We start from the raw sequence: 64,577 nt of genomic DNA, 5'->3' as shown, positions 1-64,577 counted from the left end.
AGACAGGCCTTGGTCCTTCCTTCCCGCTAACTGTTAAATATATTCCTAGATATTCACCAGCAAGTTTGTTGGCTTCACGCTCAAAATATATTCTGAATCCAGTCACTTCTCACCATGCACTCCTGCCCCTTTAGCCCGAGCTAGGGTAACTGTCCCCCAGACCTCCTCCTGGCTCTCCCCACCTCCACCCTCCTTCCCCTACAGCCTTTTGAACCAACAGCAGCCAGAGTCTTAGTCTACTTTTAAAAATGTAAGTTGCCACATTATTTCCCAGTTCTCAGGCCTCCCGTGGGTTTTCGTTACACAGAGAATAAAATGCATACTCTTGCCAGGGCCTCATTTCAGTGGTTCTTAACTGGGGGTGATTTTTCTCCCATGACATTTGGCAATGTCTGGAGACATCGTTCGTTGTCACAAGGGGCGTGGGGGGTTGGAGGGTGCTACTGGCATCTGGTGGGTAGAGCCCAGGGATGCAGCTAAACAGCATGCACAGGACAGTCCCCCACGACAAAGAATTATCTGGCCCAAAACGTCCATAGTGCTGAGGTGGAGGAACCCAATGTCTCGTGTCACTCTTCCCCTTGCCTGCTATGTGGCACCCACCCTGACCTTCTTGCTATGTCTTCAACGTGCGAACCTTGTTACTGTCTCAGGGCCTTTGCTCTTGCTGTTTCCTCTACTTGGAACACTCCTGCATGGCTAGCTTCTGCTCAACATCTAGGTCTGCTCAGATGTCACCTCTGGGTCACCCTAATCTAAAATATCCATCCCCGCCCCCACGTACTCCTGCCATTCTATTCCCTTACCCTGCTTTATTTATTTTATATTACTTAATTTTATGATTTTTTTCTTGTTTTCCTATCTGTCTCCTCCACAAGAATGTACAATTGAGTTCCAGAACTCTGTTGTGTTCGGCAAGTAGTTCATCACATAGTAGGAGCTCAATGAGTCTTTGCTGAGTGAGTGATTCAACAAGTGACCCATAAGGATGGCACAGACAGGGCTCATTACAGAGGGTCGGGAAAAGAAGAGGAAAACAGGATCCAGCATTTGGGGAAGGCTTCCAGGAGTAAGCATGCCATGAGGGGCACTGCAAGTTTCAAGAGGCCCCGAACCTCCAGATGAGGTGGCCCTAAAATGGAGAAGGGCTTCCTTGCAAGCATAGGGCCTGGCGTGACCCTCTTTTAGGGCAGAGACAGCTGTGGATTTTAATATGTGATAGGATGGAGAATCAAGCTGGAGGGCTCAGGGGTCCAAGCTGAGATGGAAGAGAGGAGTCAGGAAAGAGTGAGTGGGAGAGAGACTGGACCAGGAAGGAGACATCACAGCTCAGGTTGGCTCAGGTCGGGAGTGGAGCCCAGTGTAGACGGAAGGGAAGGAACAGCAAACATCAGAGAAGATCTCTGAGTCAGCTCATCCTAGGTGTGGGGGGCTTCTGCCACCAGTTTGCCAGGAGCCAAATGAGGGGGCTATGAGTTGGATCTGGGGCTCTAGAAAGGCAGATGAGGGGTGCAATCAATCCTGTCATGCAGCCAGGCAGAGACTGAGTCCTGTGTGGACATAGCAACCTGTATAGAGCTGATACCATGGGAGATAACTATAAAAAACGCCGTTCACGGACAGTCTTGATTCCAAATGCTCTGATCCGTCATTAAACATAAGTCTTGGTGTTTTGCACCCCCTCCATCCGTGTGAGCCCCCTGTGCCATCTCAAATTAATATTGATGTCCAGTTCTGGAGGGAGATGAAGTGGGGGCGGGGCAGATCACGGATCACATTTCCAAGGTCCCAGGATTCCAGGTTATACAGATTCCAGGGTTTGCATCACAGACTCTGCCATGGGAGAGGGGTGCCTGGTGGCAGGAGCGCAGCTCCGACCATGCCAGCACCTGCTCCAAGAGACAGGGTACGGTCAGGGTCTGTGCCCTCAGGGCCACCTCGGGACACTTACTCATAATTCTGGTTCATTCTGCTGCCTGGATACTTCTGAGGAGATGACTGCATGAGATTAGCTGGCCAACACCTCATTTTATTGGTCTGCTAATGTAGGATTAAAGTAACACACCTCAGATGTAGACAGCTTACTCCAACCTACCAAAAATATCATTATGAAAATTTACAAGGTCTAAAGAGTGATATAATGGTGATGAAATTCAGATGTGTTGGATCACTCTAATGTTTAATTCGGCCCTGACTCAGTCCATAGAAATACGGATTTTCCCGCAGACGTAGCCTCATAGCTGCCTGGGCACTGTGCGCCTTGCAGGGCTGAGGCGATGAGGTTGCCTGTCACTTTGCCTCAGGAGTCATAAAACACCCCTAGAGACCATCCCTTCCTGCCTCCTCAGAGAGCTGCTGACACACCACTTTGACTTTTCATTCACAAAACCCGTCTGCAACTTGTCACTGGGCTCCCCTTCGATCATTAGGTCCCCGTCTTCGTATTGACAGGTTTGATGCTTTCAAACTTCTACTCCATCGAAACATGATCTCTGAACCTTTATTCCCGTGAAGGAATACACGGCTGATAAAGGCTCAGACCAATGCTTATCCCAGGGACAGATGCTTCCAGCAGCTGTCAGATTCTCTGGTTGGAAGGTGATAAACTGCTCACAGGCAATGGCTCGACAAAAGACAGGCCTTGGTCCTTCCTTCCCGCTAACTGTGTGACTTTGAACAAATTGTGTAAACTCCTTCTCAGTTTCCCGAACTGTAAAACCAGCATGATAATCTCTCTCTTGTAAAGTCGCGGTTAAAGAAGAGAATATATGTAAACATTTAGCACAGTTCTTGGCACATAAAAGCTGTTCAACGAATGGCAGCTATCCTCATTATATCATTAAAATCTTGGAAAGTAAAATTTCAGACGTTAAGTCAATGACTCATGGAAATACTTTGGAGCTTAAGGTCTTTGCAAACTGAGAGGGCGAAAGAGTGGAGTTTAAAATGTGAGGAAATCCCTATACAAGGAATACAGAAGGTTGATGTCATGGTATCACTGTGTGACTTATCACTCATTTGTGGGGTAAGCCTCAGTTAAGCCATCCATGGAATGGGGGTAATAGTAATGTTGCTGTGATTATTAAATATAATAATGCTTATAAAATGGTTAACATAGCTCCAGGCATACAAGCATGAAAAAATTTTTAAATATTTAAAAAATTTAGTGTTCTTGTTATCACCATTGGTCTTCCCTTTCGAGCTCCTCTATCATCTCTTTATGCTAGTCCGGCTGCTACCTGGACAGGTCCATTTTGGGTTCCTAAGGCACTATTTCAGAATTTAGGCTGGGACAGTGCATCCCCCGCCCCAAAGGTCTCTTCCTTTCACAGGGCATTGATAGCCACTAAAAATCACTCCCATGGATTTCCGGGGACCACTTTTTGCTGGCTCCAGGCACCTTTGTCACATGTAAAGGCAATGTCATGTTATGCACAGACAGGGAATAGCCCCCTTCCTGTCTTACCGTGGACCTGGAGTTGGTCCCACCTGGCTCTCGCCCCTCATTCCTGGGAGGGTCCCGAGAGCAAGGGAGCCATGCCCCCCGACAGGAATTTATTCAGCAGCCGGCAAAGGGCAAGGCGCCTAGACTTAGCTTTTGCCGCTGGCCCTGCCAGAAAGTGCTGGGCCAAGATAGAAAAGAAATTCCAGAGACAAGGGTTCTCTAGCTTCCTTGGACTCAGGGAGGAGTAAATTGTAGGGTTGTCTCATTTATGATCAAAGCTATCTAAACTTTTTAAAATGTTGTGAGACTATTTCTGCCTGTGTTCCTAAGCAAACACATAAAAATGGAGGAAGGTTTTGGTCCCATCAAAATTGGTAATTAGGACTAACTCTTCCCACAAGGGTGAAGTCTTTCTTAAAGCTAATTGTGTAGCAAGTATCACTGAGCCTTACTGTGCCCATGCACCGATCTGGGCTTTAGGGAGCTGTAAGAACATTGAAGACTTACACTTGCCCACAAGGGGCTTGCCATCTGATTGGCACTTCTTATTTCAATTTTTAATTCCAAGGAAGTCTTGAGCCTTTCGGGAAAAGAATCACTGGGATGAATCTACTAACACAGGCTGGCTGTCAGGCAGACTCTTTCATAACCCTGTAGCCTTGGACATGAAAAGGAAATGAAAACATTTCATTATAAGCCTTCTGCTCCCCTATAGCATTCTTCTGACATCTGCCCTTGCCTTGCCACACACATGCACACACACACACACCCTACAAAAGCAGAGACGTTCTGAGGCAACTGCAGATATTAAAGAACTGCAGTCCCTTTCTGACTCAAAGATCCATAGAATCCTAGTGTTGAAAGGATCCTGAGAAATCATGCAGTCCTTTTTTATTTTTTAATAAATGGGAAAAAAAGAAGGAAAGAAAACCAGAAAGTTAGTGGATGAAGTTCCTTGTCTAAAATCACAGTGTTTAGCAACAGAGACCAGCTTGTGGCCCAGTTCATTTCTTCCTTTCATTCATTCACCAACTATTTGTCAAGCACCAACATTGTGCCAGGAGCTGTGCTTGGCACTGGTGATACAACAGCGGACAAAAACTGTACATGGTTCCCTCCCTCCTGATGAGGCTTACATATTAGTCAGGAAGAAAATCAGTGATCAGTAATCACACAAAGAAATGGAAGTTTCTATTCTGATAAGTGTCATGAAGGAGAGATCCACACACTGGTCAATGGTGTGTCTTAAGGGGTCAGGGCAGGCTTACCTGGAGGAAGGTGTGATTCATTTGAGGTTTGAAAGGTAGGAAGGAAGAGCAGAAGAAGGAGGGATGCTCCAAAGTGAAGTCTTCCTTCCTCATCCAAGAAAATGTTCCAGACAGTGGTGTGTTGGAGCTGGCTTATACAGGCTCGCACCTGCTCCATTGTGAACTTCTCTTCCCAACTCCATGCTCATGAGGTCACGCTGGCAACTTGGAATTGGCCATGGAGCGGGTATTTACACCACAGGAAGCAGCAGATGCTCCAAATTAGGGCTTCGCCCTTCTCTCCTTTTGGAGAGCCATTTTTACCACCTTTTCACAGGCTGCATATACAATAGTCCCCCCTTGTCCACAATTTTGTTTTCTGAGGTTTCAGTTACCCAGGGTCAACCACAGTCCAAAAAAATTAAATGTAAAATTCCAGAAATGAACAATTTATAAGTTTCAAATTGAGCACTATCCTGAGTTTCATGATGAAATCTCACGCCATCCCGCACTGTCCGGCCTAAAACATGGTGACTCATCCCTTTGTCCAGTGTATCCACGCTGTCTAGCTACCTACCCATTAGTCACTTAGTAGCCATCTCGCTATCAGATCAACCGTGGCATTATTGCAGAACTTATATTCAAGTGACCCTTATTTTACTTAATAATAACCCCAAGGCCCAAGAATATGATGCTGGCATATTATTATAATTGTTCTATTAATATTTTATTACTAGTTGTTGTTAATCTGTTACTGTGCCTAATTTGGAAATTAAATTTTTTCAGAGGAATGTATGTAGAGGAAAAAACATAGTGTATATAGGGTTTGGTACTATCCTCAGTTTTAGGCATCCGCTGGGGGTCCTAGATTTTATCTCCTGTGTATAAAGAAGAACTACTCTGTTCCACTTGCTTCCTAGCTGTGGGCAGCACAAACACTGCCCTTGAAGCTGCCAAATACCTGGTCTCACTCCTGCAGAAACTCTACCAAGTGTGTATTCCCAGAAAGGCACTGTCAACAAGTGACTTGGGCCTTGAGGCTGTTTATTTCAGACCCTGGGCCATCTGGCTTCTCCTGGGATCCAGGACATCCCAACAAGTTAATACCAAGCAGCTAAGAAAGAGCCTGTTCTTGTGGTCTTTGCCACGCCCTTGCCATCTAATGATATTTATCAACCACCCCCGCCTGCCCAGCGCTGTATGAGACACTTGGCCAGGCAGATCTCAAGTCAGGCTTTGACCCCTCAGGAATTCAGGGCCTGGCTGAGGCTGCTAGGCTGACATTGTTCTTCCTTAATATAAGGAAGGACTCAGGCCGCTTGGGGCACAAGAGCCGGGGCTGAGCGCCCAGCCAAGGGCATGGGGTTAGGAGATGGTACTGCTGCTGTTTCAGTTTGTTTCTAGGCACAGGAAACTCTAGGTGAGTAAGGGTTAGAGTTTACACTGTGTGTGATTTGATCAAGGTTTAGAAACCACTGATTCTACCACACTTGCACCCTCACTATCGCCGCAGTTCTCTGAAGAGATTTGCCAAAAGAAAAGGTGAGTTTTGAGTTCTTATGAAGATAGTCAGGAGGGAAGAACGGGTAGCCATCCCGGAAGTGGGGGTTTTAAAATGGCAACATCTTCGGTTTCCCATGTACATGTGTATATACATGCGTACACCTGCGTGTGAGTACACGTGTGCGCGTGTGGCATGTGTGTGTAGGGGTGTGTGTCTGCAGTGCCTGCAGAATGTGGAGGGCAGCAGTGTCTGTGTAGCGTGTGGGTGCAGAGGAAGCTGTCAGATGGGGCTGTGAGGTCGAGAATCTTGAAGGAGAAGGCCAGCCATGGGTTCTGGTTGGGAGAAGAAGTGGGGCATGCTGGAGGGACAGAGTTCCCTTCCCTCTGATCATCTCCCAGCTCCTGGAAGGCAGCAAGTGACTCTCACTCTTGGCCCGTGCTGGAAAAGGCACCCCCTGCACGAAGGAAGTGCAGCCATTTACTATCTTGACCCTTAGTCAGATCTGAAAGCTGGATAAGACCCGTAAATCTCTTAGCCAGGATCTCAGTAAGAGCTAGGCAGGAACATGCAGAGTGCGGTGTGGGGAGTCCTGGGAAGCCACTCAGCATTACCTGCCCACAGCCCCACTGTGAGCACCACCTGGGGCGACAGTGAGTCTCCAAGAGGCTCCCACCCCAAAAGCAGAAGTGGAGAGTGACCAGGGTAGCACTGCCAGCTACTAACACCAAGTCTTGAATTCATTTCTCAGATCGAGCTCCCTGCTTGGGGGTGGACAGTAGGTGGGTGTGAGCTGAGGGGGAAAGGCTCTCAAGGAGGGTGTTGCTGGGAGAGCAGGGACCAGCAGGTGGGCTGCCAGGGAGGTGGGGAGGTGAGATGCAGAAGGGTTGCTATTTGAAGGGTCTGTGTAGAGTATAAAGGAGACAACAAAGAAGAGAGGGTGGCTGGAAATCACGGAATATCTAGGGGAGGAGGCTGGCACGGGGAGAGCAGCCAGACAGTTGGAAGGTGAGTGGATGTGAAGATGGCCCTTGGCTGCCCTGCAGAGGAGCTTTGTCCCCCCTGGCCCTCCTTTCTCCTTTGTCCTACACTGAAGGCCTGCTGGCACAGCTCACATGCCGTTCCTTCCCCCTGACACTGCACTCACCTTCTGCCCGTCTGGCTGCTTCTCTTCTGCCAACCTTTTCCCCTAGATGTTCTGCTTTGGAGCCCGGGGTTACCCAGTGACATTTCTGGCAAGGTGCAGTTATTTGAGGGTCCTGGCCCAGACAGTGGGAGACAGTGAGAGGAGTCTGGAGGGGAAGCCCTGTGCAGTTCTCAGCAGAGGGACTGTGGGCAGAGTCACCACCACAGTTGTGCAGGTTGTGTCCTGCGTAGGGCCTCTAGCCAAGGGCACAAGTGGGGGCTCAGCTCACCTGGCATGGAACTGCATCTGCCCCAGGAAAGGGCACCTTCTTCTAATTCGCACAAAGGCTCCGCATGGTCCAGCTACAGCCCCAACCCTGGCAGCCCCTGCAGGCCATGGGTGGGAGGCCCCAAGAGAGAATGGAAAGCCCAGAGAAGAGGAAATAGTGTGTACAGTGGGGTCTGGGGAAGGAAAGGTGAAGGCCAACATCACTCACTTTACAACGTCACCTAAAGCCAGCTCAGGGCTATCAGTTTACTCTACTGAAATGTATGTGGTCTAAAGATGAAGGGATGTTTTCCTTATTAACATTGAAATAATTAGCTTGTTTGTGTTGTTATGCTCATTGTCTAAACATTGTTCAATAAAACATCTTATTGCTGATAATTATCTAAATGTTACAGTAAACATGGGCCTCCTGCCAGCGTCAGGGATGCATTTCCAGTTACACAGTGAGCACCCAAGTGTTTACTTTGCTGCCACAAAGTCACTTGACTGAGGTCTCCTGACTGTGGCTCAGTGGTAACTTCTTATCAATCCCAGGTGAAGAACACCCTGATAAAGAGCAGATTATTCTCTGTGGTCAGATCCCAAAATACGTGGGTGACACACACAGTGTCATTGTTTCCTTGACTGCGTCTTGTTTTCCATGTGTGGGAGGAATTCCAGACTGGAGAATTCTGCATTCAGACTTCATAGATTTTTATTTTTTCTAATTGAGACAACACAACTAATGATAAAGAACAATACCAGCCTGGCTTCTAAGCTCCGAAAGGCTCTGGGTCAAAACCTGACCTCCATAGGGATTGGAGAGGATCCAACAGCAACTACTGTCTTCTGTCGTCAAGCGGGACCACGGGCTCCATGAGACCAACTTTCCGTTGACTTCTGGAGCACGGAGACAGAGCAGATGTGCCTGCCTGCTAATGCACTGTAGGATGGAACTGCTCTCCCTGCTTATTGAAATCAGATGTACAGTGCTCAGAGCTGCCCTGCAAACAGATGGTGACTCCATGCAAGCCCCATCACACTGGAAAATTACAAGAGCCGTGATTTCATGTCCTCACCACCATGCAAAACTGCATTTTTACCAACTGGGCAAGAGAAAGTCCTTCCCTTCTCCATCCATCTTTTTATAGGCCCATGTAAAATTAAGTACTTCTAGATAGCTGAAGTAGTGTAAAAATTTGAATAAAATAGACAGTTTGGGAAGGATGTGCCCTAAATGTTAACTTTAGTTATCTCCGAGTAGGAGGAAATGCAATTAAAAAAACAATATGGCATATCTGGACTTGTGCATACTTGTTTGAGAAAACTACCCTCGATTCGCAACTGTAATAGTATTCGACTTGTCTTAAAGAAATCCTGAGGTTATCCAGAAATCTTTTTTTAAAAATATGCAATATCCTTCAAGAAAATTTTATCTTAAAATGCTGGTTAATAAACTTTTCAATTGCTTTAAATTTTAAAAGTTTAATCTGAATTGTACTGCGTTTCTTTGAGATTTTCTGGGTTAAAATTATGTAATCTGAGTAAAACATTAAGTTAGAGTGTGTTTGTTGGTTGGTTAATTTTTGAGATTTACATAAGCAAATGTGTGTGTGTGTGTGTGTCTGTGTGTGTGTGTATATGTGTATGTAGCTTCAGTTTTTTCCTCTGTGAAAAAATAAACTCTATTCATAGGGCTATTATGACCATTAAGTGAGATCATCAATTTAAAGTATTTACCACAACACCTGACCCATGCAAGATATTTGAGAAATTTTGGCTATCATTAGCTATATATATATATATATGTATATAAAATATATTACATATTTATATTTATGTAAAATGTTTATTTTCTTTTAAAGATGATGCTAAGATCTGCAAAAAAATAAGTGGGCAAATGAGCAGCTAACAATTGGTTTATTTTCTGAATTTACCTGAGATAAACATGAGTGTGGAATATCTAGGGCCCAGCTGAAGAAGTCCTCCATCCTCTGTCGGCTCCTAGATCTCTTCCCAGCTAGCCCAACAGGTAATGCTTACTTTGGTGTGTGGACCAGAAGGGACCTTAGACGTAATCAGTCTGGGTCATTCTACAGATGATGAGGCTGAGCCCAGATGGGTGGCGACTTACCCAAGGTCATAGAGCAGCAAAGACAAGACTTGACCCTGGGACCCTCACCACCTCTCTGTCTCTTTTCACTCCGACAGATGGTCTCTCAGTTCCTCTACTGCTTGATGTATAATGACATTGACTCCCCCAGTGACTTATGCTTCTCTGTAATGTCGCATGTGCAGCACAGCCCTGGGTGCATGGTAGTTACTAGATAAATGGTTTGCTCAATCTTCTGATGTGCCAGGTGCATGCTCGGCAGCATAAGAGGTAGGAAGCTAAACAAGACAGAATCCCTGCCTTCAGGAAGCTTCCAGAGACTGACCAGGGAAGGAACAGCAGGAGATGAGGGGGTCTCAGAGAGGAGAGACTTGCTTAATTTCATCTACAGAAGAATGAAGGTCAGAAGTCAACTCACATAACAAACCTCAGGGAGCTAGTTCTTCAAGCTACTTATACCAGGCAAGTCCCAATGCTGGATACTTCCAAAGCTTATCTTTACAGCCCTTGATCTATCTCTCTTTTAACTTCATGTTTCCATATCAACAGCCTGCTCAAACTCTCCACTTAAGTGTCCAATAAAAGGCACCTTAAATATAGGTATCCCAACATATAGGTAGCTCACATTTCACATGTCCAAACCCAGACTCTTGATTCTTCAATCTTGCTTGCCCTCGGCATTCTCCATCTCAGTAAATCTCACTTCTCTCCAGTTGTTTGCCAAGAACCTAGAAGTCATCCTTGGCCCTCTTCTTCGCTCACTCCACATCGCAGTCTATGAGGAAATCCTATTGGCCCTATTCCTCCAACACATCCCACTCCCAGTGTTCTCTCACCTCCCCACGTTGCCAGAGCCCAGACCATCACCACCTCTCACTGGGATCATTGCAGGAACTGCCTGAAATTCTGGTTTCTACCCTTAGTCCCCAGTGTGCATGCTCAGCCAGAGTGCTCCTCTTAAAATATGTCCAGTCATGTCACTTTCCTGCTCAAAGCCGTCTAATGGCTTCCTGTCTCCTTCAGAGTAAAGCCCAGACTCGCCAGGGGCCATAAAGCCATACAAGTGCTTCTCATCTCTTACCACTCGGAGCCAGCCACAGGGGCATGTTTGCTGCTTTCAGCCAAGCATGCTCCTCTACCTCTGGACCTTGGGTCTGGATATCCTCTCTGCCTAGAATGTCCTTCCCACATTTCTGCATAGCTTTCTCCCACACTTCATTCAGGTCTCTTTGTAAACATCACCTCATCGGAAAGACCTTTCCTGACCAAACTAGCACTCCCCAGCTTATAACTCCAAAACCCTTACTGTGCCTTATTTTTTCCAGCACTTATCACCAACTGACATTTTGTTGGTTATTTGTTTTTTGTTTTCTGTCTACCTCCACTAGAATTTAAGCTCCCTGAGAGCAAAAACTTTTCCGTTCTATTCACTACTATATCCCCAGTATCTAGAACAGTGCCTTGCTTGGCACATAGTAGGTGCTCAATATATAGTTGCTAAATCAGTGACTCAACAACACACTTGCATTCCGTATCTCAGTCTGGTGGTTTGTGTGCTTATCTATTGCCCCACTAGACCAGTCTCATTCACCTCTGTAATTCCTGCAGTTCCAAGCGCGGTGCACCTGCACAGAACAGGTGCTCATTACATGTTTTTTGAATTAAATTGAACAACTGCCAAGCATAGCCACAGATTTTGTGAGTTAAATCCAGTTCATATCATCTACAAGAAGTGTTGTACGCAAAGGGTTTGTTAATGTCTCTGAGAGACACAACCTGTATTTCATGAGAACGTAGACAGCAACTCTGGGGAGAAGGAGCGGCACAAATAGAGATTTGTGTGATGGAGAAAACTGGGAGGGACAGTCCCAGGCGGAGCTGTTGGCAGCGACCTTTTGCCAGGCCTGAGCATGTAAAGTCAAGCTCTGGGGAAGGGAACAGAAGGGTTGATTGGATCTGAGCTGCTGAGGTCACAGGGTCTGTCTTGGAGGGAAAGCGTATGCCGTACGTCTGCCACAGAACCATGCAGACAAACTACGGTGAGTCAGACAAGCTAAGATTTTTGCTCCTGTCCGATTCTGCTACACTTCCACAGAACCAGACTACTTTGTTCCTTGACTTTGGAATCATGTCCATGCGTTTGAGGTCGTGGACTGTGGTCTCTCCACGATGCCATCCTTGGGACCCATACCCTCAGGCCCTGATGTAGGTGAGACTATGCTATAATGAGGTCTTCTTAATCACCAGCTCCTTTGGAAGGAATCCAGGTCCAGCCCGAGTTGTACAAAATTCAGGGTTATAAGTGGAGCTAGAATATGATACAATGTACTAGGAATCATTTTACAAATTTATCTTAAAAATCAAAGCTACTAGCAAAATGGATTTAGCTCTGCCTTCAAATGTTTCCTCAGGCTGAAATGTTTAAATAGCAATAATTTGCAAAATGTGTCACTGTTCACTTACATTTTCTCCTCATGGCAATACAATGTTACTCAACTCCCCAGGTCACCATCAGTTATTTTTAAACTGCTTTGTCGTTTAATAAGTGCACTTTGGCGTCTGGAAGACTTGTTTTAGTTGATCAGTAAAACAATTGTACATTTGAAAGATGTATTAAACTAAAAAAAGAAAAAGCTTTTAATAAGGTAGAGAAATATGATGGGTATTTTTGGTTTTGCTTTTACCTTTTTAGTGGGTTGGTGCCCATAAGTGATCCTTATCATTGGAAACTATGCCAGGAAACCCTCCAAAATTAAAGCAAGTACAGATTTACAGAAAAACAAACAGCAGCTGTCCCAGATCATCTAGGAGTCTGGGGCCAGCAGTCTGCTGAGAATACATCAAGCCCAGTTGAGCAGTTCAGGGCAAAAGACATTTAAAAAATAAAAGTACAAGCCCATTGGGAATATTAAGAAAAGACTCATCCAAATTTTAAAAAAATGTGCATCCAAGGCTCAAAGCATTACAACAGACCAAAGCAGTACTCTAAACCAGAGCTGCAAAAAGGCCACTTAAGAAAGATACTTAAGTGAAACATGAAAAGTATATAGGTCTTTCCTTCACATAGGACTGGCTTAGAGGGACAGAACTTTCATTTTCCTCTCTCTAGAAAATTCCCAAATCACAATTGTATGAGTTCTATTACACTGGTTTTCAAAGCATTGGTCAACTCAAAAAGCCATTTTCTTTGGATGGTTTAGATTATTCTTAAGGTGAATTTCTTGGTATACTGATTCAAACATATGTTACAAAATTCATCAGTAAAAAATGTTTCCATGGTGAAGTGAATCCTTCTTAGAGATTCCCAGTGCATACTGGCATATGGAAAGCTCTTGAGTAAAGAAAGCTGCATCTAAACTAACAGTTCCCAAATGTGCTTGACCATGGACCCTTTGTTTTACCAAACGTTTTAACATCCAGAGGTGGGAAACACTGATTTAGACATTCCTGTGACTTCAAGGTCAAGATCAAAGTTCACTTCCTGTTGAGATTCATTCATGTATTAAGTGAACATTCGTTAGTTGTCTTCTACAGGTCAAGCTCTACCTAGACACCAAGGCAAATATAAAGAAGAATATGTCTAGAGTTCTGCGCTCTAGCTGTCACTGTAACGAGTGAGGTAAACATATACGTAAATATCAGCACTTCATGTGATAAGGCTTCTCTGAACTCCTTCATTACGGACAGTCTGTACAACACAATTTAGAACCCAAGTTGTTCCCCAAATATTTCCTGTACGTTTGTCTTATCTCCTCCCCTATACTGTTTATTACTTAAAGGCAAGGCTTCTGCCTTATACTTGTCTAGTATTCCCTGTGGAACCTAGCATAGGATTAGACACATAGTATAGGTCATCCAGTGAACACTGGTTGATTGGCTGATTAAAGACTAAACTAGATGATCCCTTCTCCTTTTAGTTTTGCAGTTCTAACAGTCTTTCTCAAATATTGGTACAATCCTGTGCCTACAAAATTATGGCGAACCACAAAAGTATTGCATAATTCATTAGTTCTAGTTTTCCAAGAGATGTCTTAATGCCACGAAAGTAACAAAATTAATGCATGCTGCCTCTCCAAATAGAAAAGCCACAGCAAACTAAACTAATTTACCTTCTACTTATAGACACATGTTGTGTTAGAACTTAAAACTTAGTGATTTGACCCTGTAATCGGAGAACAGCCACGTTCCGACTTAACATATGGGAACCCTGGGAATCAAGTGAATGTTTAGATACTCATTGTAGAAGTTAATACAAATTAGGGCTAGCCACAATTGGTAACACTTGGGGAGTTGTTAATTTCTTGCTGGCAATCTCAGTGTAAAGTCCCTTCATAAATTTCAGATTTAAATGTGGCATTGTCATCCAGATTTTATGCACATTTGATTTACATATGCTGAATGGTTCTTAATTATATGATCAGTAAACAAACGACACCTCCGATGCTTTATGTATTTGAAAATTTTTCAGAGTCACAGAAACTTAATTTCATAAGTGAAAGAGGATGTGAATTTAGTGGGGACAAATTATGCGGGGTTCTACTATGATATGTCAGGGTTTATCAACCTCTGTACTATTGACATTTGGGGCCAGATGACTCTTTGTTGTGGCAGGCAGTTCTGTGCGTTATAGGAAGTTTGCATCATCCTTAGCCTCTCCTACCCCCTTATGATACCAAAAAATGTCTCTGGACATTGCCAACTGTCTCCTCGGCAGGGGTGGGAGTTGGGGGAGTCTCTCCTGGTTGAGAACCACTAATGATAAAAGAACTCCTGGTGACTAAAGTCAGTCTTAGACTAATGCTGAGTGAATTTTTCACTTTGTGGATTATCACTTAGTATGTGCCCAGAGAATGAAAATCAATGCTTACTGTGCTTTGGAACTAGATAAATCTGTTCTCTTTCTAGCCTGTGTGGCTTAGGACAGGTTATCTAGCCTCTCAGAGTCTCAGTTCCCTTATTTATACAAGAAAGTGGAATGCCTGTTTCACACATGGTCCCACCTATACCCACCCAAAGCCATCAAATAGGCCTGGTCTCTTACTAAGCAGCACTGACTGAACCATTGCCTAACGAAAGAGCCCAAGGACAGGTGCTATGGGAGGGGGACATTGCCATGAAACGTATCTGGTGTAGTCCCAACCCTGAAGGATTTGCAGAAGGGACATATGGAAGGGGTTATGGACCTTATGTTCATTATAAAGGTGTTATAATAACATTATGAGCCATTTGGAAGATGGGGGAGAGAGGAAAGAGATCACCCAAAGTTCTAACACTCAATACAACTAGTTTCATTTTATATATTTACTTCCTACACATACGATTTCCCTTGGCTGCGATAATTGCGTACATATTTTTCTCTAATCTTTTTTTCTCCCATTTTGCACTGGATCACAAGCATTGCCCATTATTCTTATTGTCTTTACAGTTTTCATATTTAATGACTTCATGGAAACTCCTGAAGATTTGTGACAAAGTAACTAACTATCCCTTTCTTGAAGACCACTTGGCTTCTGATTATGCAATTATACATCATTTAGTAAAGGGAGAAATCATGAGTATAACTTTTCTCTCTCAGGAGTATTTTCTTAGGATAAAATCTCAAAAGTGGCCTTCATAGGTAAAAACTATGGACATTTCTACAATTTTAAATATAATATTGTCAAATTATTTTAAAATACATTATTCTGTTTATAAAAGCTATTCATGTATAAAGTATAAAGAATAAAACAAAAATCACCCATAATCCTTTAATTCAACTATTGCTAATATTTACTGCATTTCCTTCCAGTCTTTTTTCCCTTGTGTCTATCTTTAACATATGCATCTATCTAAAATTTTGGCTTCCTAAATGAGTGGTTACATAAGGCATGAGCCTGACCTAGGGCAGTCAGATGAATAATGCTAGTCAGCATAGTAAAGGGGTCTTGTTAGATGCACAGGATGGCACCGGATTGCTTCAGTACACCCAGCGGCCCTCTCCACACCATTCTGCTAAAGATCATCTATCTGCCCTTCTGGCCAGTAGGACTCTCGAACCTTCCTATCAAATGGAGCCTCGCTGATCTCATGCAGGGGCTGCACTGTGTAAGACGCCTGTGAAGTGTAGCCACATTTACCTTTGACAACCCCTTAGGAAGGTCCCATGTTGGAGACTGAGTTCCTCTCAGTAAGTCCAACCAGCTAGTTATTCCTCCATTGTAGGAACTAGTTGCTTTCTTTGGTTGGGGACCAAAGTAATTGTCTTATAAAGGGGCCGTATTGTTTTAAAAATACAAATCTTTAACACCAATATCTCAGAGAATGGAAGTTCAGAGGGAACCAAGTCTGACTGAGGAATGGTACGTCCAGGTCCGTATCTCACAGACTCATTTGGTGGAATGACACCAGGAATCACCCTTACTACTTAAGTGGTTATTCCTTTCCTTTCTTTCTCTCTTTCATTTCCTCTTTCCTCTCTCCCTTTCTTTCTTCCTTCCCTCCTTCTTCACTCCTTCCCTCTTTTAATTTTTTTCCAATTGCATGTAATTGAATCTATACTGTTTAATTCTCTTAAAACAGGAATCCGTTAAGTTATTCATCCTGAATTGAACACCCCTCGTTATGGGCAATTCTACCACAGCTGACAACCCATTCCTTTAGCTGAATATCTTCAGAAGCCTCATGCTGCGTCAGCACCTCTGCCAGTTCTGCCCATTCATCTCCGTTGTGTTGCCTGGAACAAGGAAGAACAGTTCTTCTCCACTCCCTGTGAAAGCTTTGCCGAATTTGTAGCATCCCTACTTCATCTAGCCATTGCTGTTACGGGTGGTTCCCAGTGCCTCACCTTCCCGGTTTGCCTTTAACACTTGCCACACTGGGAAGAGGAGGACTGTGGGTCTTGGGCAGAGCCTGTAGCTTCCCTCAGCCTGTTCACTGACCTACTGCACCGCAGTGGCAGGGAAATGGCAGTGGCACAGAGGCATGGTGGAAGCACGTCACTGAGATAGCCTCTCTGTAGCCCCAGCTCCGGCAGCCTGCACCCCAGCTTTATCGATGCCACCTGGTAAAGCAATGATGCAAACTCAATGTGAAATCCAAGTATATCATCATCTATCTCTGCTTGGATTTGCTTTGGGGTTTTATTAATGACAGAGGATGTGATTAAACAAAGTTTACACTGTAACTAACTCCAGCTGGATCCAAGCATCAATGGGAAATCCCAATTCCCCTGATGTTGTCCTTTTGTCCTTTCTACTCATGATTTCTTTTCCAAGGCATTTTCTCTGAATCTGATAATGATGAGGTCATACAATCTCATTTATTTTAAGGCCCAGTCTGGCACACCCAGCTCAGTGGCCCTGCAATGAAGGACTGTTGTGTTGGAGATGCTGTGAGCCCTGGGATGTGGCCTTGTTCTAACCTATGGGATGAAATCACTGTATCATTCTGCCAAGGCAATGTTATCATTGGGTTTGGGCTCATATTTGGAATTTTTCCAGCACAAAGCATATTCTAATAGACTGTTAATTGAAACATCATCAGGATTATCTTGTAAGGTTACCAGAAGCCGGTTTGATGAAATTTGGGTTCTTTTAGCAGAGTTGTCACTTATTATAAATGGCCGTGGTTACCTATTCCTTGGGCTTTTTCTCTAGGGAAATCCGGGAGTCACATCTCACCAACATAGACTGAGGACTGCACGTGGGCAGTGATTTCTTCCTCCTCGCAAGAGCCGAGGTTGAGGTCATCTTCACAGTCTTTTCTCAGTCTCTGTCTCCTTCTGGCTCCTCTCTCCGCTACTATCTCTCTGGCTGCTGCTGCTCCTTTGTCCTTTGGGTCTCCCTCTCCACCCTCCTTTTGCTTTGCCCACTCCCCTCTGTCATTTTCTTGCCCCCCCCATTTACTGCCTTTGCTTCCTTTCTCCGTCCCCCCTCCTCTCTCAATTGCTTCTTACTATAGCTCTGTCGTTCTCTTTCTACTTTTTCAGTTTTCCTCTATAATGACATCAGGTTTCCTAAGGTAGGATAGTTTTTCCAGTGCCTGCAGGGTTGGTCTGAGTCCATCTGGTCAGGACTCATCCATTCATGCCACCATACTCAGCAAGCTCCAAGCTGTTGGGAAAAAAGATAACCTGACCTGGGCTCAGCCCCAGGGTGGCCCTTAATTGGAATCAGCAGATCCAGCACCAGGACTAGGGCCATCATCACTGCCAGCATTGGTCAGATACCCCATGGTTTCCGGTGGGGACGGGGCCAAGCCACATAACTAATGGCCAGTTCTCGCCCTTCTGATATGTCTGCCAAAAATGTCATTGCTATGCTGGAGATGACAGCCATTGCTCACTGGTAAAGAGCCTTCTTCTGGTTTGCACCCTCATACTCACTCACTATTCCTGAGAAGATAAAAGAAGACAATGGTTTCTCTCTCTCTTTTTTTTTTACTTTATTTTTATTTGTTTATTTTTCTTTTTTTATTTCAAAATGTTAAGGCGGTCCAAATGTTTTTGTTATATAATGCTGAAGTCAGGGCTTTTGGTGTGCTCCTCACCAGAATAGTATTCACTGTACCCAATAGGTAGGCTCTATATCTTTCCAGGAGAATTTCTAGAGGCAGTAGGCTGACGAGCTAGGCTAGAGGACTTCCAGATTTTCACCCCAGTGCTTGCAATAAAAACCAACTATCTGCTCTATACACAGCAGCATAATTCCTAATATTACACCATCTACTCAATTCATTATGGCAAATAAGAAAAAGGCGCTTTCTCTTCCGGGTAGGTGGCTTGTATGTTATTCATAGTGTGAGATTTCCATTCTTCTAGGAAAAGGCCGTTTCACCTGCTAACTATCTGCCTTAAAAAACAAAAAACAAAAACCATTGATGATAACTCAACCTCCTCCTCTTTGCCATGTGATCTGTTACATGAAGCACTCACTGCTGAGAGCATGAAGCCTGGACAATTGAATCCTGATTGAGCAATTCACGTGAATTCTGGAAAATAAAGTCAACAATTCACAAATTGAATCCACTTCTGAATGTACATCCACCAAGGACTCTTGACATTTGATCTCTTTGCATTTCTGTTCAATGTGTATTGCTTTCCACTTGTCCCTCAAACCAAAGTCATTGCTTGGTAATTTCTTGTTTTAGAAAGTGACAAACAGAGCACACAGAGAAAACACTATGTTTTGGACTAAAAATGAAATCATTAGGGTAAGTTTCTATTCTTGTCGACTGGAATTTTACTCTGGTTCTGATTAAGCTCAACAAAGATATTATATTCGATGCTTTCTTGTAAATGTATGAGATGGTTTGCTATTGCATGTCCATGAATGGAAATATTAACAAACTCTACTTGGCTCCATCAGCCCCTGGCTTGGTCTTCACACCCAAAAAGCCAATCAACAAAGAGTCACATCCTCAGCCCAGAGTGAGTAGTTTCTTGTCTTGCCTGTGGTTTTTCTTCACAGTGTCAGAATTAAGAGTAAATTTTATCCAAAATGTAGAAGAGTAAATGGAATAGCCACATTCTATTTCTGTGAATTCCTCAGTAAGGAACAACTACACATTTCTAAGCATCTATCTTCCATGACTATGTTTCTATTGGATTAATGTGTCTTGAAGTATTTCAGTGAGGAAGGAGAGTGTCTATGGGCTACCTTAAGGATGTAAACAAGGAGAGTCTCATGGCAGATGAGTAGAGAAGTTGGGGTATTCTACAAACTAGAAAATCAGCATTCTTTTTTTTTTTTTGGTAGTAATTAGGTAAATTTAAGAATAGAAAATATGCAAAATTCCATCTACACATTATTTATATCACAGAAGCAGAAATCAACCCTCAATACAAAACCTCGAGGACAAAACTGTTGTTCCTTTGAATCAGTCAGATCTGTGAGCAGTGCTGGGCAGGGTAAAGAGCACGGACCACAGAGCAAGGGACCTGGGCCCTTGCCCGTCGTGCGTCCGCTAAGCGGCGTGACCTTGTACTTCCCTGCTGCGCTACTGAGGTGCAAAATGGAGATATTACTAACCTTAGAAGATGTTTAATGAGTATTTAAAAAGGCAATAGATATATAGAAAGTAATTAGTACAGTGTCTGGCACATAATAAACCATAAATGTTACTTATTATGAGTGGTAGCAGTCGTATTCCTTTCTAACCCATTAGTGAAGTACTTAACATATTTTAACATAATGCATCACATTACATTTAATTTTATGCCTAAAATTATATCCTTATCAATACCTCTCCTATAGCTTAACCTGTAGGCCTAAGAGGACTCTTTTGGGGGCTTCTATCCCATCCCTGCCCTTTCTTCCCACAAGCCCAAACTCAAACTCCCACTTTTTGCATACTCACCCTAGTGACCCAGAAGGAAGAAGTTCCCCACTCAGTCTGAAGAAGTGGCTGAGGAAAAAGCAAGCTGTCCAGGCCTCCTCAGATGACTGGCTGACCACTTCTCCCACTAGGGAGGGTCAGGAGAGAGCCCGACTCCGGGCCTGGCCTTTAACTCTCAGGGAATGCCCCTCTTCCAAGTGGGAGCTAATTCCTGCCATGGGATTGGACTGGTCAGAGGAGCACCTCCTTCTGCAGGCTGAGGGGAGGTGTCAGGGAGAGTGGTTCTCTCCGTAGAGGCCCAAGCACAAAGTCCTCTTGTCTTCAGAGGTGAAGAAATGGAAAAACCCAAATGGTCTGCAAAAATTGTGTACCTATCTTTAATAGATTGCATCAGGCAAATGGAAAAAACTGCCTTATTTATGAGGACAAGGGTATATAATTCCTTATTGCTTTTTAAAATATGTGTGTATATGTGTGCATGTATCTATGTGTAAATGTACTTATGACTTATAGCTATTACTCTTTTGAGATAATTTTAAGATTTATCTAGGGCTAAACTGAAAAATGTTGTCATCGACATTACTGGAAATATAAAGTTGACAAAAGAAAACTCTCAAGAGAAAGAAAGAAAAAAACAGCTCTAGAAGGAATGCTAGAACATAGTATAATGGAATATATGGGAAATCAGGAATACTGATTCACCACTCAACTGGGTTATATGGACCTAAATTCATTTAACTACTCTGGAAGAGACTAAATGACCTCAAGTCTTGGCTATCTTCTGCCTTTGGTGAGTCTACTGATGGCCTAAGAGGAGGCCTTGGGGAACACTGGTCAAAATTTCATGACTCCAAAAAGTTCTTTAATACTTTGCAGGTGGTGCTGGTGGTGCTGGTGGTGATGGGGGTGCTGGTGGTGATAGAGGTGATAGTGGTGATGGTAGTAACGGTGATGGTGCTAATAGTGATGGCAAAATGTTGGAAGTGATAATGCTGGTGGTGATGGGTGGTGATAGGAGGTAGCAGTGGTGATGCCGATGGAGGAGGTGGTGGTGGTGGTAGCAGTGGTGGTGGCCGTTGAAGATACTGTTGCCATGCTCTGTGGCTCTGAATAAGAGACGTGACTTATATAAATGCTGTGGTAGATTTGAGAAGTGAGCTGGGTGCAGCGGCTCACATCTCTAATCTTAGAACTTTGGGAGGCCAATGTGGTAAGATCACTCAAAACCAAAAGTTCAATGCCGTCCTGAGCAAGAGGGAGACGCTGTCTCCACAAAAAATAGAAAAATTAGCTGGGCAAAGCGGTGATCACCTGTAGTCCCAGCTACTCGAGAGCCTGAGGCAGGAGGATAGCTTGAGCCCAGGAGTTTGATGTTGCGGTGAGCTATGATGATGCCACTGCACTCTAGCCTGGGTAACAGGCTAGAGTGAGACCCTGTCTCAAAAAAAAAAAAAAAAAAAGATTTGAGAAGTAGGCAGAGAGAGGTCCTAGGTCCTAAGACTTAATGGACACAAATGCACAGAGAGCATTTGGTGCTGGTCTCTGCCAGTAACCACAGCACATGCCTTTTGAGGTGGTTCCTCTGTCCGGGACGATGCAGGCAAAACATGCATGTTTAGGCAGATAGACACTGTTCTACTGGTTGTGAAGTTTCTGGTTTTTTGTTTGTTGAGGTTTTTTCGTTTTATTTCTTAAATTGTAATTAATTTTCACTTTTTATCCCCCCAAAGTTTGAATCTATATTTTGAGAAAACGGAAATCAGGTCTGTGCAAAGGAGGAAAAGTTGGAAGTTTAAAAAAAAAAGCAGGGCTGAAAGTCCTGGACATGGGTGTGTGGACACAACCTGGGGAGACGGCAAAGGCGAAAGCCCTGCTTACACAAACCAAACCAAACGCTGGTTTAGGCAGAGCTTAAAAACAACTGAGGCCAATGCACAACTACACTGGATGGGTAAGTGGCCCTGGGACAAAAGGTGAGAGCTGGGGCCACCAGGCAAGCACCCACCTTCCTGCAGACAAAGGGCGACTCTCTTTAGACCAAACACGGCAGAACGAGTCCCTGGAAGGCCTTTGAGGTGCAGCTCCCTTCACAGACGGAGGCCTGGTGCCAGGAACTCGGCTGATTCACAAAGAAAGGAGTGAAATGCTAACAAACGGTTTTCATTATCATCGCCCAGTCTCCACCCTCATTCTGTATGTGTGTGCTCTGCTTTTTTCTTTCTTTTTTTCATCTTTTCATGAGTTGTAACTAAACAATGAGGTGACTGCTGTCCCAGTGGATTGCACAATATAACCAGCGGCTGGGTTGGAGCAGAGCCTTCTCCAAGGAAATTCTGGACGGGAAAAATAAGCAACTGGAACTAAGGATGGAGTTTGTTTTGCACAACACCTGTGCACAGTTTTTAGCGCTTGTAACGAAGGCAGAGTGAGGGTTTACTTAGTATCTTAGTTCCGCAGCAGCGCACCTGTCAACCAACCAATATGGCATCCTCCTTCTTAAATAAAATGCCACGTTGCTAACGCGAAAGGGAGGCTTGCCCAGTTATCCAGGAATGTGAATTGGGACTACTTGTTATTTCCAGGTATAATGTGAAATAATGATTTACTTTGGTTGAATAAACTGGCACAGCTGTGTGAAGAGTTTTCAATTCTGTTCAATAAACATTCATTAAGTTGCCTGCTCTGGGACAGGCCGGTGGATAGAAATACACCTAAGACCTCAAGAAGTGAATCCAGCAGATGCCTAAACTTGTCCCAGATCTCTGGATAACCAAGCATAAATTTGATCATGAGGGTATACCCTCCATGTTGTGTTCTCCTTGTGATTCACTCCTCCTGTAAGGCAGCAATTACCCGAAGCAAAGATGCTATTAACTTTGCAGTGTGCGGCGAGTTTTAGCGATAGCTAAAGATCACTGCGCCCCGCCCATCGCAGTCAGAGCTGGAGCCGCTTCCTTCCTCTGACTGCGACATGGCTGAAGAAAATGGATCATTTCAAAAACAAATGTTTCAGTTCGTTACTCAGCATCTTTGTTGGCAAATGATTGCAGATAATCGTCCCGCAGCTGCAGACGGAGTGTTCTACAATTGCTCAGGTCCACTGAGCATGCGCGTGGCCAGCCATTCCAGTCACGACTGGGACACAAAGCGATGATTCCTTCCTGCCAAAGAAGGCCAGATGGGGGCATGGGCTGGACACGAGGCATCACTTCCTCTTCTGCACCCCGCTCTGCCAGTAACTAGCTGCCCGATTTTGGCCGAATGTCTTCAGTGATATTAATAAGAATAGCTTAATGTTTATGTAGCACCAATTAGGTGTCAGGCACTGGGCTAAATGCTTACTCTATTTAATCTTCTCAGTAACCTAATGTGGGGGGTGTAATTATTCTGGTTTTTGAGAGGAGATGCTGAGGCACAGAGAGGTTAAGTCTCTTGCTAAAGGACACACAGCTGATAAGTGGGAGGGCTGAGATACAACCAGCCCCAGGCTTCAGGGCCTCAGTTGGTCCATCTGTCAGAAAAAGCAGCTGGACTTCAGAGTCACTAGTGGCCCTTTACAGCTCTAACAGTGTATAATTGTGTAAAATAACATAATTATAAAGATTCTGAAATAAATTAGTTCCTATATCTCTGAATCTTAAATATGCAAACGTCCCTCTTTACAAGCAAGAGGATGAGTGGCTGGTTTCCTTCTGTGTGTGTGTGTGTGTGTGTGTGTGTGTGTGTGTGTGTGGTTACTGAGTGGGGAAAACTGCCCTCATCTCTGGAATTTCTAATTACCCACAATGTTCTGCGTCTCTGGAGACAGATGCATTCTGTGTGTCTCTTGTTAGCTCTGGGGTGAATTTCCCCAGTGCAGAGTTTTTCCTTTGTTCATGTTATGGTCAAATAAACCCTAAAAGGAGAAATACTAGAAGACTGGGAATATTGTGAGATATAATTATATGAGAATCAAGTGATTTTAGAAGGGACAGCAGGTTTTCATCTCCTCTGACTTTTCCTCCTGAGATAATGAAAGAGCTAGATTAAACTCCTTAACGTAAGCTCAAAAATGCCCATCAAATAGCCCTTCATTAGTTAACCACCCCGATGGCATTCCAACATTGCCCGTCAGTCGTCTACTGCATGGTAGGAGCCCATTTGGGACTAGGATAGTTAAAGCCATACGCAGGAAGTAGCTAAAACAGCACAAAGTCCCCTGACAAACACACACATGGAAATAAATTCTTCACTTCCAGCTCTTATCTTAGCCTCGGGTTACCTGGGATCTGCATGTACTGCATGCCCGGGCAAAGCTGGGCTGAGTTATCTCTTTCATGCCTTGAGTCAGATTTTCTGGGTGTGAAGTCAGCAGACAAGCCAGGAAATGTCAGCACAGAAGAGCAAGGGAGCTCCCAATGCAGTGGCAGCTGTCAATCCAGAGTGGTGTGGAATGGGAGGGCACCTGATGTGCCCTCGGGACTCAGTTTTCCCCTTGATGTGTTTGGTGCTGGCTACTTGTGATCCGTGTTTTCTTGGATGCAGGTTGGTTGTGGTGCAACGATTTTTGCAGTGACACTGATGTCCAGCTGCTCAAACAGAAATGGCCTCATCTCATGGACACTTTAATGAGTAAGGGTGGCATTTTACTGGAATCCTTACATTCAAGTCCCATGATTCATTCCTTATCCCTCCTTAATTGAATCCCTCCTGCCTTTTTAAGAGCCCTGGGATCCTGTGTGTCTGTTAAGCCAGTATTTTTTCTGATCTTTTTCAGGACTGTGAATCCTACTTGTCTTAATTTCTGAAGTTACATCTGAATTGCATTATAGACTTATGTGTTGTAACATTTCTTGACCTATTGCTTGGAAAACATACCACACACTGAGAGGAAAAGGCTAGCTCAAGAAGAACTGAGGACATTTAATCCTATAAAGCAAATAGAATAAAGAGCTTGAATCTGAGTTAACATTCACTGGCACCGTTTTGTTTTCATTCATGTATTCAATCCTAGGTGGTCATTCAAGGTCTATAGTGGGCTGAAGACCTCGATAGGTACTATAATTATCAAATGTAAACTTTGACTCCAACCAGCTTGAGAGACCCCTTTGTTCCCAGTACTGCTGTCTGCTATTAGTCCCAAGTATGGGAACAACAGACCAGGAAAAGGCCAAAAGCATAGTTGAAAGTTTTTTTTTCTGTGGTTTAAGGATCAGCCAGTTGGAACCAAGGAGATGTATTCTTAGGGTCGCAGAAAAGTTTGAAAAACTATTGGATTGTTTTTGGCATTCAAATGTAGATTATAGATATATCGTTAGTATTACTAAGCTGATGGGCTATACTACAAGAACTGTTATTTAGTAGTACATTCTTGCAAAAATATTCTGCCCTCAGCTCTGTAATGAATGGAAGGCTGCTGTGTGTTTAGATGTCTTATCTTCTACCACATTAATGCCGTTGTCATTACCCATGCTTTGAAAACCTCCCGTGGTGTGGCCCGTCACACAGTTCGTGCATTACTCCAGTCAGGTAAACACCATACAGACTGCGGCCAGCCACACACAACAGATGGCCACTCACATTCACAGCAAACGCTCTGATTCTGAAGTTCAAGGTCAGCTAACCACAATGGCTTCTTTCTCCAGCTGCCTGATTCTCTGGGGAAATGCTAGAAAGGGTTTTGTAATTTACCCCAGAATCGCCCAAAGAGCCATAGGTCTGTTTCTCTTTTAGGAAAATGTGGCAAGGCACTTTAAAATTGTCAGCATTGAAACTTTCAGTCAAAAAGAATAGCAATTTTGTTGAACTTTAATGTCTTCCTAAGTCATCGGTGCCAGATGCACTATTTTCCTATTGAAAATGCCAAAACCACTAAATAGTTAAAACACATCAAATTATGTGATGGCCAAAATTCATCCCCCCCCCATAAAAGAGCTCCTAGTCAGCAAACCTCACAGTCATATTCCACACTAGAAAATAGTTCAAATTCCTTTTCCCTTTGTGTACAGGCTCAGGGTAAGAACTAACAGAGGAGAGAATTAATGGGAATGGTTGCAGCAAGGAAAATCACAGCAATAGCACCGACAATTACTATTATACTCTCATCAACATGTTCTTAATCCCTGATGTTTCCTAGTGAATTTTCCCACTCGCAGAACTCTGTTGGGTGGAAACTAGAAGAAGGGGGCTGCAGCTGTCCCGCCATCTTTGATGCAGTGCAGACTGCTCTTAGGACTAGCCATTGCTTTGGAGCACATGGGAGGAGTGGTCTAAGAGGTCTTTTTGTTCAAGCATCTGCAAATCTTTGGTATTCAAAATTTCAGCAAATAGTTCTTGGGCTTAATAGGCCAACCACACCTCCAACACCAAAGAACATTTTAAGTGGCATGGAAGAAGCAAAAAAAAAAACAACTTCCAATTCACAAATGTCAATTGTATCTAGACAATTAGCAGGCGGGAAGGGCAGGAAGAAAGGGACAGCACTCCCTAGAGGTTCTGCCAACTATATTCTCACACTTTGTTATGGCTATAATGTGACCACACCTGCATTTCATATTTTCTGAGATACATTAATTTCTTGATAATTTCTCTTAATTACTGGCTCATCAAAGTCCATGCCAAGCTTCCCATTCATCTTGCACAGCAGTGGCTCTCAGCCCTGGCTTTATGCTGGGATCATCTAGGGAATTTTACAAAATCCTGATGCCCAGGCAGAATCTCTGGAGGTGAGACACAGGCAGCAGGAGTTTGGAAAGTTGCCCAGGAGATTCCAATGTGTGGCAAAGGTTGAGAGTCTCTGCTGTAGAGGATTTGGGGCAGGGCAGCAGAAAGTAGGTTCTAGGAAGGTAGAGAGAATCTTCCACAACGTTCGAGCATGGAGGGCTTAGGGGGATGCTGACTGACGGAGTTAGCAGGTTTCAACAGCTTCAGCTAATGGTCATCACTCCCTGATAAACTACCAGCAAAGGCACAGTTTCCTTAAACTATGTTTTGACTGGATTTTGAACAATTTGCCATTAATCAAAGTTTTTTGGCTGAAATGGGCCAAAATAGCATTGATTACCCTCAGGAGTCTTCAGAAGAGCCTTCTGTCCCCTTAGCAGTAGCAGACTCAGGGCTGGTTGGGCAGAGGTCCCGGAGTGATGGGTCCTGGGAGTGTGGTCTAGAAGGGGAAAGGAGCCTGTAACATACCTTTGACTGTCACATGGAAAGTCACGGTCCAGCGGGCAGTCCACAGCAGTAGACGAACTCTGGGTTGGCACTCTCTCTTTGCACTGGATGCCTCACCCCGTGGGGTGGTTGGAGTTGGAAGAGGGCCAGGGTGGAACCCCTAAAGCAATTTTTCTTAAACTTAAGTGAACATCAGAATCACCTGTAGGGCTTGTTAAACCACATATTCTTGTGTTTCACTCCCAGAGTTTCCCACTCGATAGGTCTATGGTAGAGACCAAGAATTTGCCTTTCTAGTGAATTCCAAGGTACTACTACAATACTACTGCGGACCACACTTTGAGAACTAGTGCCTTAAAGCATGAAACCCAGGACATGTCAGGGTCTAGAATAGGTACACTAGACTTTAATAGGATTCTTTTTTGCCCCATAAGAAGGAATAGAACATGGTCCTGAAATGAGCTGGGATCTATTTGCAAGCATGTATCAAAAGTGTGAGAGCCCTCTGATTTCTGCTTAAGTGATTACCCCATGAGAACAGAGAGGGTTTTAAAAATAGATATGTGTTTGGGTTGTTTGTCCCTAATGTCTTTGCATTAGAAATAGGTAATATTTAAATTGGATTTAATTTTAGAGCCCCAACCTTCACTAGCATGAGAATAAAAACAATGATAACAATACCTATGAAAATCATTTAATGTTTCAGCATTCCAGACAGAGAATTTCTCACTCAAGTAGAAAACAACCAATACCAACACTGAATAAGAGAAGGCCAGACACATAGGGGATGCTGGACAGGTTCTTGAATATAGCAATCAAGCATCTACATGAGACTGGCAGGGGACCCCGGCATACACCAAGGTGACTTGGGCCAGAAGTTCGGATAAAGGGCCAGGAAACCTGTTGTGGTTGGTTTACAGTTGGATCCCTTAAGAAGGCAGGTCTGTCTAGGTGTTGTGAAACTTTTTATTTAGACCAAACTTCTCTCTTCTTCTAACCATCTGAATTGGAGGCCATCCTAGCTTGTAGTAAAATATCCAGAATATTTTCAGGGAGAGTCCCTGTTACTTCTCCAATTGTTCCACAAATTAAAAGCAAAGGCTTTCTGTGTCCTGTAGGAAGCAGTCAAGTGAGCTCTGCAAGTTTATTAGCACCTACTGCTATATGAGACCCATTGCATACTATGTTCACCCTCCCCAACACCTCTTCCTAAGCCATGTTGGACCACTAGCCAGTTCTTGAACTCTGGGGCTCTGTGATGCTTTTGCTTATCTTCTTTCCTAATGAGCTCCTATTCATTCTTAAGAACTCAGCTTGGATGTTACCTCCTCTATGAACATGTCTCTGACTAGCCTGGCCAGATAAAATCAATTCCTCCTTCCACTGGGTTTCCATATCATGTCAAATATACATAATACATATCACATTGTACTTTAAATGCTTGTCCATGCGCTTGCTTTCCTCACCTCTAGATTAGAGCTCTAGGACATTAAGTATTATGTCTTATCCTTCTTTGTGTCCCTAGCATCTAACACAGTGGCTGGCACAAGACCAGCAAGTTTAAGTGTGTAATTAATGACATGAATGAATCTCAATTTTGGGGTGAGGGAAAGCATTACTTAAGCATCCAGCAGGGATTCAGGCTGGAAAACATTAACTGTCATAGACTCTCAGATGACCAGAGCCAGAGGGACCTTAGCTATCATCTGTGCCAGCTCCTCATCCTATGGAGGAGAAAGCTCAGAGATGCTTAAAGATGCCAAGTAACTTACCTAAGAATGGGAGTGAATTGGATCAGGATGCAGGTCTGTGGATTCCAGCCTTGCAATGCATCAGGTTTAGCCAAACTCCAGATGAAGGGTTTGTGGACTAGATGAGATCATCTTTCCCATGAGTAATGGGACCAAATAATACCTACCTCTTACCCTGGGATACATGCCATCCTCCCTCTCCTGTGCTAAATCCAACCGTGGAGAGCATGAACATGTCCTTTGACATAGAATATAACCTCTTTAAGGGAATTTGAGTAAGTTTTCATCTCTAAGCCTCAAACTTCATTGAGTATTAGAAGGTTTTTCTGGTACTTTCTGAGGCAAAAAATATTTTAAACAGGGAAGGGAGGAGAATGGAGACACTCAGCCCTTAATTATATGATTTCCAGTAGCATGAAGGCCACTCCAGAGGCCCTTTCTACCTCCCTGTTCTCCAGCTCCTCTTCATTACTAGGGTTTGGGGAGCCTTGGCTTCTCTGATGTTTGCATCCATAGCACAAGATGAGAGGGGGCTGAAGGAAGAGAGGTGGTGGGGAGTCCCCACTGGAAAAAGACATCATGGGGAGAGGATTTTTATAGTTGGAAAGAGAACACAGACAGTCATTTTAGAACTTTTCAGGGAGCACCCCACCCTACAACAAATTCTGCGATAGGCATAGTAGTTCATTCATTCATTCACAAAATACACCATGTCATGCTCCTGCTTAAAGCCCTCTACTCCCTTCCTGTTGCCCTGACAGTACAACCATAGCTCCTTGCTATGTCTCTGCAGACCTGCCTCTTTCTGGCTCTCCAACTCATGTCCTAGGCCTCTTCCCTTCATGCCCAGCCCCTTTGACTTGTTTCTATCTCAGGGCCTTTGCACTTATTTTTCCTTCTGTCTGGAATGTTCTCTCCTCTATTCCTTCTCATCCTTCAGATCTTAACTTGAAGGCCACCTCCTCAAAGAAGTCCTCACTGAGCATCCTGTCTACAGTGGCCCCTTGATGCACCCTGCAGTTGCACCCTGGGTCTCATCAGACCCTGTTATTTCCTTCATGGCATACGAAGAATCTGAATATATTTTGTTGATTTACACAAGACTATAAGCTGCACGAGAGTAGAGACCTTGTTTGTCCCATTCACTTCCGTGTCTCCAGCACCAAGAAAAGTGCTTGGCATATAGTAGGTGCTCAGGAAATATTGTTGAGTGAATAAAGAAGGCACCTAATACATGTATCAGGTTTATAGAAGTGAGGGGAAAATAGAAGCCTTCCATTACTTCTAGAAACTACAATCTAAAATTGAATAGAACTTTGTTATCATTGTATCAGCTCCATAGCTTTCAATCCTAAAATTTGACTCAAAGCATGGTGCTCTGAGATTCATGGCCTGGTTCTGTAAAACTCCATGTTATCTGTCTGGTAGCCAGGTTGTCTTATTTGTCACCATTGCTCACCTGCATTTTCATCAAAGCACCAACTTGCTCTGAATTGTCAGGACTTTTGCTTCTGTATAATTTATCTTAGGCTGATTTAAAGTTGGGTCTACTGTATCTGCATGCGTAATGTATAGAATAATTTCCATTTTGATACTAGGTAAGGGATCTGCTAGAGTAGGACTTTGGTGTGGGTCTGGAAACACCTACACTAGGTATAAGATCGGCCATGGACTGTGTCCAGGTTGAAATCAAGAGCTTTGGCACAAGAGTGAGAGGCAGGTGCCGCCTCAGGTCCATGCAAGGTCAGGCCCCTGGCAATTTCAGTAGCCAGATTCTAGCTCATTCCTAGGCCCCGATGCTGGTAAAATCCCAGAACTTGGAAATAAAATTTGTCCTGTCGGCATATTCCTCCCTGCTGCCTAGATCACAGGTATCCATCTGCTGTAAAATGTGGTGAAGTACCCATCTAATGCCAGCTCTCCCCCTCCACAGAGTTTTGGCCCGTGGTCGTGCATTCCAAGGGGCTAGATGGCATGCTGGACCCAAGCTCAGCTCAGCGTCCGGACCCAATAACAGCTTTTCCAAGGGAGCAGCTTTCTATCCTGGCCACGCTGAGGTAAGCGCCTGAGCTGCATCTGCCTCTCCAAGGTTCCAAGCTCTGGAACTGCCAGAAGCAGGAGCCTCAAGTGCTAGGACAATCTAGCCCCAGAAGGAGGAGGGGGAGTCAGATCTAACCAGGGCCAGCGGGGGGCCTGCAGTAGCTCTTATCCATGCAGCAAATGTGGCCCTCCTGGCCTACTGGGAGAGAAGTCCCTCATGCCCTCAGGACGGCCCATGGCTTCCAAGGACACATCAAGAGTCTGGGCTGTGTCAAGCATCTAAAGTAACAGAACACAAGGCCTCAAATAGATGGTGTCAGTCAGACCCTCCACACAACTCTCCAGTCTGTCTGAGCAGGTGGACCTTGTGAGATGGAAGGTTCACGGTCAGTCTTTATGCCCTTGGCCAGTGGAGTGGAGGAATGGGGAAGAGTTCCAGATCTGGACATAGGTAGGCCTGGCTCTGAGTTGCACTTACGCCTGGTGTATGCTTGTGATCAAGTTACATAATCTTAGCGCTTCTCTCTTTCATCTGTAAAATGAGATAACAAAGGCTGCCTCCTAGGTTGTCGTGATGGCTAATTAGACAATTATGCCCAATAAGTAATAATGATTATAATTATTATCTCATCTCCTTCATTGTCAGATATGTCTCTAAGAGTTCAGACCAGTAGATCTGGTTCCCATTCATGCAGCCAGCACGCCTGTCCTGGAGGAGCCCAGGAGCTCCCACACCTGTATGTGCTAGTGCTTTCTGGCTGCATGTGTCTATCATGGGCATTTTAAGTGCTTTTGGATCAAGTCTACATGATTCCCAGAAATCCAATAAACTAGATAAGAAAACAATTAAATATCTCAATGTTCCCTAATATCTGCATCTGTGGCATCAGGAAGGTAAAACTTACAATCCTTTGAATGGAATTTTTGTTTTGATATTGGGGGATGAGTAGATGCACCCCAGGACTTATCAGCTGCAGTGTGTGTGTGGCCTCAGGCCTCTTTCCTCTAAAAGGTGCTGAGGCCAAGCAACGGGCCAAACATCCACAGGCTGACCCTATCCTTCCCTAGTTGTGTCACCCAAAGTCACTTAGCCTCCCCCAGGCTCATTTGTGTCCTCTACAAGGTTAAAGAAGTGGGGTAGATTAGTGGTTCTCGAAATGTGGTCGCCAGACCAGCAGCGCCAGCATCACCTGGGAACTGGTAAGAAATGTAGATACTCAATGCCCACCCTACCCCGAGACCTACAGATTGAGAAATTCTGCATCTGGGCCCAGCAGTCTATAGTTTAACAAACTTTCCAGGTGATTCTGATGCCCTGAAATTTGAGAACCTCTGGACTTTAATCTCTGATGTCCCTTCCAGGCCATGACTCCTCCTAATAAACCCTGTCTGGGAGATGCCAACAGAGGCTCTGGAGTTTATTCTGTCAATGCCTGTTCAGACCAGGACGCCTCCCGGGCACCTAGCTGGGAAATTGAGGAGCCACAGAATTCCTCCGACACACACGCGGGCTCCAACAACCAAGAGTGTCCGAGTCCTTACAACTGGAGATAGCAAACAGTTAACATTTAGAGTGAAGGCCAAGTGTAAAATAAGAAATGACCCTTGACCTATGCTCAGAATGTGGCACATGAGATGGAGGAGGAGGAGGCTGGATTTCCTTGGCCACAAGAATTTCTTCTCTTGCCAATAGTTGGTGACCTGGTTCACTGATCCAGTCTTGAGCCCAAGAATCACTGGCTGTTCTTGGCACATTCTCTTTAAGGCAGGAATTCTCTTACTCCCTTCTACAACACACCTCCCCAGGCGCGGTTGCCAGTCTCCCAGTGCCATCAGCCCTCCTAGCTGCAAATATTTGACACAGGTGCTTAGCTCTGTCCAGCAGCTTCATCACCTATTCAGGCGAGGTCAGAATCTGTGAAGATCATTTACCTGGTACAGGAAATTTCTCCTATTACTGGAGTGTGTGAACTACTGGAAATCCACAGAATATACCACTGGCCCAATAAGGGTCAAGATTGCTGGGCAGCCCACCCATAGCTGGTTGTAAAGGCATCCCAACTGGCCTCCCCCTCTTAGCCAGCATCTTCATTCTGGGTAGGAGAAGGACAAGCAAAGAGCATTCGCACATTAAATGGAACATGTTCCTTCACGTAAGACCCTAATTGCATCCTCCCAGCTGATCATTCAGCTTGAAGAGCTCTGCTTAGTGAAGCCACACAGAGGGCTGTCATCTGTTCAGGAGAAAGGCTTCAAAGGTTGTTTTTGAAAATAAATAAATAGATCTCCTCCCTGGGTTCACATCAACTAAAAAGAGAATGTTCTTTTCTAAACTATGCGTTGTATTACTAGAATAGAAAATACACTAGTTTTTTTCTCTCTTTTTTCTTTTATTTACTGATGTTTTCTTAAAAAGAGACTTTTAAAACATTTTTTAAAGATTATAGAAACATGTTATCATGAGTAAATCAAATATTATTTTTTTAAAAAATCTTTTACTCTAGAACTCAAATGAGAGATATATTTGAGACATTTTCAAGTATTAATGAAACAATCTGTCCATGATGCAAAACTCCATTGCAATTAAATGTCACCAGGCACTACTTGGTATCTTGACAGTGAGTTGAGAAACAGCATTAGACTAAGAATTTCGTGAAGTTAATTCAGTAGAGTCAGCCGCTGCTAGGCAGAGTAGAAAACTTTGTAATTCCTTAAAATCGAAGAATGTCAGAGTTGGAAGACACCTACCTTAAACATCATCACTCAGATGGAGAAATTAAGGAACACAGAAGGCAGGAGACTTGTGTACATGCTTGCTGGTCCTTAGAGCTGGGGCTACCTGGGAGTGCTAGGTCACGTGAAGGCAACAGAGATGAGTATGACACTTAGCTGCCTACAGGGAGTTTGCTCTCTAGGAGGCAGGATAAGGGGAGAACACAACACTGTGAGACAGCATAAAGGAAAGGCTTTAAGAGATGGAGAAGGGAGAAGGTTTGCCTTGTTGGAATTAGAAAAAGCTCCCCAGTAGAGGTGGCACTGAAGTCGTTGAAGGACAACAGGAAGGATTCTGCCGGCAGAGATGGAGAGCAGGAAGGCGCAGGGAGGGCAGGGAACAGGCCAGTTGGAAAGAGTCTGAGCAGGGCAAGGGCAGGCGAGCACAGAGCAGGAACTGCCCCCAGGAGTTCTGTGTGCCAGGAATGCAAACTATGTGAGGGGAGCAGAAGGAGGCAGGGCCCCTGTGCCAGGCTGAGCAGGGCCTACTGGCTCGCTAGACAAGGGGCTCAGCACCAGCTCCTTTGAGCAGGGTGACGTGATCAGATCACGACTTTAAGAAGCCAAATGGGGTGGCCAGGGATAGGAGGCACTGGAAGAAGGTCCAGAATATCAGGTGGGAGTCTGTTTCCATGACCTGAACCAGGGGGACCCAGAGGTGGAATATTAATAGAAAGAAAATGCAGTTTTCAGAGAACGTGGCCAAAGCAGAACCAAAAGGGCTAAATGGAGGGCAGGGAGGAAGGAACAGAGTCCAGGGATGAGCAGAGGTTTGGAGCCAGTGGATGAAGGAATAATGGTCCCAGTAATGGCAAAAGGAAGCTGCAGCGAAGCACATTGAGGAGGATGGGGAGACAGGATCAAAGGTGACAGTAGCTGTAAGACTGCTTTGTAAATCATCACGTGGTCCAAAGTGGGGCTGCTGTTGGATACAGAGGAGGGAAAGGGGAAAAGATGATCCTAATGAGGATCATGAGTATGAAGGGTTTTGTTCTGGATGTCTTGAATTTCAAACGCCAATATCCATGGAGAGTTGCTCTCAGGAGTTTGGAGGTTCAGAACTGGCTTCAAAAGAGCAGGTGAGCTAGGGATCCAGGTATGGGCATCAGCTGCACAGAGATGTCAGTGGACTCCTTAGAAGAGGATGAGCCCACCAAAGGAGAGACTGTAGGATGGGGTGGGAACCTCTGCTCATGGGGAATAGGGAGCAGCATGTCCTCTTATTTCCATCAAAACCCTAAGTTTTGGTCAATTATTTTCATTTCCCTACCCAAATTCTAACAAGTGTTACTAATTTCTAACAAGGGATGAATTTCAGTTTTATTTCTTCTCCTTTAATCTACCTGATGAAAGATAATGTGTACTGAGAAGAAGAAAAAAGTAAATCAAAAAAAGGAGCAAAAGCAAAGGGCTTGAATGCGCTGCCAACTGAATGTTCGGTTCTGGAAGAGTTGGCAGGACATTTATCTGCAAGACCCTTAGCCAGCAGAACTGGTGCTAATCAAAAGCCCAGATACGCCCCTGCCTCCTCTGCAGGGTCAGCTGGAGATTGGAGCAAATAGAAATATTCTTCAAAGTAACCAAAGAGAAAAGAATTTGGTAGTTTCCTTCTTGATATCTTACCAAAGAGCTGCCTATTTCCAGCTGAATGAAAGCACAGTATCGAGGAGAAGAATGCATTGCTTTAAAGTAGATTAGAAAAGCAGCGTGTAGCCATATGCACAAAGTCCAAAAGAAACCATGCACCATAGTGGAAAAGGGCAGGTGGCATGCTTCTCTGGCCACTCCCATTCACTCCATTCATTCTCCTTATATTTTTTGAGTACCTACAATATATGCCAGACACTGCACATGGTCCTGGAAATCCTGAAATGCAAACCACACAGCTTCTAAAGCACTCTGAGGGAGACGGGCACATGTAGATGACTATCCACAGCACTAGGAGAGGTGATGGGCTTATGCACAAACTGTCCTGGAAGACAAGGGAGAGCACGCTGAGGGGTAGAGTAAGCAGACACACGGGTGAGGAGACACAGCTCTGCCCTCCAGGACCTTACAGTCAGTGGGGACAATAATAATGGCTCTGAGTCCGAGCAGTAGAGCTGGAAAAATACAAAGCCCTTGACCACAAGAAGATAGAAACAACTCCTAATTAACACAGATTTTGTGAGCCCCCACTTAATCCTAACAACTCTGGGGAATAGTGTTTATTGACCACCTTTTATCAAGAACACTAAGGCTCAGAAAAACTAAGTGACTTCCTTCTGCTAACAAGTGCTTGAGTAGGAATCCAAGCAAGGTTTTCTAACCTCAGAGCCAATGCAAAGTTCTTTACACTGATTTAGTAGGAGAGAACACACATGTACGCTCGCGAATTTGCCATTCTGAAGTTCAGAATGGAAGGAGATCACTTTTGATTGGAATGATCTGAGAAGGCTTCAAGGAGCAGGTGGTATATGTGCCAGGCTGGAAAAGTGGCTAGGGAGCAGAAAGACCTAAGAATGAGAAGGAGAGATGGGAGAAAGGAGAGAATTGGAAGTTTGGAGAACACTATATAGGATGCCTCTAATCCTACCCAGAAGATCTAGGGAAGCTTCACAAAGGTGGTGGCATTTGCTATACATCTTCAGGTGTGCAGAGGAGCTCATTGGGTGAAGGGCAGGAGCAGAACTAATTCTATGATTACCTGACTGAGGGGGTGGTGGGGTCACTGTGCGGGTCACTTGTGGGGTCACCATGGGGTAACTGCAGCATAGTGTGGAGCCCTCTTAGGGACAAGTAGATTCACACTGTTTGGCCTATACTCATAGAAGAACATACTCCAGAAATAATAAAAAGAAAAGATGTTTAAGAATGAAAGAGAAAGGGAGGGAGGGAGGGAGTATGCATGGAAGGGCAGATGGCTTAGTAAGGGTCAACTTTGGGTTCTATTTCTGGTCCAGTTGTTATTTGTGACTTTAATGTTTTAGTGGTCGGTTAATTTTCTGTGAATCAGTTTCCTTATATGTGAAAGAAGGATGATATATCCTAACTTAATTCACAGACTAACGAGAAGATAGAAGTGAGCGCATTTGAAAAACGTAAAAACATCACTCAAAGAGGAATCATTACGCATGTCATGTTTATATGTGTAGGGTGGGGGCTGAATAGATTCACGGACTAAGATGGCCCCGGAGCCACAAGTTTTAGGCCAAACATGATGCTTTGCGGATGCATAAGAAGGATTCTGAGTCACCAGATCTTAGAGTAACCCAGTGTCTGAATGGGGGAGTACCCAGTGTCGAGGCTTCCAGACGTGTCCCCAGCTGCTCTTCCCAGTGCCTTCTCAGGGGATTACAGCTGTCTGGCAGGACCAGCACCATCACATCAAGGCACGAGTGATGCGGAGAGGCGTCAAACTCATGCCGCCTGCCTCCCTGGAACACACACGCACGCACACCACCTCCCTCGGCTGCCTCAAGCTGGCAGTCATAGAACTCAGAGCACGTTCCCAAGTTCACACCAAGCTACTGGGCAGAATGTCAGGGGTCCTGTCCCTTCCTGGAAAAGCCCACCCCATAAATGGGGTGATCAAACACCCAGATTGTCTGAGTCAGCCCTGACTGACGCCTGTTGTCCCAGTGTAAGTACTGCCAGCACCCGCTTTCACTCTCAAAAGTTGCCCCAGTTTGAAGCATAAATTCTAGGGACCTCTTACCCATAGACTACCAGGTGAAACCTTGTGATTCTCTTGGGAGGTCAGCTCTGAGGGACCCAGAAATTGGGTTTTGAAAACACTTAGTACTCCATGGAATAATCCTCATCTCTTTCTCATTCCAGGCGCATAGCGTAATGTCCATGTTGTTCTACACTCTGATTACAGCTCTTCTGATCGGCATACAGGCGGAACCATACACAGAGAGCAATGTCCCAGCAGGACACACCATCCCCCAAGCCCACTGGACTAAACTTCAGCTTTCCCTTGACACAGCTCTGCGCAGAGCCCGCAGCACGCCTGCAGGGGCGATAGCGGCCCGGGTGGCAGGGCAGAACCGCAACATCACTGTGGACCCCAGGCTTTTTAAGAAGCGGCGACTACGTTCACCCCGTGTGCTGTTTAGCACCCAGCCCCCACCCGAAGCCGCAGACACCCAGGATCTGGACTTGGAGGTCGGTGGTGCCACCGGCTTCAACAGGACTCACAGGAGCAAGCGGTCAACGACCCACCCCGTCTTCCACAGGGGCGAGTTCTCCGTGTGCGACAGCGTCAGTGTGTGGGTTGGGGATAAGACCACCGCCACGGACATCAAGGGCAAGGAGGTGATGGTGTTGGGAGAGGTGAACATTAACAACAGTGTCTTCAAACAGTACTTTTTTGAGACCAAGTGCCGGGACCCCACCCCCGTTGACAGCGGGTGCCGGGGCATTGACTCGAAGCATTGGAACTCGTACTGCACCACGACCCACACCTTTGTCAAGGCGCTGACCATGGACGGCAAGCAGGCTGCTTGGCGGTTTATCAGGATCGACACGGCCTGCGTGTGCGTGCTCAGCAGGAAGGCTGCGAGAAGAACCTGACCTGCCGACACGCCCCTCCCCACCCGCCCCTTCCACACTCTCCTGGGCCCCTCCCTACCTCAACCTGTAAATTATTTTAAATTATAAGGACTGCATGGTAATTTATAGTTTATACAGTTTTAAAAAAATCATTATTTATTAAATTTTTGGAATCATCCTGTGTGCCAGTACTCAAGTCGTTTTCCTCAGTAAGACCATCAGTGGGTCTTGGGAAGTTGCAGGGTGACTTGTCCGCAACCAGCCCTGACTACCTCTAGGGCCCCCCTGGAACCCCACCCCACCCCGCATGCACTGCGGTTCAGGTATTAGCCTGAGCCAGCATGATTGGGTAGGGAGGGCTACAGGATTGCAAGTGTGTCCTGCATTCCAGAGCCAAAGCTACCTAATCCTTGGATTACGTGCCCCACAGCGGGACCCATGAGCCTGATTGCCTCACTCGGGGAAGTTAGTGGAGATTCATCAGATCACTGCTGGGCTCGGGGCTGCCCCCCGCCGCAGAGAGGCCCAGGCTTGGTCCTGCAGAGACTTACTATACAGACAGGAGGAGGCTCGCACCAAAGACCTGTGAGGCTGCCTATTTTTAGGGGGAGATCTGCTGTCTGGAAGAGTTGTAACAGAATAATCTCATGAGGCTGTCACGGTAGATCTGATTTCATGTTAAGATTGCCTTAGTACTAATGGCTGCCCCTCAGTTTATCCCTCAGTGGCTTCCTGCAGAAAGACTTCATTACCCCAAGAAAACATTAGGGCCTCTGATACTCTTGCCACCCACTAACAGCTGCAGCAGAGACTTCCAGTGGCCCCAGCATTGGCCTAACAGCCAGGGAAGGCAGAGACCTGTTGAGAAAGAGCTTCTGACAACTTTTTGATTCTTAACTGATTGATTTCCACAAGTGACCAAAGGCCATGGGACCTGCAGAGAAGAGGTCAGGTCGGGGAGAAAAGGCAAAGGTGAATGGAGTGAGACCCAACACAATAAACCAGGGAGATGCAGCCCAGCCGGGAGGGAGCAATGGCTTTCTGTTCCTCCCTAACAGGGGAGGTGAAGCAGGGGACAGAGAGAGAGCAGATGGGTGTGGGGAAGGGGAGGGGAAGGCACAGCAGGAGGAGGAAGGTGTGTCCTCTCACCTTCACAAGCATCCCTCTGCCTCCAACAAAGTCAACATCCTGGGCAGTGTTTGTGGGGTTTTTAAATGTGCTCATCACCACTGACTGTATCAAGAGCATCTTAGAGAGGTGAAGGTAACAGAAAGACCACAGGGTTCAGCCTGGAACACGGCTCCACCTAGCCTCACACTGCCACCTTCCCCTGCATCTTTCATTTGGTATTTGCCCTGAAACCACAATTTTCTCCCCAGACAGAGCACTTACATTTGACACAGAAATTTTACTCTCCCATCCATCCCTTCTCCCCCCCAGGATGAAATTCCTACTCTGGTTTTCAAGAGAACAGGACCAAATTGTCCATCCGAGAAAAAAGCAAATGGTCATATTCATTCCCTCTGTAAGGCTCGCTGTCTGCCCCACCCCCACCCCATCCAAATAGGGCAAATTAGAAACGTAGGGAGCTTTGGCACGAGAGCCATTTGATCGGGGTAAAAGCATGATGAAACGGGCCCTGTTTTTTCTATCAAAGCTACTGCTATTGGAATAAAGATTTATGTTCAAGAAACACCAACCAGAATATTCTGTGCTGAGATAAAGGGAAGGGAGCCCTCCCACTGACCTGGGTTTGTGGCTTTTTACTGGGCTCCAATGCCAGTGGCCTCGGTCATGCTGAGCTTCCCTACAAACAGTTCCTGGGGGGGCCTTCCTCTTATGGCTGGACAGGCCTGCAGCTTCTGGATTTGGGGAGAGAGGAGTGGAGAGGGAGGCATCAGAAGGCTCCCATCGGAAGGGTTTGTTTGTGAGCAGCTACACTAGCAAAGAGAGTCCTGGAGAGCTGCTCCCAGCACTGCCAGACACTTGGGACATCGAAAAAACATCTTTGGCTCCCATGGGCTGCCTGGAGGGAAGACCCTCTGAGGGAGGAGGGAGGTTTCTCTGAGCGAGGACGCAGGCCAAAGCCTTCTCATTTCATCTTCCCCGTAGGTAAGAGGAGGGCCTCCCCATCCCAGGAACACCGCCTGCCTTCCCAAAGGCAAAATCCACTCTAGGCCGAAACTCTGGAGTCCCAGCGTGGGAGACAATGTTTTCACTCAATACGGGGGGATATCAGTTTGGCCCAACAGCCTTGGAGCCGTCCAAAAACAACCCGAGCGCAGTGATTTCCGCAGCTTGGGCTCTGCTCCCACTCTCGGGGGGAGCTCCATCGGGCTTTCAGACCCACCCGGCTGCCCCGAGAGGCCACCCAGGGTCACCAGGGCCCAGACACTCAAGCACATTGAGAAAACAGCTCCCAACCGCACACCGCGCTCAGCCGAGCAGCGGCAGCTGCACGTCCAGCAAAATTTCCTTCAAGTGCCTCACTGAGATTTTTCTGCCTGTGTTCCCCAAAAGCCCAGAGGGTGAGAGCAGATCCCTCTCCCCTGGGCGACTTCCTCCACATGCCAAAGAAAACTAGCATGCACCCTGGCCGGTCCTCCACCCCACACGGCACTCCTGGCAAGGCTCAAGCTGCCTCAGCAGGAGGCAGAGCTCCTGGCTCTGGGTGAGGAGAGCAACAGGGTGCCTGACTCTAGTTTTCATTCCCAGTCTGTCCCTCTGACTGCCCCTGCCCCCACCCAGAACTCCAGCCTCCCCTGGACCTGCTCTCCCTGTTAGTGGAAAACCTGGGGGCAGATTTTCAGCAACAACCAACGGCTGCTTCTATTCCAGTGGAACGTGGGAGTGTTCCTCCTAAAAGTCTCGCCACTCTCTCCTCAGCACAAGATGCATCGTGAGAGGAGGATCCGCTCAAAACCTGGAGTAGAGGACAGGAAGGCAGGGTCTGTCCCCCCTGGGCAGCGTGATCTTTGCTCCCTGGAGAAGACACGGTGAGGCAGGAGAAGCAGGCCTGAGTGGAGTGTGCGCTGTCAAGAACACGGGCCTGGGCTCAGCACTGACCTCTGGGTCTTTCTCCCACTGGCTGGAGTGAAGCAGTGGGAGGCGCCAGTGCTCAGAGCCGAGGTCATCCGTCACCCATGGTGCTGAGGAAGCAGCCTGACATGACGATACGAACTCTGGGCTTGGTGTCAGCAGAGCTGGGTTCTGGCCCCAGCTCCCCCATTTCTATCTGTGAAAGCTTGGCAAGATACAGCTCCTCTTTGAGCTCAGTTCTTGCAGCTGTGAAATGAAAATAATCATTCCTGTATCTCAGAGTTGTGAGCATGAAGCAAAACCATGTATTTTGAAAACAGTCAAGTGCCATGCAAGTGTGAGGCAAAATTATTTATTGCAAATTTAGCAACTCTGTGTTGATCATAGGAGAGAATCAGCTATGTTGGTGCTCACTAAATATTTTCTTATTGGCAGGTGTGTAGATCAGGTGAGGAAAACCCTCTGGTCAGTGGACATTGTGGAATATAGAGCCATCCTCAGGAGGGTAAGAGCAAGAACAGCAGCTCTTCGGCTTCAGATCTGGCCTAAATCTGGGCTCAGGAAGGCCACCTGGGTTCTAGAAGTTCTAGTGCAGGAGTTAAGAGCACAAGCTTTGGAACCAGACAAACAAGGCACTTCTGCTAAGGCTGTGTGACTTTAAGCAGGCGGCTTAACTTCTGTGACAACTGATATGTGGAAGCTCTCTGACGATTTCTTCATCTGTGCACGGGGATGATAATAACGCTTTCTCAGAGGGCTGAGAGATAATTAAGTGAGATAGTGTATATTAATATACACAGTGCCTAGCACTTAAGGAGTGTGTAATAAACTTTAGTTTTGGAAAGCAGATTGACTGAGAAACCCTGAAAGAATGTTAGGATGAGATGGAACAGCTTTCCACAACTCGAGAGGGTTCATGACAGACCGTTTTATAGATGTATCACAGGTTCGGCTGTGACGAGCAGTGCTAATAGTGACCATTAGCATTTATTAAGAGCCTACTATGTGCCGGGCACACTGCTAGGCACTTTATGTGGATTAGCTCTGAGCACTGACACTAGAGACTACCTTAGGCAAGTGGCCGGGAAGGCTGTGCCTTCTGTTCATGTGTACTCCGCCAGAGAACCACGCCACGGTTCCCTGGGATGTGCTTACTCCTCCAGCCCTTGGCAAGTTTATGAACCATTGGCTCGGAGAGTTTCCACGTGCCAGGCACGTGGGATCTGTTTTGCTCTAATTCACTCGAGTATGCAACTGAAAAGCTCTGACCTTCCTGAAGTTCACCTGAGTGTGTGAAGATGGCTCAGGGGGCCCAGGGCCAAAGTAAGTTGGGCAGACCTTCCCACACACAACAGCAGCCCGAGGAGAAGCCCTCCAACCCAGGGCTGCTCCTTGAAGTCAAGGATGTGTCACATCTGTCTGGACCTGGACCCTGTCTCGCATGTGGCAGGCAATCAATGCCTTAGCGCAGGTAAGACAGAACTTAGTTTTCATCTTTTTCTCCATCACCACCATCCTCATCCCTGTTCCCTACCCCCTACGTACTGTGTCAGCGGTAAATGAGTTAATGGTCTGAGTTGAAGACAAGGTCCTTTCTGAGGTGTGGGAAGTCTCTGAGCAGCTTTCAGAGGTCAGTGTTAGAGTGAGGAGTGAGATCGGACTGTCAAGGTCAAAGCCTGGACTCACCACCAGCTTAGCTGAGTGACGTTGGACAAATTAATTAATACTTATCTGTCTGCACTCCTGTTTTCCTATATGTAAAATATGGATGACAATAATAGAACCTACCTTGTTATATTGTAAAGCACTTGGCCCAGTGTTTGGCACATAGTAAATTATTGTATATAAACCATATGTAAATATACAGTACCTGTATATATCCAGCTATATATATACATATACAGCAATACATATGCACAGATATACACACAACATACAAAGATAGCATGTCTGTGTGTGTGTGTGAGAGAGAGAGAATAACCCCCAAGAGCTAAGAGGCGGCCAGGAAGTGGACAGTCTACACTCACATGCATCCACATATTGACTTAAAAACACAGAGCAACACACAAGCCCATCCAATAAACATTCTAAATGATAGCTACAGCAGTAAGAAGCAATCAGATGGAAAGAATAAGCCAGAAAAGAATTTCTGAAGGAAAGAACGTTGAACGGTGTTTGGAAAAAGAAGTTGAGTGAAATTATTGTCCTGTGCTGGGACTTATTCCAGAATTACAAACAAGATAAAATCCAACCAAGAGGCTGCCCAGCCCTGGGTGGGAGAGAGAGAAGAGCTGTCTCTCTTCTCTCACCTGGTTCTGAGCTACAACTGGCAAAGGAATTAGCTTCTCCTGCAATTACAGACCTTGGGAAAATTCAGAGAGTAGCTATGTGAAATCCTGTAGGAAGACACAAAGTCCCCGTATGATTTCCACAAAATCTCGTCTCTGTTCAGACTAAATACCAAAGAGCTGGTCAAATATCTTTCTGAAGACGAGGCCGCCTCCAGCCACATCATCTGGTTTCCTTGATCCCCAAAATAAGAAGGAAAAAAAGGCTTTCAGAGTAGGTGCCATGTGCCCCTGGCTCCGGGGGCGGACTTGGGTGGGAGGCCAGCTCAGCGCCTTGGCTAATGTTTGGTGCCACGGCTAAGTACAGTCTCCAGCTTGGCGGCCTCTCCCCCTTTATCTCGCCCCCACCATTCCTTTCACTTTGACATAATGAAAGTGCAACTTGCACACTGTCTCGAGATTGCATATGATAATTGGAAACATGTGTCTGAGCTGGCATCCCTTCAAAGGGCTTTGGAGCTCTGACTTGGGCCGTCTTCTGATTGCAATAGCAATCCCCAGAGCTGGCTCTCCAGCCCTCACATTCCGTCAGCTGCACCTTAGTGTTAACTCTTGCCAGGAGAAGGCTGCTGCAGCAGAGCTCATTCCCGGGGTTCTGCAGAGGCTGGCAGTAACAGTTCCCCGAATGCACAGCAAGGCTCTGGGCTTGGCATCTGAGACAATAACAGCGAGAATCCGCAGGTCCATTTTCCTTTCTGCAAAAACGGCACGTTGATGGGCTGGCACCCAGGCAGGAACCTGGGTCTTTGGGGCATTGCCTGGACTCTCAAGGGGTGTGATGCTGGGATCCTCTCTGATCCATCAGGGTGCTTTTGTGCTGCAGTAAATATCAAAATGTCATTATCTTACCAGAAGACTCCTGAGGGAAACGCAGAATCAATGGTCACTCTCCACTGTAATCACACCAAGCTGTGTGACTGATGGGAGAAGCTGAAGGGCTCTGTTCAGTTCAGCAGAGACTGACTACACATCTGTGATGTGCAAGGTGCCATGCTAGGCCTGGAGTAGGAAGAGGGGTAAGATGGGCTACCATCCCCCAGGCCTTTATATCCCAGTTGGAGGCTGAATAGAAGATTTGGCTCTTTCAGCTTTCAGTCTGGATATACCCGTATACTACACACCCACAGCCACAGCCCAGGGAGGTAGCCTCGAATACCCCCATGTGTGGGCAGAAATCACCCTCCCCTCCCCTACACATAGATACCTTGGCCTCCACCAGCTTCTTCCTGATGTGCTCTCACTCCTATCTTACCCCTACTGAGTTCCAAACTCTCAGCTGGCCTTGTGCCCCTAGCCCTTCTCCTGCCTTGGGTTCTCTACAGAAATCCTGACGATCTGGTTCGGTAGGTGAGGGATGGCAGACTGAGATCCTTCTAACAAACCCCAGGGGACACCTACAGTGCTGCTCTGGGGACCACACTTTGAACAGCAAGGTCCTACACCACATATGCCTCCCATGGTCCAGACCTCAGTTCTCACTTAGGAATTTTGACAACGCTCATCTCTTTGGTTTCTCAGAGTCCAAACTGACCTTGGGCAAAGCAGTCCTGGCTCTAATTCCATCACTGGGAATCCAAACTCTGCTATAGGCTCCCAGGCCCGTGTCCCACAAGGTCAGCCCTGTTGTCCTCCCTTGATGAGGAGAAGTCATAAAGGGGCCCATCTGACTAATAGCACACTGGGAAAATTTTGTTTTGGTTGCCACCCAGTTCCCAGGGGGTTGGGACCCCCTCCCAAAGGGGGGTTGGGGTTGGGGGCGGTTGGGGAGGGCGTTTTGGTTTGGCCTTGGAGGCGTATTTGGCAGAGGGGCAGAAAGGGAGCCAGGCACCTGACACGCAGCACCAGGCTTGGTCCTACTTGCAGAAAAAAAGACCTGGCGACAAGCAAAGCACCACACTGGAGGGCCGGATGCAGAATTTCTCCCTCCCAAAGTAAATCTGAGCAAGCTTCCTCTCTTCTCTTTCTCTCAGTTTCCTCTCCTTGATAACGAGCAAGGAAAAGTCGCCCTCCTCAGAGTCAGGCATTTTGTACCGTCCTAAAACTTCCCAGAGGGGCTGTTTTTATTGCACCAGGGACAGTTTACATAACACTTACATCAGCAATGGCTGTAAAAATGAAAAATGTCACAGTTCAATGTATAAAACAAGTAGTTCCCATCAGTCTCAGGGTTTGCCTTCCTTTAGCTTTCAGTAGATGAATTCCATCAGCAAACCATGTCAGCAGTCACTCGAAGCACTCACAAACCCCAAACTGGACCTCTTGATGGCCATATGTGGAGTTTCCACCTCAGGCTCTTACCCTCAAAGGGCAATATACAGTTTACTTACAGTTTGTCATATTGGAAGAATGTCATTTAAAAATAACAACCAGTTCATTCTATTCTTTCTCTCTTTAGTTGGCTCCTTTCTCAGTCCATAGCAGTTACTGTTGTAATCACAATCTCTCTTTCATCCACTAAATAAAAATATCGCTATTTTGGGTAAAAGATTGTGAACACAATAAAAATGAGGCCAATGATTGCCCTAAGAGAAGCTTTGCTGGAAAAAGTATTGCAAAGAATTCAAACCACTTAAAGTTTATCAGAACAGATGGCCAGTAAGTTCTCTGAATTAACAGTTGCTCAAAGCAATAAAATTAAAGTAACTGTTGGCTGCGTGTGCCGGAAATCACATATTCAGATAACCCAGTGACTCTCTTTGGTTTACATCTAGGTATCTGGTACCACAGACCTGCAGCCTCAGGTGGTAAATATAAATTTTTCTGTAGAAAATATGTTGTTTCAGGAACTCTTTGAAGTTTTGTATGTTTTTTTTTTAATTTTACAACATGACTCTCCACAGAGCAAGAGCCAGAAGACCAAAATGTGGGCAAAACTCCCCCTAAATCAGTCTTGCTCCCTTACCACAGCAGCCTCTGCTCGGCACAGGCAGGGACTCCAGACGGGAAAGCTATTAGTTGGCTGCTGGATTTCTTCTTCTGGGCTTACCTTTCACTTGGGTCATTTTCCTGATTTTTCTTCACTAGTTCCGGGAAGCTGCCCCTGCTGTTAACAAGACTTCTCCAGTGAGCAGTAAGATTCATGGCTGGGGAGAGTGATGATAAGACAGAGGTCTATGAGCAAGAGGGCCCAACATACATCAAAGGGTTTGGATGACTCGTGCTAACAGCAAGAAAAACTCTCTTCATTGAGAGATTTATTTTACATAGACTTTAATCATGGCTTTATTGGCTTGTGGTTTGTGTGTATTTAGTGAGTCACAGAGGTTTTTAGAAGGGAAAACCTTTTCAATTTTTTTATTCATTATAAAAGCCTTTGCCCTATGTAAAGCCATGCCGTAAAGACATAATTAAAATGGAATACCCAGATTCCCGTAGAATGAAAAGGAGAGTGTCAGAAAAAGAAGCTGATGTTTCAGTCAGAATCCTAGCTGTGCCACTGAGTGAAGGAGGCCCAGCCTGGTGCCGTGTGCAGACCATCTGGACAATGGGGTAGATCTGAGTGCTGTTTTCTTTTAACAAAGACGCTGTGCATAGGTCAGGTGGCAGGTCCAGGAGGGCACACTGAGCACCACTGCCCTCAACACACACACACAAGCTACATATTTACATATTTATTTCTGCCCTATACATCTGCCCCTTATTCATTGGTGGGGGGAGCCTTATTCCATTAGCCTATATTGGCCCAAATACCAATTCACCTGTTTTTTTGTTTTTTTGTTGGTTTTTTTTTTTTGATTTTTTATAAACTTATAATTTGGTGGGAGAGAGGTGAGTATAGCAGAGAGGTTAGGAAATTAAGGTATGAAAGCACAATTCCTGGGTTCAAATTCTGGCTCCCCCACTTAATAACTATGTGACCCTGAGAAAGTTACCTAAGTTTTGTTCCTTTATCTGTAAAATGGAGATGATCCTTTACAGTAGGACCCAATATCATCTCTGTAAAGTGCTCAGCATACTGTTACTTGTCAATATTACCTTTTACTCACATAGAAGTAAACTCCATGGCTTCATTTTGTTGGGATGACCAAGAAGGATCAGAAGTTTGAGATTGTCTGGGAAGAAAAGGTAAGCCATAAATCAGTTCTTACCCCGAGAAGGAAAAGTAGCAAAGAAGACGAGAAGGTGAAGTGGTAAGAAAAGAGACCACCCAGTCCACTATTGGACAGCCCATATGTTGTAAATTCTCCTTATGTTGAACTAAAAATCTTTCCCCAACATTTCCACCCATTCACTCAAGTGCTGTCCCTAAGAAGTGTTCTCTGGAACAACACATGGAGTTGGCCCACATCCTTTTCTATATGAAAAATCTTTGAAAATAGCTATATGTGCCCCCCCACCCAAGTCTTTAATTTCCCAGGCTAGACATTCCCCGGTCCTTCTATCATCCCTGTATGATGGGGTTTCCAGGTTCCTTACTATACTGGTCAGCCCTTTCTGGGACACGCTCTAATTTGTCCATGTTCCTCTTAAAATGTGGTGTCCAGAAGGAAACACAATACTCTAGATGTGGACTGGCCAGCACCAATTACAATGGGACTATTAACTCTTTTGATCCTTAGAGCATATTTCTATTAATGGAGCCTAAAATTACGCAAACTTTTTCAGCAGCCACAACACACTAGGTTCTCATTTTGAATTTATGGAAAATTATAACCCTTTGGTTTTTTTGCTTTGTTTTGTTTTCTTACTACTATATTATTAAACCAGGACTCCTCCATCTTGCATTTTTGCCAGTCATTATTTAGCTTAAACACAAAAATCTGGCTAACTAAAAAGTGAGACTTACGGTCTTTGTGGGTAAGTACTGTTTAACTCATCATGGATATTCCAGAGTCTAGCACAGTGCCTGGCTCACTGATGTGTTAGCTGTATCTTCTACCAGCTACCTCCCCCCATAGTGAGAGCTTAAGGAACAAAGACATCAATAATGTGCTAGGCAAAAGCTTAATCTTTACTCCTAATCATAGCAGTAACGCCCAAATCCTTATGATGCCTCCCATCCTGGCAACCTAGAGTAGAGCACTGCCATAGAACTTTTATGAGTTCATTCGAATAAGTCTATCTGATGGCAAACTCAACAGGGAAGGAAAAGAAAAGAAAAGAAGCAAACTGTGCAAATCAGGGAGTGAGTAAAAGAGCATTTGCTCTGTTCAGCTCCATTTCCAATTGCCTCATCTTTCCCACTAAGTGCTCTACCACTTCTATTGCGTTCATCTTCTGAGAGGAGGGGGGATCCTTCGGCTCCCCCTAGAGGTTACAGTGTGGGACTGATAAGAGACGTTCAATAACGAATGATCACTGACCTCGTGTCTTTCTGAAGCTTGATCAGGTAATCAACATATTGATTGATCCTCTCAAGTGTGAGTTTAGGAAGGATCAGGGCAAACAGGATCTTTTAAAAGAAGCACCAATGTAGGTGACCTTGGTCCAAGGAAGTCACTGCAAACTCATTTTGTCTGAACACTTTACTTCCTTACACCTTGTTTGTTTGCTTGTTCCTGCCAGCTTTGGATACCAGGCAGCCTCCAATAGACTTCCAGGCTTTGCATTTGCTTAACTTTAACTTTAGATTTCTTATTCATTTATTTTTTCATCAAAGCCAAGGCTGTGTGGGAGCTGAGACTACAATGAAGAGAAAAATCAGACATGGGAATTATAGTCTAATGAAGGAGAAAAATAACACACAAATAAATGAAATACTACACGTAGAAGTATGTGGGGCCCTGAGTCACAATAGAGAGCTTTGACCTAGTTGGGGAGGAGAAAGTGATGTGTGAGGTGAGGGATCAGTACGATCAACTAGATAAGGATGGAAGTGAAAGAGTTTCCAAGCAGAGACAATAGCCTTCTGCAAAAAACCTGTGGATAAGCCCAACAAGTAGCTGAAGCTGAAAAGAGGCAAGCATGGCTAGAACAGAAGGCAGAGAGGAAGCCTTCCTTTGAAGGAAGATGAGGCTATGGAAGAGAGCTACTTGTCTTGTCACCAACACCTGCCTCTGGATTAAGCCTGATCCATAAGAAGGGCTTTTTGAGTTTGACTGTCAAAGAAATTTTTAGAGATGGGGTCTTGTTATGTTGCCCAGGCTGGTCTCAAACTGCTGTGTTCAAGTGATCCTCCCACCTCAGCCTCCCGAGCAGCTGGGACTACAGGCACATACTACAGCACCTGGATTTTAGCTTTTTTTTTTTTGTTGTCAAATAACTCTTAATCTACTTTTTCCATCCTGTCTGCAAGAATTTCATGAACTACATCGCCAAATACCTTGAGGAAATCAAAATACACTATACGTACACCATGACCCTGATGGAGTAGTGATTCCATTATGGACGTTGGGGATAGTACTTCACAGGTGAATAAAGATTGTTGTTCACTTTTCTTGTTTAAGAAGAAATGTCTGGACATACTTAAAAGCATAGGGAAGAAGTCAAAGAGGGAGAAACCATGGGTACTAGAGAAGATTTTAAAGTGGGTGAAAAACAAGTCCTTCATAAGGAGACACTAGGTGCCTCCCTAATATCTTTCTCTGAATAGTGTCACTTATTTCCTAATAATCACATCATTCAGCAATACTCTTTATTTGTTCAATGTGTTTTCTCATTGGTAAGAAATATCAACTGGTAACCATACAACCTGAAGCCTATTTTCTTCCATTTCGTGATTACTGAACACCAGCCACAAATTTGTAACCAAGCAGTAGCATCCTCTACTTTTATTGTTCATTCATTTAATCACCCATTCTTTCAACAAACACATATTAAGTTCCTACTATGTACTAGACACTGCAGATAAATATATTCATAAAACAGAATATTTGCCCTCTGGGGCTCACAGACAAGTGGGAAAACCATCCCTGATGCAACTGATGAGTAATGAATAGATGTGAATGTGAAAAATGGTAACATGAGGTGAGAGGAAGCACTTAACTCTGCGTATGGAGGCAAGGAACGCCTTCACAGGAGGGGGTGTTTGAGCTGAGACTTGGAGGGGATGAGAGGGAGCACACCGCCAGTGCGAGAGGAAGTCCCAGGCAGAGGAGACAGCATATGCAAAATCATGAAGACAGAACGTAGCTTGGACAGAGGTGGAGAGAGATGAGGCTGGAAGAGTAGGTAGGAGTTGCTCGTGACAGGCTTTGAACTCTGTTCTCTAGAATTTAAATTTTATCCCCTAGGCAAATGGTGAGCCTTTGAAGCTCCAGTTTGCATTTTAGAAAGATCTCTCAGGCAGCCATGTGGAGGATAATTTGAAATCATGAAAACCCAAAGAGAATTTTAACTCAAGTTGACATCAATAACTGGTTGGTTCATCTATATTTGGCAGTATACACATGACATTACCTTGATTTGTTTGACAGAAATTCTAAGCCTTAATGAAAATTACAGAATCCGTGGAAAGGTGACTAGAGTTGGTTCAGTTTTTCTTTAAGTGTGTTCTACAAAATGCTAGTTCTATGGGGGGTTAGTGGGTGCTAAGAAAGTGGAGGGGTGGAGAAATGTCTGCCAATTATATTCTAGGAAATTATACTTCAGGTTATTATGCTTAGGAAGTAAAGCGGCCTTACAGGTAACACAAAGGAGATAAAACAAAGAAAGTGCTTTCATGTTTTTTCAAAAAGCATCAAAGAAGATGTATACAAGTAACTATAGACACAGACATAGGCACTTGCTTCCTTTTCTGTGATGGCTTTCCTTGGACTAGTGCTAAAATGGGCTGATATTGGTACTCTCTGAGCACACAACTTCATTTTTTTTTTTTTTTTTAGTTCAGCTAATTTCTTTCTATTTTTTAGTAGAGACAGGGTCTCGCTCTTGCTGAGGCTGGTTTTGAACTCCTGAGCTCAAGCAATCCTCCCGCCTCAGCCTCTGAGAGTGCTAGGATTACAGGCGTGAGCCACCGCGCTCGGCCTACACAACTTCTCATAGCAGTTTTAACTTCACCTGGGCAACAGGTAAAAATTAATTTATCATTTGATAATTGACCGTGCAGCGAACTAACCCTCTCTCCTGGAGAAAGGGTCAGGCTGGGTAGGCAGTACTAGCCAGGTTGATCAAGGTAAGGAGGAGATTCAAGGGTACAGGACAAATCAGAAGGAGGAGAGACGAGGAGCAGAAAAGAGTGGACAGATCCAGAACTCGAGCGCAAAACAATGACTATGGGAAAATGCTTGCGTATCAAGATAAAGATGCTAAATCTGACATTAGGCCTGGGCCTGCAAAGATCAGTAGGAGATGAGATCATGATTAATGCAGAGGCAGAGTAGAAGTTGGGAACAAGATGTGAATGGAACAAGAAGGGCTAGGCCTTTTTCCATGATCAGAGATGGGTGACTGAGAGCATCTTATGAGAAGTGGCTGTGTGGTATCAGGTGCATTAAAGGCACAGCACCTGGGTAGTCAAGATCATACCCCCAACTGTAAGTAAATGGGCAGGAATCATTTGATTCATCTTAGTTACTGCAGCATCCAATACAGAACTTGGCACAATAGTTACAATTTACTGAACAAATAGATGAATAAATTCGCTAAATTAAGCTTTCCTCCACATCGCCAATTTATCCTGACCTCTGTATTCCAAAGGAAGTTCTACTTAGACACAGAGTTTCTTTGTAGAGTGATGCTCTGAGTCCTTATCCCAAAAGAAATATATGGAGAACTTTTGTTCGTTCAGATGGTGACTTCTAATCTCATTAGAGAAATGATACCAGTTGGCAAAGCTAGTTCTTGATAGAATACCAAAAGTGACACATGCTGCTATGGTCCAGATGTTTGTGTCCCTTCAAAATTCACATGTTGAAATCTTAACCCCCAAGGTGATTATATTAGGAAGTGGAGCCTCTGGAAGATGATTAGCTCATGGGATCCCTCATGAATGGAATTATTGCCCTCATAAAACAGGCCCAAGAGAGCTGCCTTGCTCTTTCAACCACTCGAAGGCACAGCAAGAAGGTATCGTCTATGAGGAAGTGGGCCCTCACCAGACACCGAATCTGCCAGAACCCTGATCTTGGACTGCCCAGCCTCCTGAACTGTGAGAAATAAATTTCTGTTGTTTATAAGCCAGCCAGTTTAAGATATTTTTGTTATAGTAGCCCCATCAGACTAAGACACTTGAGAACCTCTCCTCTCCCTTTTTCTACTTTATTCCAACACTAAACTAGACAACTAGGAAGCTGAGCAAGCAGGAAACATCGGTCCATAGGATGACTTCCCAAAGAGAGACTTTAGGAAATTTTTAATGATACTACTAACTTAGACTTATTGATCTATAATTTTGTTAGAGAAATTTAAACAATAGAAGTAAGTTATATTGTGTTATTTTGTTACTTTTGTTTTTTCCCCAGCTTCTATAACCATACCAGAATGTGGGCATGATTTATCTTCTCATCTAAAGGGAAGCAGTCCAAGTGAGTAGAGTAGAGTACTTCCAAGGAGTAGAGTTGTATAACCCACAGGTAAAATGCCAGTGGTTCCAGAGCATAAGAAATCTAATAGTGTCCACTTCCTACAGAGTAGAGGATGACATTTCAGAGTGATTTCCACAGTGCTATCTCTCCAGTGTTTGAGAACACAGGGAGGATGGAGGCAGCTGCTGGATGTATTTGCAGGAAGATGAAAAAGATAGAAACCAGGGTCATTGGCACTGAAGGTGTTGCTCCATGTATTAATATAAATATATTGGAGATAGGAAACATCTCAGGAGTTTTGCAGAGCTTTACCCTGAAGGAATATGTGAACATGTTAGTTTGCACATCGAAAGCTATTTCACCTCAGGAGGGCATCTCTGAAAGACAGTAGCGGCTGAATCCCACAAGGCACCATGATTCTCAGACCTAAAGGTTTGGATTTGCTTTGTAAAGCAAGGCAGGTCTGCTAAAAACTGCAGGATGAGAGCTGATCAAAGAGTGCCCACCCCAAACAGACAGCCACCCGTGGCTAAAAGCAATTAGCCCAAGGGACAGTTCCTGCTTAAAACTCCAGACTACCTGTCTCCATTCACAATAACCTGATAAAGAAAATATGGAGCCAATATATCTCTGTTTAACCCCTCTGTTAAGTGGTAAATTTACCTTAGAACTTAGAAGTTAGTCTTTGAAAGATTTTGTAACCATTTGTTCATGTAGATAGAATTAGTTACGGGATCTGTAGAAGCCTTTTGAAAAACTGTTAACCTAAGAGGAACTACCTGCTGTTATGTAAATCTGTTACCCCTGGCAACTGATCACTGTACCTATAAATGACCATGTAAAACTTCACTCGTAGCCTCTGAGATTGACGGAGAAATCTAGGCCCCCTGAACACCCACTTTGCCTATAATCTTTATAAATCTATAAAACTATACCTTCGTCTCTGTGTATTCTTTTATTTCCATTATTTTCCATATTCTATTATTTTCTTATCCTTTGCAACCCTACCAAAGGGACCCGATTTTTTGCTGGGAGCTTAGCTACCTCCCTGCAGAAGGTAAAAGCAAGTTGATTCTGTTGTACAAATATGTGAAAGTACTTAATGACATTGAACTGTACACCTAACAAATGGTTAAAACGGTAACGTTTATGTTATATATGTTTTACCACAGTAGTTGTTTTAAATGGGCAAATAGAATGGGGTGAGGGGAGAAGCAACTTCATTCTTTATAACCCTCACGGAGGGAGGTGAGCAATGGCACAATTGATCCAAAAACATCTTTATTTGTTTTTGAATGAAAACTTAGCAGCCGGTGTGTATGACTGATAATGTTCCTAGGTGTGTTCACCTTTTCCTCAGGCACACACCATCTGCCACATTGCAGTGCACTTGAGCATCATGTAAAGAGGACTGCGAGTACTGCTGGCCACACAAAGTCCTCAGAGCTGACGACAGTAACTGCACCTTCACTGCGTGGAAAGGCCGGGCTGTCTATGCACCACCCACAGGGCTGATTCTTAGCTGAGCCTATCAGTCCATGCTCCTGTCTTCCCCCATAGCATGTGCGTGGGGTCTGGCCAGGGTAGTCACAGAACACATGATAGGCAGAGACTTCCACATGCTCACACCCAAGGTCTTGTCCTTAGTTCTCTTAGTCTCTGCCTCAGAAGGGCTGTCCAAAAAACCCTGAGTTCGGGGGCACTCGCTGTTCTGCTCAAAGACAAACAGTGACAAAAGTGTCAACACTTAGTGTCTGAAGAGTAATTTACAAGGACAGACTTGCAAAATTCTCCAGCTTCAGATGGTGATGTCATTTGCTGCCTAATGTCCTCAGTTCAACATTAGTGATAGGACAATCTCATGTCTGGCCAGGAAGAAAGCTTTTTAGGCTCTATCTCTTCCCTAAAGGGGATCTCCCTTCCAATTTAAGAAGCATTAATCAGATATCAACCACCTAAACAAAGTAGATAAGACCCCAAAGTCAAGGCATTGCCAGCCCTCAAATCTTATGCCTGAAGGTTGTGGCCTCCCCTAGAGATGATTGGATCCCAGTCAATCCCTTGGCAAGTATTCACGGCATTGTGCTTACTCATTCCTGGTTTCTACCGGCATGCGGACCCTCTCAACCTGTCGTATCCACAGGAAACCACATTCCATTGTATTCTCTCCCTCTGGCTTTAGCAAAAACTAACACTTCCTGAGGACACGACTCCCATGTCAGTCAGTTTGGGCTATAACAAAAATACTATAGACTGGGTAATTTATAAACAACAGAAATTTATTGCTCACAGTTCTGGAGGCTGGGAATCCAAGATCAAGTTGCCAGCAGATTCAGTGGCTTGTTCTCTGCATCACAGATGACACCTTCTCGTGGTGTCCTCATATGGTGGAAGGGGCAAACAAACCCCCTCAGTTCTCTTTTATAAGGGCACTAATTCCATTCATGAGGGTGGAGCCCTCATGACCTAATCACCCCCAAGGCCCCGCCTCTTTATACAATATCACCACACTGGAGATCAGGTTTCAACACGTGAATTTTGAGGGCATACAGACATTCAGACCATAGCACCCCCCACCACCCACTGCAGAGTTTCCCATTCTTCCATTCCCCATTTACCCCAGACTAAGGAGGTGGGCTGGGAGGGTGTGGCAGCAGGCTCCCATCGCTGTATCCAAGCCATGGGAGTCCTCCCTCCGTGAGAGTCTCCCCTCCATCACACCTGGCCACGGGGCCTCAGCCCTCCTTATGGCCACCGACTATGCACATCCAACATAGTGAATAGAATTTAAGTAACCTTAAGAAATGTCTCAGAATCATCAAGTCCTGCCAGTTTAAGCTTCTAATTTTCTCAGGTCTGTTCTCTCTCTCTGTGTCGGTCCTGTAGTAGCTTCCTCACTGATGTCTCTGTGTCCAGTCTTGCTGCCCTCATACCTGCCCCTGCCCCACCCAGCTCATACTATTTAAAACTCGAATATTGGCCTGGCGCGGTGGCTCATGCCTGTAATCCTAACACTCTCGGAGGCTGAGGTGGGTGGATAGCTCAAGGTCAGGAGTTCAAGACCAGCCTGAGCAAGAGCAAGAGCCCGTCTCTAGTAAAAAAAAAAAATAGAAAGAAATGATCTGGACAACTAAAAATATATATATAAAAAAAAAAATTAGCCAGGCATGGTGGCACATGCCTGTAGTCCCAGCTACTTGGGAGGCTGAGGCAGAAGGATCGCTTGAGCCCAGGAGTTTGAGGTTGCTGTGAGCTAGGCTGACGCCACTGCACTCTAGCCTGGGCAACAGAGCAAGACTCTGTCTCAAAAAAAAAAAAAAAAAAAAAACCCTCAAATATTCCTGTAATACTTCCCAACTGATTGTGACCTCATAGATACAGCTACCATGTTTTGAGGGCTTACCTTGTGCCAGACCCTAGGCTAAGTGTTTAACATGTTACAATTATTGTCCCCATTTTACAGAAGAGGAAACCATAGGCAAAAGATTCTTAGTCAAGGTCACACAGCCAATTAAGTGTCTCAGATGAAATTCAAGGACATACTAACTGTCCAACTCCAGAGCCTACGAGCTCAACCAGTAGGCCATTGAAAAAGACATGAGTGCTAACCATTGTTTCCAGGTCTCTGCTCCCCACAATATACGACCTTGCCCCTGCAAGTTAAGAGTAGCAGTGTTAGCTGCTTTGGTCAATAAGAAGTGGGTGGAAGTGGTGTCAATCACATTTAAGCACCTGCGTGATTGTCCATGCACTCCTCCCCTGCTATAGTGAGCCCCAAAGTTTTGTGTTCAGGTGACAAAATCATACCACGATGGAGCCCTTGTCGGTCTGGGTCCCAAGAGGCCAGGTTGAGTCAGGTTCTCCATCAACTCACAGGGTTGAAGTATAAACAAGAAATAAACCTTGAAAGAAGGGGGAAGAGCAAGATGGATGAATAGAAACCTCCAGGATTGTCCCTCCACAAGAACACCCAATTCAACAACTATCCGCGTAAGCAAGCACCTTCAGAAGAACCAAAAATCAGGTGAGTGATCATATTACCTGGGTTTTCATGTCAAGGAAAGAGACCCTAAAGAGGGCAGAAAAGACAGTCTCGAATTGCCTACACCAGGCCTCCCCCATCCCTCAGCGATGCTGCACCAGCATGCCCAGTGGAGACAGAAGCTGTGTGCCATGGGGGAGGGAGAGTGAAGTGACTGTGGGCTTTGAATTGAAACTCAGGGCCGCCCTGGCACAGAGGAAAACAGCATAGGACAGAATTCTGCCAGTACACACGGAGGGAGCATTTTGACCAACCTGTCCAAAGGGAAATCCTCCTCCCTGAAGCCCGAGTTACCGCTAGCCCCGCCAGGCAGACAAAGAGCAGCCTGGGGCTTGGACTAAATTCGGAAGGCTGTGGGGCCACAAGGGCTGCAGTCCTTGGGTGCTTTCTGTGACTGTGGACTTGGAGTGCACATGACCCAGTGAGACACCAGCCGCTGCAGCCAAACCAGTGCCTGTGTCACCCCTCCCCCAACTATGGGCAGTGTGACTCAGGGAAAGTCTTCTTCCATTTGAGGAAAAGAAAGGGAAGGGCTCAGAGGACTTTGTTTTGCAACTTGAGTACTAGCTCAGCCACAGTAAAGTACCACGCAGACTCCTTAGGCCTCTGAGTCCAGGCCTTAGTCCTGGATGACATTTCTGGGCCACCCAGGGCCAGAAGGAAACATGTTGCCTTGAAGGGAAGGACCCAGTCTTGGCAGGATTCATCACCTGCTGACTAAAGAGCCCATAGGCTTCAAATGAACATCAGAGGTAGGCAGGCAGGTAGTCAACACTGGCTTTGGGTGAGACTGGTCTGGCTTCAGGTGTGACCTAGCACTGGTGACCACAAGGAGTGCCCACGTCACTCCTCCCCCAACTCCATCAGCCCAGAACAGAGAATGAGGGAAGAGAGTGAGAGACTTTGCCTGGTAATCCAGGGAATTCTCTTGTACCTTATCCAAGCTTGTCAAAGTGGTACCACCAAGAATCTGCAAGAGTCACAGCATTACTGGGCTTGGGTCACCCCCAGTTCTGATATAGCTGCAGTGACCAAAGACTTATATCACAACATGCAATTCCCTTTGAATATCTGGAAAGTCTTCTCAAGAAGGATGGGTTCAAATAAGCCCAGACTGTGAAGATTAAAGCAAATACCTAACTCTTCAATGCCCAATACCTAACATCCACAAGCATCAAGAACATCTAGGAAGACATGACCTCACCAAAATAACAAAATAATGCACTAGTGACCAATCCCAGAGTGATGGAGATAGGTGACTTTTCAGACAATGAATTCAAAATAGCTGTCCTGAAGAAGCTCAGTGGACTTCAAGACAACATGGACAAAGAATTCAGAAGACTATCAGAGAAATTTAACAAAGAGATTGAAATTAAAAAAAAAAAAACAAAACAGAAATTCTAGAGCTTAACTATTCAGTTGATAAACAGATAAATGCATCAGAGTTTCTCAACAGCAGATTGACTAAGCAGAAGAAAGAATTAGTGAGCTCGAAGACAAGCCTGTTTGAAAATGCACAGTTAAAAGAAAAAAGAATAAATAAGAAGGAAACATGCCTGTAAGATCTAGAAAATAGCCTCAAAAGAGCAAATCTAAGAGTTATTGGCCTTAAAGAGGAGGTAGAGAGAGAGATCGGGGTAGAAAATATGTTCAAAGAAATAACCACAAAGAACTTCCCAAACCTAGAGAAATACATCAATATTCTCTAGGTCATAGAACATCAAGCAGATTTAACCCAAACAAGGCTACTTCATGGTATTCAATAATCAAGCTTCCAAAGGTCACAGATAAAGAAAAGTTTCTAAAGAAAGCAAGAGAAAAGAAAACAATAATGTGTAAAGGAGCTCAAATATGTCTGGCAGCAGACTTCTCAGTGAAAATTTTACAGGCCAGGAGAGAGTGGCATGACATCTTTAAAGTGTTGAATGGAAAAAATCTTAACCCTAGAATATTATATCCTTCAAAAATATCCTTCAAATGTGAAGGAGAAATAAAGATTTCCCAGACAAACAAAAGCTGAGGGATTTTATCAACACCAGACCTTTCCTACAAGAAATGCTAAAAGGAGTTCTTCAATTTGAAAGAAAAGGACCACAAGAAAGAAATAAACAGTAAGAAATCTTCTGTAGGTATACAACTCACTGGTAACAGTAAGGGCACAAATACAGAATACTCTATTGCTGTAATCGTGGTATATAAACTGCTTACATCTTGAATAGGAAGACTAAAAGACAAACCTATCAAAAATAACAACAACTTTTTTAGATATACATAGTGTAAAAAGATATGGATGAAAACAACAAGTTAAAAAGTTGGGGAGGTAATAGGAGTTAAACAGTGGAATTTCTGTTAGATTTATCTTTGCTTGTTTGTTTGTAAGCTGAGTTATCATATATTTAAAATCATTGGTTATAAAATATTTTTTGTAAGCCTTGTGGTAACGTCAAATCAAAAACAACAGATACAAAAAAAAAATAAAAAGGAAGAAATTAAAACACACTACAGAGAAAATCACTTTTAAGGAAGACAGGAAGGAAGGAAGAAAGAGAGGACCACAAAACAACCATAAATCAAATAACAACAAGGCAGTAGTAAGTTCTTACTTATCAATAACAACATTGAATGTGAATGAACTAAACTCACCAATCAAAAAACAGAGTGGCTGAATGGATTAAAAATAACAAGAGTCAACTATATGTTGTCTGCAAGAAACACACTTCACCTATAAAGACACAGACTGAAAGTAAAGGGATGGAAAAGGATATTCCATGCAAATGGAAACTAAAAACGAGTAGGAGTAGCTATACTTCTATCAGATAAAATAGATTTCAAGACAAAAACTGTAAGAAGAGACAAATAAGATCATTAAAGGGGTCGATTCAGCAAGAGGATATAACAGTTCTAAATATATATGCACCCAACACTGGAGCACTGGGATATATAAAGCAAATATTATCAGAGCTAAAAAGAGAGATAGACCCCAATACAATAATTCTTGGAGACCTTGACACTCCACTTTCAGCATTGGACAGATCATCTGGACAGAAAATCAACAATGGAACATTGGACTTAATCTGCACTATAGACCAAATGGACCTAATAGATATTTACGGAATGTTTTATCCAACAGCTGCAGAATTCACATTCTTCTCCTCAGCTACTGGATCATTCTCAAGGATATATTAGGCCACAAAACAAGCCTCAAAAAATTTCAAAAAATTGAAATCATACCAAGTATTTCCTTTGGTCACAATGGAATAACTAGAAGTCAGTAACAAGAGGAAAATTGGAAAATATACAAACACATGGAAATTAAATATTATGTTCCTGAATGACCAGTGTACCAATGAAGAGATTCAGAAGAAAATTAAAAATTTCTCAAAACAAATGAAAATGAAAACACGACATATCAAAACCTATGGGATATAGCAAAAGCACCAATAAGAGGTAAATGTATAACAATAATTGCCTACATCAAAAAAGTAGAAAAGCTTCAAATCAACAACCTAATGATGCATGCAGCTCAATGAACTAGAAAAATAAGAACAAACCAAACCCCAAATTAGTAGAAAAAAAGAAATAATAAAGATCAGAGCAGAAATAAATGAAGTTGAAACAAAAAAAATACAAAAGATCTATAAAGCAAAAAGTTGGTTTTTTGAAAAGATAAACAAAATACACATACCTTTAGCCAGACTAAGAAAAAAGAGAGAAGATCCAAATAATTAAAATCAAAGATGAAAAAGGAGACATTACAACTGATACTGCAGAAATCCAAAGGATTATTAGAGATTACTATGAGCAATTATATGTCAATAAATTGAAAAACCTAGAAGAAATGGATTAATTCCCAGACACATACAACCTACCAAGATTGAACCAGGAAGAAATCCAAAACCTAAATAACCAATAACAACTAATGAGATAGAAGCAGTGATAAAAAGTCTTCCATCAAAAAAAAAGCCCAAAACCCCATGGCTTCACTGCTGAGTTCTACATACATTCATTCAAAGAAGAACTAATACCAGTCCTATTTAAACTATTCAAAAAAAAATTGAGGAGGAGAGGATACTCCCAAACTCATTCTATGAGATCTATATCACCCTGAAACCAAAACCAGACAAAGACACATCAACAAAAGAAAACTATAGACTGGTATCTCTGATGAACATAGATGCAAAAATCCTCAACAAATTACTGGCAAACTGAATTCACCAACACATTAAAAAGATTATTCATCATGATCAAGTGGGATTCATCCTGGGGATGCAAGGATGGGTCAACATATACAAATCAATCAACGTGATACATCATATCAACAGTACAAAGGACAAAAATCATATGATCATTTCAATTGATGCTGAAAATGCATTTGACAAAATTCAACATCCTTTCATGATTAAAAAAAAAACAAAAACCTCTGAAAAAACTGGATATAGAAGGAACTTACCTCAACATAATAAAAGCCATGTATGAGAGACACAGAGCTGGTATCATACTGAATGAGGAAAAACTGAAAATCGTTCCTCCAAGATTTGGAACAAGACAAGGATGCCCACTTTCACCACTGTTATTCAACATAGTACTGGAGGTTCTAGCTAGAGCAATCAGATAAGAGAAAGAAATAAATGATATTCAAATTGGAAAGGAAGATGTCAAATTATTCTTGTTTGCAGATGATATGATCTTACATCTAGAGAAATCTAAAGACTCCACAAAAAAACTATTAGAACTGATAAACATATTCAGTAAGGTTGCAGGATACAAAATCAACATACAAAAATCAGTAGCATTGTTATATGCCAAAAATAAATAATCCAAAAAAGAAACCAAGAAAGTAATCCCATTTATAATCACTACAAAAAATAAAATACCTAGGTATAAACAACCAAAGAAGTGAAAGATTTCTATAATGAAAACTATAAAACATAGATGAAAGAAGTTGAAGAGGACACAAAAAAAATGGAAAGGTATTCCATGGTCATGGATTGGAAGAATTAATGTTGTTAAAGTGTCCACACTATCTAAAGCAATCAGCAGATTCAATACAATCCCCTTCAAAATATCAATGACATTCTTCACAGAAATAGAAGACATAATCCTAGAATTTATATGGAATCACAAAAGACCCAGAATATAGCCAAAACCATCCTGAGCAAAAAGAATAAAACTGGAGAAATCACATTACTTCACTTCAAATTATACTACAGAGTGGCAGTAACCAAAACAGTATTGTACTGGCATAAAAACAGACACATAGACCAATGGAACAGAATAGAGAACCCAGAAATAAATCCACACATCTATAGTGAACTTATCTTCGACAAAGGTGCCAAGAACATACAGTGGGAAAAGGACAGTCTCTCCAATGGTGCTGAGAAAACTGGATATCCATAAGCAGAAGAATAAAACTAGAACCTTATTTCTTGCCATATACAAAAATCAAATCAAAATTGATTAAAGACTTAAATCCAAGGTCTGAAACTATGAAAATACTAAAAGAAAACATTGAGGAAATGTGTCAAGACATTGGTCTGGGCAAGGATTTCTTGAGTAATACCCCCAAAGCACAGGCAACCAAAGCAAAATTGGACAAATGGGATCACATCAAGCTAAAAAGCTTCTGCACAGCAAGGAATCAATCAACTACGGGAAGAGACAACCCACAGAATGGGAAAAAATATTTGCAAACTACCCATCTGACAAGGGATTAGTAATCAGAATATATAAAGAGCTCCAACAACTTGATAGGAAAAAATCAAGTAATCTGATTAAAAATGTGCAAAGGATCTGAATAGACAGTTCTCAAAAGAAGACATAAAATAAACAACAGGTAAATGAAAAAATGCTCAACATCATTAGTCATCAGAGAAATGCAAATCAAAACTACAGAGCAATATCATCTTACCCCAGTTAAAATGGCTTTTATCAAAAAGACAGGCGATAATGAATGCTGGTGAGGTGGAGAAAGGGAAACCCTCATACACTGTTGGTGGGAATGTAAATTAGTGCAAACACTATGGAAAACAGTATGGAGGTTCCTCAAATAACTAAAAATAGAACTACCATATGACTCAGCAATCCCACTGCTGGGTGTATATCCAAAGGAGGGGAATTCAGCACACTGAAAAGATACCTGCACTCCCATGTTTATCACAACGCTGTTCACAATAACCAACATATGGAATCAACCTAAGTGTCCATCAACAGATGAATATATAAAGAAGTTGTGGTACATATACACAATGGAATATTACATAGCTACAAAAAAGAATGAAATTCTGCCATTTGCAATAACGTGGATGGAACTGGAGAACATTATGTTAAGTGAAATAAGCCAAGCACAGAAAGACAAATTTCATATGTTCTCATTCATATGTGGGAACTAAATATTAATATTAAAAACAATTGATCTCATGGAGACAGAAAGTAGAATGATGGTTACCAGAGGCTGGGAAGGGTAGTGGGGAGAGGGATAAAATGGGGGTGGTTAATAAGTGCAAAAATATAGTCAGATATGGCTGGGCCCAGTGGCTCATGCCTATAATCCTAGCACTTTGGGAGGTGGAGGCAGGAGGATTGCCTGAGGCCAGGAGTTTGAGACCAGCCTGAGCAAGAGCTAGACCCCATCTCTACAAAAAATAGAAAAATCAGCCAGGCGTGGTGGTGCACTCCTATAGTCCCAGCTACTTGAGAAGCCGAGGCGGGAGAATTGCTTGAGCCCAGGAGTTTGAGCGAGCTATGATGATGACACTGCACTCTAGCCCCAGCGACAGAGCAAGACACTGTCTCAAAAAAAAAAAAAAAAAGTATATTTAGTACCCATTATTTTCTGTTTTGTCCAGGAGTAAGGACACGGTACAGTTAGAGAACAGCAGCCCAGCTGGTGACGAAAATGAAGAAAAGATGTATCCAGAATACAATGAAGAACTGGAGATGCTGTGTGAGGAGTTGCAGGCCACCTTGACCGGTCTGGTGAGGGCTAGAGACCACCTGTGTTCCATGGCACCGACTCTGATGGAGATATTTGGGGTTTGCTTGACCATCAGCCCCATCTGACACCGTTGGCGATTCTTTCCTTCTCAGCCTCCTCTGGTGGTCTTGTCCTCCACTTACCCCACAGATCTTGACGTTCCCCAGGATGCAGTCCTAGACACTTGCTCTTCCTGTCCTGTGCCTTGTCCAGGGCGATTTTACCCACTGCCAGGGCTCCACACAGTAAATACTGTGGGCTTGGTGGGCCGGGCAGTCTCTGTTGTGAGTGCGCGGCCCTGCCGTTAGGGCTAAAGTAGCCGTAAGATCAGACAGAAGAGAGTGCGTGTGCTGTGTTCCAGTGAAACCTTAGTTATGGACACTGAAATTTGAATTTTATATGATTTTCATGTGTCACAAAATAATATTGTACTTTTGATTTTTTTCAACCATTTAAAAATGTAAAACCTATTCTTAGCTCGAAGGACATAAAAATATAGGCCATGGGCTG

General features: G+C 44.2%; 1 protein-coding gene across 1 annotated transcript; it reads left to right on the top strand.

The window, feature by feature from the left end:
- Positions 1 to 30,852: 30,852 nt before the first annotated feature.
- NGF (nerve growth factor (beta polypeptide)) lies at positions 30,853 to 38,438 on the top strand. Its single transcript, XM_012644606.1, has 2 exons — positions 30,853 to 30,970; positions 37,545 to 38,438. Exon 2 carries the CDS (start codon positions 37,557 to 37,559, stop codon positions 38,280 to 38,282), a length of 726 nt encoding a protein of 241 aa, XP_012500060.1. The 5' UTR covers positions 30,853 to 30,970; positions 37,545 to 37,556; the 3' UTR covers positions 38,283 to 38,438.
- The last annotated feature ends 26,139 nt before the right edge of the window (positions 38,439 to 64,577 follow it).

Source organism: Propithecus coquereli, unplaced genomic scaffold (assembly GCF_000956105.1).
Source record: "Propithecus coquereli isolate 6110/MARCELLA unplaced genomic scaffold, Pcoq_1.0 Scaffold215, whole genome shotgun sequence".
Taxonomy (NCBI): Eukaryota; Metazoa; Chordata; class Mammalia; order Primates; family Indriidae; genus Propithecus; species Propithecus coquereli.
The sequence above is the reverse complement of the archived record's forward strand: the minus strand, read 5'-3'. Positions and strand labels throughout refer to the sequence as shown.

What these genes read in the sequence shown, in the direction of transcription:
- NGF (XM_012644606.1), top strand. Translation starts at nt 37,557, where the DNA reads ATGTCCATGTTGTTCTACACTCTGATTACAGCTCTTCTGATCGGCATA.